This window comes from Leiobunum rupestre, chromosome 8, assembly GCF_980474605.1.
Source record: "Leiobunum rupestre chromosome 8, qqLeiRupe1.1.hap1, whole genome shotgun sequence".
Lineage (NCBI taxonomy): Eukaryota > Metazoa > Arthropoda > Arachnida > Opiliones > Sclerosomatidae > Leiobunum > Leiobunum rupestre.
Window position 1 is genome coordinate 43,231,060 of NC_143391.1, and position 72,089 is coordinate 43,303,148.

The 72,089-nt window shown below is 34.2% G+C and overlaps 2 protein-coding genes across 7 annotated transcripts; one reads left to right on the plus strand and one right to left on the minus strand.

The window, feature by feature from the left end:
* Positions 1 to 23,333: 23,333 nt before the first annotated feature.
* On the plus strand, positions 23,334 to 45,861 carry Atpalpha (sodium/potassium-transporting ATPase subunit alpha). 6 transcript variants are annotated; one of them, XM_090157464.1, is made up of 19 exons: positions 23,334 to 23,462; positions 26,433 to 26,600; positions 37,114 to 37,272; positions 37,341 to 37,400; positions 37,485 to 37,688; positions 37,768 to 37,881; positions 38,231 to 38,483; positions 38,560 to 38,828; positions 38,896 to 39,094; positions 39,175 to 39,612; positions 39,680 to 39,855; positions 39,924 to 40,278; positions 40,756 to 40,857; positions 40,956 to 41,110; positions 42,031 to 42,125; positions 42,469 to 42,643; positions 43,002 to 43,132; positions 43,263 to 43,364; positions 43,433 to 45,861. In XM_090157464.1, the coding sequence occupies exons 3-19, from the start codon at positions 37,219 to 37,221 to the stop codon at positions 43,551 to 43,553; spliced, it is 3,003 nt and encodes a 1,000-aa protein (XP_090013590.1). In that variant the 5' UTR covers positions 23,334 to 23,462; positions 26,433 to 26,600; positions 37,114 to 37,218; the 3' UTR covers positions 43,554 to 45,861. The 6 variants fall into 6 exon arrangements, with proteins under 6 accessions (XP_090013590.1, XP_090013589.1, XP_090013587.1 ...); XM_090157463.1 differs by having other exon boundaries at positions 37,156 to 37,272; XM_090157465.1 differs by lacking the exon at positions 23,334 to 23,462 and adding an exon at positions 24,606 to 24,933 and having other exon boundaries at positions 37,156 to 37,272.
* A 397-nt stretch (positions 45,862 to 46,258) lies between these two features.
* On the minus strand, positions 46,259 to 49,813 carry LOC149933408 (histone H4 transcription factor-like). The gene is made up of 8 exons (XM_090157466.1): positions 49,526 to 49,813; positions 49,064 to 49,287; positions 48,886 to 48,991; positions 48,653 to 48,811; positions 48,053 to 48,157; positions 47,444 to 47,703; positions 46,906 to 47,027; positions 46,259 to 46,829 (listed from the first exon to the last, which is right to left on the minus strand). The coding sequence occupies exons 1-8, from the start codon at positions 49,719 to 49,721 to the stop codon at positions 46,289 to 46,291; spliced, it is 1,713 nt and encodes a 570-aa protein (XP_090013592.1). The 5' UTR covers positions 49,722 to 49,813; the 3' UTR covers positions 46,259 to 46,288.
* Positions 49,814 to 72,089: the final 22,276 nt, after the last annotated feature.

Consider the following 72,089-nt stretch of genomic DNA (forward strand, 5'->3'; position numbering starts at 1 on the left):
AAATGATAATTTTAGAAATCATAATCATTTGGAATGAAAAGATTATTTTAGAAATCATAATCATTTGGAATGAAAAGATTATTTTAGAAATCATAATCATTTGGAATGAAAAGATAATTTTAGAAATCATAATCATTTGGAATGAAAAGATTATTTTAGAAATCATAATCATTTGGAATGAAATGATAATTTTAGAAATCATAATCATTTGGAATGAAAAGATTATTTTATAAATCATAATCATTTGGAATGAAAAGATTATTTTATAAATCATAATCATTTGGAATGAAAAGATTATTTTAGAAATCATAATCATTTGGAATGAAAAGATTATTTTAGAAATCATAATCATTTGGAATGAAAAGATTATTTTAGAAATCATAATCATTTGGAATGAAAAGATTATTTTAGAAATCATAATCATTTGGGATGAAAAGATTATTTTAGAAATCATAATCATTTGGAATGAAAAGATTATTTTATAAATCATAATCATTTGGAATGAAAAGATTATTTTAGAAATCATAATCATTTGGAATGAAAAGATTATTTTAGAAATCATAATCATTTGGAATGAAAAGATTATTTTAGAAATCATAATCATTTGGAATGAAAAGATTATTCTACAAATCATAATCATTTGGAATGAAAAGATTATTTTAGAAATCATAATCATTTGGAATGAAATGATAATTTTAGAAATCATAATCATTTGGAATGAAAAGATTATTTTATAAATCATAATCATTTGGAATGAAAAGATTATTTTAGAAATCATAATCATTTGGAATGAAAAGATTATTTTAGAAATCATAATCATTTGGAATGAAAAGATTATTTTAGAAATCATAATCATTTGGAATGAAATGATAATTTTAGAAATCATAATCATTTGGAATGAAATGATAATTTTAGAAATCATAATCATTTGGAATGAAAAGATTATTTTAGAAATCATAATCATTTGGAATGAAAAGATTATTTTAGAAATCATAATCATTTGGAATGAAATGATAATTTTAGAAATCATAATCATTTGGAATGAAAAGATTATTTTAGAAATCATAATCATTTGGAATGAAAAGATTATTTTATAAATCATAATCATTTGGAATGAAAAGATTATTTTAGAAATCATAATCATTTGGAATGAAATGATTATTTTATAAATCATAATCATTTGGAATGAAAAGATTATTTTAGAAATCATAATCATTTGGAATGAAATGATAATTTTAGAAATCATAATCATTTGGAATGAAAAAATTATTTTATAAATCATAATCATTTGGAATGAAAAGATTATTTTATAAAACATAATCATTTGGAATGAAAAGATTATTTAAGAAATCATAATCATTTGGAATGAAAAGATTATTTTAGAAATCATAATCATTTGGAATGAAAAGATTATTCTACAAATCATAATCATTTGGAATGAAAAGATTATTTTAGAAATCATAATCATTTGGAATGAAAAGATTATTCTACAAATCATAATCATTTGGAATGAAAAGATTATTTTAGAAATCATAATCATTTGGAATGAAATGATAATTTTAGAAATCATAATCATTTGGAATGAAAAGATTATTTTAGAAATCATAATCATTTGGAATGAAAAGATTATTTTAGACATCATAATCATTTGGAATGAAAAGATTATTTTAGAAATCATAATCATTTGGAATGAAAAGATTATTTTAGAAATCATAATCATTTGGAATGAAAAGATTATTTTAGAAATCATAATCATTTGGAATGAAATGATAATTTTAGAAATCATAATCATTTGGAATGAAAAGATTATTTTAGAAATCATAATCATTTGGAATGAAAAGATTATTTTAGAAATCATAATCATTTGGAATGAAAAGATTATTTTAGAAATCATAATCATTTGGAATGAAATGATAATTTTAGAAATCATAATCATTTGGAATGAAAAGATTATTTTAGAAATCATAATCATTTGGAATGAAAAGATTATTTTAGAAATCATAATCATTTGGAATGAAATGATAATTTTAGAAATCATAATCATTTGGAATGAAAAGATTATTTTAGAAATCATAATCATTTGGAATGAAAAGATTATTTTATAAATCATAATCATTTGGAATGAAAAGATTATTTTAGAAATCATAATCATTTGGAATGAAAAGATTATTTTAGAAATCATAATCATTTGGAATGAAAATATTATTCTACAAATCATAATCATTTGGAATGAAAAGATTATTTTAGAAATCATAATCATTTGGAATGAAAAGATTATTCTACAAATCATAATAATTTGGAATGAAAAGATTATTTTAGAAATCATAATCATTTGGAATGAAATGATAATTTTAGAAATCATAATCATTTGGAATGAAAAGATTATTTTATAAATCATAATCATTTGGAATGAAAAGATTATTTTAGAAATCATAATCATTTGGAATGAAAAGATTATTTTAGAAATCATAATCATTTGGAATGAAAAGATTATTTTAGAAATCATAATCATTTGGAATGAAATGATAATTTTAGAAATCATAATCATTTGGAATGAAAAGATTATTTTAGAAATCATAATCATTTGGAATGAAAAGATTATTTTAGAAATCATAATCATTTGGAATGAAATGATAATTTTAGAAATCATAATCATTTGGAATGAAAAGATTATTTTAGAAATCATAATCATTTGGAATGAAATGATAATTTTAGAAATCATAATCATTTGGAATGAAAAGATTATTTTATAAATCATAATCATTTGGAATGAAAAGATTATTTTAGAAATCATAATCATTTGGAATGAAAAGATTATTTTAGAAATCATAATCATTTGGAATGAAAAGATTATTTTAGAAATCATAATCATTTGGAATGAAAAGATTATTTTAGAAATCATAATCATTTGGAATGAAAAGATTATTTTAGAAATCATAATCATTTGGGATGAAAAGATTATTTTAGAAATCATAATCATTTGGAATGAAAAGATTATTTTATAAATCATAATCATTTGGAATGAAAAGATTATTTTAGAAATCATAATCATTTGGAATGAAAAGATTATTTTAGAAATCATAATCATTTGGAATGAAAAGATTATTCTACAAATCATAATCATTTGGAATGAAAAGATTATTTTAGAAATCATAATCATTTGGAATGAAATGATAATTTTAGAAATCATAATCATTTGGAATGAAAAGATTATTTTATAAATCATAATCATTTGGAATGAAAAGATTATTTTAGAAATCATAATCATTTGGAATGAAAAGATTATTTTAGAAATCATAATCATTTGGAATGAAAAGATTATTTTAGAAATCATAATCATTTGGAATGAAATGATAATTTTAGAAATCATAATCATTTGGAATGAAAAGATTATTTTAGAAATCATAATCATTTGGAATGAAAAGTTTATTTTAGAAATCATAATCATTTGGAATGAAATGATAATTTTAGAAATCATAATCATTTGGAATGAAAAGATTATTTTATAAATCATAATCATTTGGAATGAAAAGATTATTTTAGAAATCATAATCATTTGGAATGAAAAGATTATTTTATAAATCATAATCATTTGGAATGAAAAGATTATTTTAGAAATCATATACATTTGGAATGAAAAGATTATTTTAGAAATCATAATAATTTGGAATGAAATGATAATTTTAGAAATCATAATCATTTGGAATGAAAAGATTATTTTATAAATCATAATCATTTGGAATGAAAAGATTATTTTAGAAATCATAATCATTTGGAATGAAAAGATTATTCTACAAATCATAATCATTTGGAATGAAAAGATTATTTTAGAAATCATAATCATTTGGAATGAAATGATAATTTTAGAAATCATAATCATTTGGAATGAAAAGATTATTTTAGAAATCATAATCATTTGGAATGAAAAGATTATTTTAGAAATCATAATCATTTGGAATGAAATGATAATTTTAGAAATCATAATCATTTGGAATGAAAAGATTATTTTAGAAATCATAATCATTTGGAATGAAAAGATTATTTTAGAAATCATAATCATTTGGAATGAAAAGATTATTTTAGAAGGAATCAAAAGAAATCATAATCATTTGGAATGAAAAGATTATTTTAGAAGGAATCAAAAGAAATCATTAGAAAGAGGGGAAATCTTTGTTAAAATTAATCTTGGAAATCAATGGCCCAATTTAAAACGGAAGATATGTAATGAAAATTCCAGATTATTTTTCAAATAATAAAACAACTGCGAATAAAAAGAAATCTTTGGAAACCAAAGGAAATCTGGTGTAAAATTTCCCCAAGAATACAACTATTGGGCTGAGCAAGTGTGTATCGTATACAGATCCAATATTGCTGGTGGACGTGGCGAGAAATGTTAAACAGTTAAAATGATACTACATTACCAAGAATGTATTTATTTATACTCAGGGAGAATGAATATGTCGAGACTATCGACGGACACGTTGAGGCCCTAACCCCGTCACGCTAAGGGCGGGGGGGGGGAGGGGAAAAGGAGGCGATCTTTTTTTTGCGTCCTCGCAGCAGCGATAATCGCGTCGAAAAACGTAATTTTTAAGAACGAATGATATTGCAGTATGATTAGATTTTATTAAAGCGGAGGAGCATACCGGGGGCCCCAACGGGTGGAATTGGAGAAACGCTAAAAATAATCTCGACATATTCATTCTCCCGGAGTATAAATAAATACATTTTTGACACTACTACTTAGCCAAACGACGAAGAAGCTTATTATTAAAATATTATATTAAATCATCTATTTTGTACAAAACAAATATTCCATAAATGTTTTATTTACGTCAAAAGGTATATCAATTGATGTATTGCTAAAATTTCGACGTTTTTGAAGAAATGTGGTTTCAGCTTGCGCGTTAGGACAAAACACAAAAAAGATTTCAATTCTCTATAAGTGATTCTCGTTCGCATGTTCTTCTAAAGAAAAACTTTTGTACTATAAATCTTAGATTTAACAATAAATAAGTTCAACATTTGGAGTAAAGTTGACATTTTTGACTAGTATTTCCCTAGTACACATTGCGTATAAGATTTTAAAATTTGTCACTTCCGATGATTAAAACGTTCATAGCACTTCCGCAGACACGCAAGCTGTAGGCCGCGATTCCCAGCAGCGAAGGAAGTGGATTATGATAATCGTATATTGGGACAATAATTTAGCAGAAACAAAGAATCATCATTGTAGGGAATTTTGAAAACAAAATTACAATTTGTAAACAAAATGTTTCATTTAATTCTACGAATAGTTTTTCCATCTGTACGAACTCTGGAATTTTTTCTAATTCTTTGTTCGTTCTAGTCTGAAATTGAGGCAGTATTACCATAATTCTGTAATTATGTTACATAAACGTATCAGTTAGTCGAAATAATTACCGAGAGCCATGGGCGGAGTACAATTGACGTCATGCCAAAAAGATAAGCACTTCTAATAAGTGAAACAAATAAGAAACTTTTAAAAAACCAAAATTATCCTACGCGCTCCTCACTACGGCGACGAGGCCAAGAGCTTGTTTTAGGTCTAATGACTTAAAATTGTTAGTCCTAAGTCCACCAAAAATACGTAGTCATACTAAAAAAGGCTCTGGGTAAATATATTTACACTTATGTAAAACATCACTTTAAACTTATGGTTTTACCTAATTGTTCTGCTTTTGGTCTGGCTCTCCTTTATAGACAGGTTAATCCTCCTCTTTAAAACGTGAACGGGGAGTTTTGTAGGAATGTACTAGATTGTTCAGAATAAAGCAAGGCCTATATATCCTTCATGTTTCCTTTACCCGGTTTCAAGGAGAGGTCAATCTTTTCTAACGCTTCTTTGTGCTAACTTTGTGCTAACTTTGTGCTCAGAAGTCCACCACAATTGCGTGGTGATTCTAGAAATGGTTTTCAGTAAAATAGGCAACTGATGTATCTAATACTTAATTTAAAAGCAATAAAATTTTTACGTCGACGGATATTTCATGGTGCCGTAAAAATTTTATTGCTTTTAAATTAGTTATTAGCCATGGTAAAGAAAATCAACTTATATGATTACTACTTAATTGTTCTGCCTTTGTTCGGGTTCACTTACTGCTTAATTGTACTGTCTTTGTTCGGGTTTACCTTATACTTAATTGTTTTGTCTTTGTTCTGATTCACCTTATACTTTATTGTACTGCCTTTGTTCTGATTCACCTTATACTTAATTGTATCGCCTTTTTTTGATTCACCTTATGCTTAATAGGTGTTTCTATAAAATAAAACAATCAAAATTAGAAATATAAAATGTTTTTATCTGCGTCATGAGTGCAAGTTATTTAAATGCTTTACTTGCACGCGAAATTTGCACGCGGGTTTCAAATTCCAAAGGGTCTCGCGACTGCAGCGCGTGCTCTTTACCTTCATGAGCTACGGCTAAGTGACGTAGACAAAACATTATCACATGACCTCCCGTATTTTATAGAAACACCTATTGTTCTGCCTTTGTTCGGGCTCAGAAGTCCAGCTCTCAGGGAAAACGTCACACATGCACGGAATAGAGGGAACTGACACACTTATGTGACATTTAATTAGAGACTTCTGGTATTAGAGATGGAGACTGAGAGAGAGAGAGAGAGAAAGTCGGCGATGAGCAGGCAATTACAAGTAGAAGGACGGCCCGTGCGCACTTATTAAAAAGTGGCTGCCAGTGATATTTCAATTAGCAAAACGGCCGTGTCAAATCAGCGAAACGAGATGAAGTGAACGCGCTTTTTTCTCGTAATTCTTTTCGCGCGGAGTGTTCTCGGGACGTATACCTCCGTCATTCTGAGCCTGGAATGTAGAGGGAAGGTGTACTCAGTACGAATAGAATCATCAGCGTTTCTAAATTTAGTTCCAAGTCCGGGCTCTACCACGATTTAATCGAGCTACAATTATCTCGGAAACAACGCCTACAACCGTTTTAAAATAATTTATAAGGCACAAATGGATTTCCAACTGTACCGAGTTCCGCGTTGCCCCTTGGACGCGCACTTTCTCGCCTCACGCGGGTGTATTGCAAGCTGGAGCTTAAACGGAGCATCTTGCCTTTCAATGTATTAAAATTCAAAAAAACTATCAAACAAATGCTTTTTAGTAATGATATTTAATTATACAAGTGTTGTTGACGGTATTTATTTTAATGATAGGGCTAATTCTTTGATCCTGTAAATTTAAATTAACTTTGTTTTATATAATATAGATATAGTTTATTTTTTCTTTTTTCCTTTTTTACTCTTGCTGTTTTATTTTAAATATTCATTATAACTAAATCCCTTAAGGAGGGCTTACAAGTCGCAAGTTGACTTAGCCCTCTAATCTCTGTAAAACATTTTTTTAATAGAAAAATAAAAATTCAATTCAATTCAATTAGCCTTTTCAGTTTACATAGAGCCACGTAGTGGCAAATGCGAGAAGCTCATAAACTGCTGGATTTTCGTCTGCTAAGCAGACGATTTTTGAATAAAGCGTCTGCTTAGCAGACGAAAATCCAGCAGTTTATGAGCTTCTCGCATTTGCCACTACGTGGCTCTATGTAAACTGAAAAGGCTAATTCAATTCAAGATTCGCGGAAAAATAAAGAATTTTAAACTTTGACTAATAGACCATTTCTCAAAATGTTTACAGGCAAACAAACCTTTAGAGGTTCGATTTCTTGTTATAATGAATTTTTCACGTGTTTATAGATTTTACATAAATTATGTCTTAAAATTAATTTGTAAACGTTATTCCTTTTCCCCAAAACGTTCAAATCAGTGCCATCTATTATAAATAATAGCGATAAAATCACACCTCTAATGACTGCGTTCTAAACGGTTTTTAAATTCCTGTGCGTACATTTTTAATAGGTGTATAAAACCATAGAATTCGCGCCGATCCTATCGGACTAACTATAATAAATGAAAGATCCTAGATTTAAATAGTGGATTATCCTTCAAAAAGTCCTTCGTCGGTGCGCCTAGAAAAAAAAACAGGGTCAGCGTTAAAAAATCGCTCCAACTCAGTGGATTAACCCGTGAGATAGCGAAGAGACAGACAACCAAATAGCAGAGTGGGGCGCTACTGGGCAGTTGATAGCGAAGGAAATACAACTTGTTAAAGTCCCGGCTGTTTCGACTATATAGCCGCATAAAATGAGGCTGAAAAGATTGCCCGGGCTTTACGTCATCGGCTCGCAATCGTCTTGCCATTGACGTCGGCGTTCGGCCGGGCTCCAACCGATGGAAAAAACGCTTGACGTCATAGCCGCTCCATTCTAATCGCCCCCGTCCTAGCCAGTGTTGCCAGTTATCCGCATTTCCCGCCCGACTAGGCTACTTTTAAAAACACTATGCGATAAATAAATGCTTGGCTGTTTTATAATGATACATAACTATCCTAAATGAAATTACAGTTAACTATTTTTCGCGACCGAAAGCTATCGCTACGCCCCTTTTGGTTCGCCATTGAAACCTAGATAGGTAGCGGCTAAAGCAGACGCTATTAGTTTTCCTCATCGTTTTTCGTGAATTTTAATCAGAGCGGCTAATACTAAGGCACCACCTTAGGCCTAAGTCATCAAACGACTTTTAAAGCCATTAATAAAGATACTTACATTTTAATATAACTTTTGCATCAAAATATAAGCCAACTATTTACTTACGGTACGGGGGTATATAAATCTTTAGAGTGTATATTTTGATAAGTGTATTTAAGAAATAACGTTCTTATGACTTTTTAATTTTTCGGTAGCAGACGCTAGATCATAGGCGTTACTTCGGATAGGCTAGAGCCACTACGCCACCTAGACTCGTTTCGGTCGCGAATAATAGTAATACAATTATTTGGGCCATATTTTTGGGCTTCGGTATAATATTGTGCTATAAAATGGCCTTTTTCCCTGGAAGGAATGGGCGTAAATAAGGCCCCCCTCTTCCCGACGAATAAGGGACCCTAAAACAAATTTCGTAGACTGGCCCCAGAGACCCCAAAAAGGGTTCCAATATTATTACTTTTGCTATTTTTGTTGCCCAAAATTATATAAAAAAGCGTCGGAGGGTTATACTACCATCAAACGGCGGGCGCCATTTTGGGCTAGTTTAATTTCCATTTGAGCTGGTGATAGCGGGCAACTCTGGTCTTAGCCGCCATCTAGCGGAGAGATTGAGTCGTACGTATTCTGGTGCCAGCGGAAACACCTCGCTGTTGACCGAATTGGCATCGCTCCAAGAAAACCGTTACTACAAAAAGTGACTTTTTCCCGACCACAGTCATCTGTCGTTCCATGATATGCGTCGAGTTAAAGGTATATACACACAAGGAACTTACGTTAAATTACGTTAAATAACGGAGCGGGAGGAGGACAGGGTTATGATATCGAGAGGGGTCACCTTCGCCCAGCGGCACTTTATGTAAGCCTCGTATCTCTATGGCGCCCGGGGAGGGGGGGGGGGGGGCGAGAGTGAAATCCCGAACAATTATTGATTATTTCTGGGAGAGCGCTCGTACAATTTAGAAAAGGTTAAGGGTCGCGGAGAGAAGGCAGCGGGCGCTCTCAGACGACGGCGAATCGGACAAGGCCCTCTCCGCTGTTGCTCTCTCTTCTCGATCCAGTGGAGAGCAAAATAGCCTTTTAACCCTTTTCTTGGAGATTATAGAGATGTAGAGGCGAACTCAAAAAAGGGGGGAGATAAACCCCTGCATCCATATTACACGGGGAAAACCGAAATTCACGTCTAGAACACCGATATTCGTAACGGATTTAGATCATTCTGTTCATACGCGGTTCAATGCGCGGCGAGATAGTTCAAAATCTAGGGGCTGTTATTTTGAAAATAGTTCAAAATCTAGGGGCTGTTATTTTGAAAATAGTTCAAAATCTAGGGGCTGTTATTTTGAAAATAGTTCAAAATCTAGGGGATGTTATTTTGAAAATAGTTCAAAATCTAGGGGCTGTTATTTTGAAAATAGTTCAAAATCTAGGGGCTGTTATTTTGAAAATAGTTCAAAATCTAGGGGATGTTATTTTGAAAATAGTTCAAAATCTAGGGGCTGTTATTTTGAAAATAGTTCAAAATCTAGGGGATGTTATTTTGAAAATAGTTCAAAATCTAGGGGCTGTTATTTTGAAAATAGTTCAAAATCTAGGGGATGTTATTTTGAAAATAGTTCAAAATCTAGGGGCTGTTATTTTGAAAATAGTTCAAAATCTAGGGGATGTTATTTTGAAAATAGTTCAAAATCTAGGGGCTGTTATTTTGAAAATAGTTCAAAATCTAGGGGCTGTTATTTTGAAAATAGTTCAAAATCTAGGGGCTGTTATTTTGAAAATAGTTCAAAATCTAGGGGCTGTTATTTTGAAAATAGTTCAAAATCTAGGGGCTGTTATTTTGAAAATAGTTCAAAATCTAGGGGCTGTTATTTTGAAAATAGTTCAAAATCTAGGGGCTGTTATTTTGAAAATAGTTCAAAATCTAGGGGCTGTTATTTTGAAAATAGTTCAAAATCTATGGGATGTTATTTTGAAAATAGTTCAAAATCTAGGGGCTGTTATTTTGAAAATAGTTCAAAATCTAGGGCTGTTATTTTGAAAATAGTTCAAAATCTAGGGGCTGTTATTTTGAAAATAGTTCAAAATCTAGGGGCTGTTATTTTGAAAATAGTTCAAAATCTAGGGGCTGTTATTTTGAAAATAGTTCAAAATCTAGGGGCTGTTATTTTGAAAATAGTTCAAAATCTAGGGGCTGTTATTTTGAAAATAGTTCAAAATCTAGGGGCTGTTATTTTGAAAATAGTTCAAAATCTAGGGCTGTTATTTTGAAAATAGTTCAAAATCTAGGGGCTGTTATTTTGAAAATAGTTCAAAATCTAGGGGCTGTTATTTTGAAAATAGTTCAAAATCTAGGGGCTGTTATTTTGAAAATAGTTCAAAATCTAGGGGATGTTATTTTGAAAATAGTTCAAAATCTAGGGGCTGTTATTTTGAAAATAGTTCAAAATCTAGGGGCTGTTATTTTGAAAATAGTTCAAAATCTAGGGGATGTTATTTTGAAAATAGTTCAAAATCTAGGGGCTGTTATTTTGAAAATAGTTCAAAATCTAGGGGCTGTTATTTTGGAAATAGTTCAAAATCTAGGGGCTGTTATTTTGAAAATAGTTCAAAATCTAGGGGCTGTTATTTTGAAAATAGTTCAAAATCTAGGGGCTGTTATTTTGAAAATAGTTCAAAATCTAGGGGATGTTATTTTGAAAATAGTTCAAAATCTAGGGGCTGTTATTTTGAAAATAGTTCAAAATCTAGGGGATGTTATTTTGAAAATAGTTCAAAATCTAGGGGCTGTTATTTTGAAAATAGTTCAAAATCTAGGGGATGTTATTTTGAAAATAGTTCAAAATCTAGGGGCTGTTATTTTGAAAATAGTTCAAAATCTAGGGGATGTTATTTTGAAAATAGTTCAAAATCTAGGGGCTGTTATTTTGAAAATAGTTCAAAATCTAGGGGCTGTTATTTTGAAAATAGTTCAAAATCTAGGGGATGTTATTTTGAAAATAGTTCAAAATCTAGGGGCTGTTATTTTGAAAATAGTTCAAAATCTAGGGGATGTTATTTTGAAAATAGTTCAAAATCTAGGGGCTGTTATTTTGAAAATAGTTCAAAATCTAGGGGCTGTTATTTTGGAAATAGTTCAAAATCTAGGGGCTGTTATTTTGGAAATAGTTCAAAATCTAGGGGCTGTTATTTTGGAAATAGTTCAAAATCTAGGGGCTGTTATTTTGAAAATAGTTCAAAATCTAGGGGCTGTTATTTTGAAAATAGTTCCAAATCTAGGGGATGTTATTTTGAAAATAGTTCAAAATCTAGGGCTGTTATTTTGAAAATAGTTCAAAATCTAGGGCTGTTATTTTGAAAATAGTTCAAAATCTAGGGGCTGTTATTTTGAAAATAGTTCAAAATCTAGGGGCTGTTATTTTGAAAATAGTTCAAAATCTAGGGGCTGTTATTTTGAAAATAGTTCAAAATCTAGGGGCTGTTATTTTGAAAATAGTTCAAAATCTAGGGGCTGTTATTTTGAAAATAGTTCAAAATCTAGGGGCTGTTATTTTGAAAATAGTTCAAAATCTAGGGGCTGTTATTTTGAAAATAGTTCAAAATCTAGGGGCTGTTATTTTGAAAATAGTTCAAAATCTAGGGGCTGTTATTTTGAAAATAGTTCAAAATCTAGGGGATGTTATTTTGAAAATAGTTCAAAATCTAGGGGCTGTTATTTTGAAAATAGTTCAAAATCTAGGGGATGTTATTTTGAAAATAGTTCAAAATCTAGGGGCTGTTATTTTGAAAATAGTTCAAAATCTAGGGGCTGTTATTTTGAAAATAGTTCAAAATCTAGGGGATGTTATTTTGAAAATAGTTCAAAATCTAGGGGCTGTTATTTTGAAAATAGTTCAAAATCTAGGGGATGTTATTTTGAAAATAGTTCAAAATCTAGGGGCTGTTATTTTGAAAATAGTTCAAAATCTAGGGGCTGTTATTTTGAAAATAGTTCAAAATCTAGGGGCTGTTATTTTGAAAATAGTTCAAAATCTAGGGGATGTTATTTTGAAAATAGTTCAAAATCTAGGGGCTGTTATTTTGAAAATAGTTCAAAATCTAGGGATGTTATTTTGAAAATAGTTCAAAATCTAGGGGCTGTTATTTTGAAAATAGTTCAAAATCTAGGGGCTGTTATTTTGAAAATAGTTCAAAATCTAGGGGCTGTTATTTTGAAAATAGTTCAAAATCTAGGGGCTGTTATTTTGAAAATAGTTCAAAATCTAGGGGCTGTTATTTTGAAAATAGTTCAAAATCTAGGGGCTGTTATTTTGAAAATAGTTCAAAATCTAGGGGCTGTTATTTTGAAAATAGTTCAAAATCTAGGGGCTGTTATTTTGAAAATAGTTCAAAATCTAGGGGCTGTTATTTTGAAAATAGTTCAAAATCTAGGGGCTGTTATTTTGAAAATAGTTCAAATCTAGGGGCTGTTATTTTGAAAATAGTTCAAAATCTAGGGGCTGTTATTTTGAAAATAGTTCAAAATCTAGGGGCTGTTATTTTGAAAATAGTTCAAAATCTAGGGGCTGTTATTTTGAAAATTGTCAAAATTTAGGGGCTGTTATTGTTCTAAAATAGGTCTCAATATTGGGCTGATACATGCAAATATATCAGAATCTTGGGCTGATATTTGGAAGTAGGTCAAATCTAGGGAGTTACTCTTTCTTGGAAATAATTCAATTATTTAGGTAGTACTAGAAAATACTTCAATTATAAAAATAATTCAAAATCTGTTATTGTTCAAAATCTTCATGTTGAAATTTCGAAAAAATTCAAAATCTCATGCTGTTGCTTGAATACAAGTTAAAATCCAAGAAGTTACTGTTACTGAAAAAACGTTATTATAAAATAAGCGTTCGTTGAAAATTGTTCAAAATCTGAATTTATTTCGTTAAAATAGTTAAAATATCCGCGCGTTGAACTAGAAAATAGTTCAAAATCTAGTGATTGAACTTGAAAAATGTTCCCAATATAATAATCAGCTAGGCTAATACCCAAGGCACCACCTTAGGCCTTAGCGACTTTTAAAGCCTTTTAATTCAGGTGGCCGGGTTACGCGTAGGAGGGTGGTGGCAAGCTCTGCAAGGCAACAGCTCCCTACACTAACCAAAGAATATAAAGCCCCAGGAATGGAAGGTGTAGCTCCGTCTAGTGGAACTTTTACGCCTCTCGTTTTTAAAGAGAGACCGGGTTGCGGTAACCGTTTCCGGTTACTCTGTTTTGCTTTGCCGGAAGTTTCTAGCTCAGCCAAAACACGCGGCCAATAATATCAATCCTTCCATTCCTGGTTCTTTATATTCTTTACACTAACTATTACCGTTCACCTCTACAAGTTTTTTTTATAGAAGGGGAAACCGAAGACCTCGGGAGAAAACCCCTTAAACCAGTGGGGAGAGAACTTGCTAACTCAACGCCGTAGTAGTTCCGAGTTTTCACCCAGCGTCACAAGCTGTGATCGAACCCGGCTCCTCTTGCTTCGAGGCGAAAGTGCTAACCACTCCGCCACCCCACTTACGTCGAATTGTTACCAAAAACTAAAAAGCCTATTTACTTTTGGTGTTATTATTTTATTTCTTTTGTCCAATTTAGATTGATATAAAGGGCCAGTCTAGGATGACTTATAGGTCCAGGCGGTAAGGCCAGTTATGTTAATTATTTTTATACAAATTAAATAACAATTATCGTTATATTTATTATATATTCCATTATCGTGTTTATAAAGCGTATGAGGGTAATATTAAGGTGCAAAAGAATACACCGATAATGAATTTATGGGAGGTAAGAATGGACGTAGCTCCGGTAATCGGTATCAAATTAGCTTTCGAGAGCGGAGTTCATCGGAGTTCATTCCTACTTTTGAGAGCAGCTGGGACGGGTCTGAGGGGCAAAGTTGGGTTCCGTTTTCGCCAACGGAGATAAAGCTTTTACAATATGATTTCTGACGAATATAAAAATAGAGTTTCGCAAATAGAATAAGCTCGCAGACTGGCGTCTCCAAACCCTCGACTTCTAACATTTCGCGGTACACCAGTAGTCACCAGTTTTTACGCGTCTTGTTTTTAACGTAGCAGCGAGCGTATTTTTAAATTATATTGTCGTGGCCCAGTTAAGTATGCTAAAGTTCGCGAATCGTAACGAGACCGATTGCGCTCGTAAATAGGGGCTTCGATCAATTTGACTCGTAATCGAGAGAAAATGGTGCGCGCGACGAGTGTGCGAAGGTGAAATGTCATTCTCCACGCTCCATCATTATTGTACGCAATTATTCGCTGACTGCACGATTTCTGGGAATTGCAAATAATCGCCTATACTTTCATCAATTATAAGCCCAATACTATAGACCATTTGGGAAAAGATCTTAATAGATAGCGCCAACATAGGAATCTTAAATTATCTAGAATCCACAAAAAAATATAAGTATTTTCGTGTTTCTGTTTTCAGTCAAACTTTTCGTTTATGATTAGTTACATAAAACAATCGCTTAAAATAATGTTATAAGTACGCTTTTTGTAATTCTTCCCGCCTAAAGGTTTATTTTGGCGCCATCTAGTACAAAGAAAGGCATTAAAATCGTACCCCTAATGGCTTTACTTTATACGTTTGTTTGCCTGTTAGAAATTTATCAATTTATTCGTCAGTTCCAAGTCGCGCATCATTGCCAATTCTGGATAGTTCGTACCATATAGACTGATGACGTAGCCAGACTCAGTGCCGTATTAAGGACTATAGGAAGCCTATAGGCTTACTAGGCACAGGCCTATGGGCCCCCACCAACAGAAGGTCCCCAACAACGGCCAAACGCGAAAAATCATTCACCTCGTGACATAAGCTCAGCTTCGGACACTCGAGTTTTGCGTGTTTATGCTTTCCTTACATAGTACCCCAACAAAAGCTGTATTCAGTGAATCCGGTAATGGCCAGACTTGTTTCAGGACGGCTACGAAAAGATACTATTCTTAGCTAAACTGACGAATAATCAATTATTCATTAAATTTCGAACAAAACATTTGATAATAAATCATACGTTTTGTACAAAACAAAATATATCTAAACATAAATTAATGTTTTATTTGCGTTTCCTAAAAAGTACGTCATAGAATTACATCATAATATATACAACAAATAAATTTGTACCAATTGACTTCCAAACTTCAGCCGTTTTGGAGAAATTTGTCGTCAGTAATCGCGTCAGGTCAAAACAAACAAAGACGCAAAAACCCAGAAACACACAAAAAATGATTAGAGTCCAAAAATAATGGTTAAAACGATTTTAATTTCCAATATTAATAATGAAATATGAAATAGTAAATTTTATCTGATACGTTGAGCGTACGCGCAAAGAGCAAAGATATCGATGAATGGCTTAAACTGCAATGGAGGCAGAATTAAGCGTAAACGGTTTTTCCGCGAGAGAGAGATGCCGATCTAATGATAAAAGTCCCGTCTTATTGTGTTTGCCAGCCAACAAATAAGCCCCCAATTTATCAATGATGATCGACCTTAATTTTTTGATTTTACAAACGACACCATAGCTTCGAAATGGAAAATAAATAACGTTAGAGAAATACGCCGGGAGAAGGGGTGCATTGGTGAGATCTCCCAATTGGAACTTGCCAATTTCTCGAAGGCGAGGCGTTGGTTATCGAAATACCATCCATCTGAGATATTTCAATATAAAAGCTACGAGAGGGGGGGGGGGGGAGCGGAGCGGAGAGAGAGAGAGAGACGGTTGCCATAGGAACGCGGAGTTGAATTTCTGGCATTCTGCCACGAAGAACCTCTGTATAGCGCAGCGGTTGGAGCGGCTAGGATGGCAGCCAGAAGTTGGGCCCGAGGAGCGAATCGTTAAATCGGCCGCCCCGCGAGAACCGGCGAGAAAGTGGGTGCATCTGCTGGCGCGAGAGGGCAGAAATTTGGGAATTATTCAAAAGCGGCGGCATCCCAGCTCATCCACGAATCGGCCGAGATGTAGGTCAAGATTTTGATATTCGTACCAACGACTATTATCTCGTAAACTGCGCCGAGACAGCCTGCATTCGGATCCGCTCGCACGCCCGTCTCTCGCTCCTAACGCACGACATCCATATTTCCTATTTTTAGGCCGTAACAATTTATTTTCTGTTTTCTATTAAAGGGAGTAGACAGTTCAATTTCCTATTTTTAGGCGGCAACAATTTATTTTCAGTGTTGTTTTTAAGGGAGTAGACAGTTCAATTTCCTATTTTACCATTTCCATTTTGCCATTTCATTTCCATTTCCTATTTTTAGGCGGCAACAATTTCTTTCATGTTTTGTATTAAAAGGAGTATAAAGTTCATTTTTTATTGTGGATCACGCTAATTTCACATTTGTCCTACCAGGCTTTAACGGAAGCTCAGTGGCGTATTATGTCCCTTTGACAAACTTTGTTAGACGGCCTTTTCTGTAAAAGTATTTCGCGACAAATACTAAATGCCATTTTTTTTAATTAAATAGTTTTAAAAAATTAATTTTATATTGAAAATTTTAAAATATTATTTGGATCTTATACTGGACAATTAGTATTTTTACTGTTAAAAAAATACTTTTCGAGCGAAAGTATTTTTTTTTCTATACAACTTTTGGGGATTGAAACCCACCCCAATTGGATCAAAAGGTTAGCCCTAAAAGTAAAAAAACCACGCATCTAGTGGCAAAAAAAGAAGAAAAAGTCCTACTTTATACTCCCTTTAAGAAGAATCTGTAGCTATAGCTAATCCCAATCTAAACGTTCCGTCGTAGCTCGAACCAAGTGATGTTTTCTTTCGCGAAAACTGGCTTCCCATAAATTTTTTCGTGTGTGGATAATTTGAACGAATTTGCGGTGCGTGTTGTTTGCTAAGCGGTAATTATTGGCGTAAAAATTCCGCGCAACGTTTAGACAATAAATTTTCAAAATCTCGAAATGCAGAAATTCGATGTATAAAATCAATTTCAAAATCGCGACTAAAAACGAAGCTGGAAATTTGGAAATCAATAGGGCGATTCTTTTCGATTTTCTGGGTGTAGACCTTTGACTTCGTTTTACTCTAATTCTGTTGTTGCAACACAGCCCTCGCCGCCCCCTCCCCCTAGCTACGCCACTGAAATCCGTCCCCTTTTTTAAAACGTCTCCGTGACCCTTTATACGAAACTATGGTCCTGCCATATTTATAGAGCAGCTCCAAAAACGGCTTTAAGCAGAGGAGGAGTAATTTTCACCTCCAAAGCTGGAAAATAGTTCGATTTATGGTAAAAAGTGTACACCTTTCGTTCCAGAACAAGCTAAAAGTATCCATATTTTATAAAAAAAATTGCATAGTATAAAACGAAATCTGCTGTAGCTAAGAGCATGAAATCACGAAATCAGGGACCCCAGAGGTCCTATAATTCCTATAAAATCCTATATTTTCAAAAATGTCCTATATTTTTTGCAAAATCCCCAAAAAGTCCTATAAAATCCTATAATTTTGATATTTTGCCCATTTCAAATCCAACCACTCAGTCAAATTGCTATATTTAGCTATTCCTATACAAAGTCATTGTAGTCTATACTTTTGTTATTGTTAACATGGCTAGCTACTAGTATATTTGTGATGAAATGATTAAATAGTTTATATGTTTTAAGGGAAAATCAAAGATTTATTTCTCTAAATAGATTTTGTTTTTAAATGCATAAAGTTAGTAAATTAAATAGCATATATAGTCATATAAAATCCTATAATTTTGAAAAAATAGTCCGATAAAGTCCTATATTTTATAGAAATATAGTCCTATTTTTCCTATAAAAAAAATTAAGATTTGAGTGGGGGCCCTGAATCAATTTCCAAGTCTGAAATTAGAGAGTTGCGTGGGAAAGGCTTTCACTCCGGTAACCGTGGAGTTACCGCGGGAATGGACGGCAATCACATTGGTAGTTTACTTTCGGTTAGGGATCGGAATTTGATTTTCCATCGCTGGTAGGGAATGGGCGAGCATGGTTCAACCCAAAGCTCTCCAAGGGAAATTTCTTGCATATTTTGAATAGCAAACGTGTAATGGTTACCATTCTCATGTCTCTAGAAATGTCAATTTTTTAGTAATATATAAGTTTGTATAAAACTTCATTGTTTAATTAAAAAATGCTCGTAATTAACACGATATTTAGTTTTTAATTGTTATTCCCTCTGGTTTAAATTTGCGATATAATTGGGTCGACATTTGTAAATTTGGCGCGCGGGATTTTGAATCTCATAATTACATGTATTTTAGAAATCAGAAACTGATTTTAAGATTTTCAGAGCAAGATTTTCGTGTTGATTTCGGTTTTTATAGGCTGATTTTGAGATTTTGGAACTGATTTTCGCCCAGATTCCAGGATTTTCAGGTTTATTTCAAGATTACTAAACTCATTTTTGTCTAGAGTGTACGGGATTTGTACAAATGTCAGACCCCTTGGTCGAGAGAGTATGTACCGTATAGATCGATCCAATATTAATGGTAGAGGTGAGCAGACAGAGGCGTGGCCGGCGGGTGGGGCACGTGCCCCCCCCCACCCGAAATGTATGGTTGTACGTTTTTTTCTTTAGGTTTTTTTATATATTTTTTAAATAATATACTCCCCCGGACTAAAAACCTAAACCAAAATTATTTTAAATAAAGTACAAAGGCCTATACCCCACCCAAAATGGATCGAGGCAAAGAATATAAAGCCCCAGGAATGGAAGGATTGATATTATTGGCCGCGTGTTTTGGTTGCGCTAGAAACTTCCGGCAAAGCAAATCAGAGTAACCGGAAACGGTTAACGCAACCCGGCCTCTTTTTAAAAACGAGAGGCGCAAAAGTTCCACTAGACGGAGCTACACCTTCCATTCCTGGGGCTTTATATTCTTTGATCGAGGTGAGTGCTAAACGCAAGTGGCTTATGGGTCAGTGGCGGCCTAAGGGGGGGCCGGTCCGTCCCGGGTACCAGGGTAGCAGGAGGTGCAATCAGAGAAGCTCGAGGGGGGGGGGGTGCAAATCAGAACGATTAAACTTGAAGAAGACGGACCCGGGAAAACTTCTGCACGGTCCTGGGGGGTGTCACAAAACACTGCCGCCGCCCCGGGGACCCAGCCTTCTTAAGCCGCCACTGTTATGGGTTTAAAAGGGGTTGTACAGTGTCTATCTAGACATTAATCTTAATTAAGTTTTTCTTCTGAAAAAGTATATTACCGAATTATATCAAACTTCAAATGGTGTATTACAAAGGTTTCATCAATTTTGGATAAATCTAACACAAACATCACTACCAATTAGAATCAACGCTTGATGTAGCAAAATTTATCACCAAAAAAATGCGAAATTTTAAAAGGCAATTCCAGGACGTATTATCCACATTTTTATCATATCTCTAGAGCCTAGCGTGGCAAGGAACTCTTGCAAAACTCTTCAACTGGGCGGCTGGTTCTGTAATCGCTTTTTTAAACAGACTGTTAAAGTTATCGCTTAATCCCGACGCATCAAAGAACCCTGGTTTTTACGATCTTCACTGTATACATTTATTGTCAGGATTTCTTTTCTTATCTACTGCGAAAGGATGATAAACAACTATCACAGAATATTAAAAAAATGTCCCATAAATTTAAAGAGAAGAAACTAAATACTCATTCTATGCTGTCTATTTTTTTTGGTCAAGGTTATAGACATCGTGCTAAATAAATTTTGAAAATCATGGTTATCTATTATACTTTTTATTAATAGACTTTAAAAAGAGACAGCAATATTGTTGATTTAAATAAAAATTATTTATTTGATTTACATCGGATTTTTATTGATTATAAATTCTCTATTTTTTAACGTTTTAAGCCTCTTCGTCTTGACAAATTGATTACTAATGCGAGTTTTATTTTAAATGAGTTTTACTACATTAAAGTTCTAATTAAAAATTTTGCTCACTTGATTTAAATTGAGATTTAAATCACTGATTTATAATGCGAGTTCAGCGATAATGAAAACTACATTCTTAATGAGTTTCTACTACATTAAAGTTCTAATTAAATTTTTGCTCACTTGATTTAAATTGCCATTTAAATCACTGATTTAAATCAAATAGATGTTTCTATAAAATAAATTGATCGAAAAATGTAAATGTAAAATGTTTCTCTTACGTCACAAGACAGAGCTTTATTAGTATAATTATAAGCCTATCATAAGGTCCCCATAAGTAAAGGTCTACCATAGGGGCCCATGGTGACGGCGTTGTCCTGGAGATTAGAAAATTAACGTACGATAGGGCAGTAGCGACATCATCTTTTTCAAAATTTCTACACCTAAAATATTATCATACTTGGTAGAGCAGCCACGCTCGGGTTAATAAATGCCACACAAAACGCATCTAAATCTCAAATTTGAAAAATAAATACCTTCAGAAACAAGTTATCTTATTTCTAATAGCCAGTTTTAGGTTCTGATGAATCATTTTGCAAAGACAAGTGTTAATTTAAAGTTTTAAAGCGATAAAATTGCGCATAAGCCTTGGATACGGTGCTAAGGAATCGCGGTGGAGATTTGTTCTCCAGCGTGGTTCTAAGTTTAACAACGTTCGCGCACGGCTTTCGCGCATTCATCATGCATTTCGCGAAATTTATTTCAGAAATGCATAGTTGAGAACGTAGCCACTAGGAGGTGCAGATTTTGAATATCTACCTCTTAATAACGGGTATGTGCTCGTCAAAAATTTGGCCTATACCTTTTCTTACATGGGGACCTTACGCTTATGGTATAATCGTAGCACGCGTGATTTTCACGCGCACTAGAAAATCCCAAAATTTCAATCAATCACTCGTAGACTTGTAAAAGTAAGAGACAGTGACGTAAAAGAAACATTTAAACAAGAAGACCAACTTACTTTATAGAAAGAACTTTGGATTTCAACAAAAATAATAATATTACATTCAAAAGTCTGGAACTAAAGCTCGCGGCCCGGCTTGGATCATATAATAGCTTACATGATTTTTGCCAAGTAATGACGCAATACCTTCGTTTCGTAAAATTCTGATGCAATTAAATTCTTCCAAAAAAGTAGTGCAAATTCACCGATTTAAAAATTACGTTTTTGCGCCCGCAACTATACCTTTACTTTATGGGTTATATCGGGCTTATTTTCCTGCTTTTACACCCTAACATGGCGGTGTGTTTTCACGCGCAAAATGAATTTTAAGATCCACCAATTGAAAATTGAGGCGCGCGTAATAAACGGTGACTTTGCGTGCTTAGGAATATTCAGTCTTCATTTTAGAGTGTTTCAAAATTAAGCTTAGGCATATTTTAAAGAAATCATAACTTTATCGCCATAACAATATTAAATAGAACTACGTTAAGGTACATTAAGGTACATTATTAGCCTGTGATTTGGCTTTGGAATTTTTCTTGATATTTGGGTACGCAAAAAATTCCCCGAGGGAGTGCGTGATATGCCATCACTTCTTAAATATCTTTTTGCGTGTAATATTATTTAAGATATATATACGTTAAAACAAGAAAGTTCTTTATAGAAAGACCTATTATTTCTAGAAAATAAACCAAACTACAACTACTTAAATTATTGAAGGTAATAATTATCACTCTAGCGATAGGGCACTAAAGCTAACAAATTTAAAGATGCCACAGAATTGTTTGATTTTTTAGGGTGGAGCTACTTAAACACGTGACTTGGGAAGCGATATGCCTGAGCTACTTAAACACGTGACTTGGGAAGCGATATGCCTGAGCCACGTCACGCAAAGGGAGACTAGCGAAAATTCGACAGAATTTTTAAAACGATTTTGTGGGTCAGAACGCCCCTGTAGAAATGTTCCAACGGCAGTGTTTTAAGGTACTAAGGGGAAGCTTACGTAAGGGGCATTTCAGTCTAATTTCGAGAACGTTACAGTTAAAAACATTTTGACATCGACGTACAAAAATTTGAAAAGTCCATTAAAAGGAGTATAAAGTTGAATATTTATGTAGACTTAATTTCACATTGCTGCCACCATGTTTGACTAATCTGGCACTAGTTACGTGAAAAACAAGTTGCAGCGGGTGTTAGCATACGATTTTTCGATTTAAAATATAGTCCCTTTAATATAGTAGCTAAATGTAAGTATGGGCGGCGTCTAATTTCTCGCCATTGTGGTTTTAAAGGGAGTATAAAGTACCTTATTTATAATAGATCACTTCATTTGATTTTTATCCCACTAGGGTGTACCTGGCGCTAGTTACGCTACACCTTTCATCCTAAAAACAATAAACAGCGGAATAAAACACGAATTTCGTTAATCGTCCCGATTTATACTCCCTTTAAATCCGAAAATCTTCCCTTAACTCGCGCTACGACTTGTGTTTAACGTAACCAGCGCCAATTACCTAACTTCTGTTAATCTTGGTAACGTAAATATGAAATTCTTTGATCGACAATAAATACATTCCTCCTTTAAGGAATAATATTACACACTTGAATAAAACCGATATGATATCGGTTATCGTCCAAACCATATTACAAACTAATCTCAAATTAGCAACAGAATTCTCAAAGAATATATATTTAATTGACGGGCGAAACGCGTAAGTCTCAACCGGACTGCGTGTTTTTGAGAGAACGAGTCTTCAATTATAATTCCCTATCATCATCCGCGTTTGGGGAGATCTGGCTGCCAGCAAGCTTGCGAAACGGGCCGGTTGGTGGCGCTGTATTCCGAGCTCACCCGAGGTTCTCGCTTTAATCGGAACTCCGTAGATGTGATGTCACAAGCGCGAGCTCACCCGAGGATATACTAACCGTCTCTCGCGGCGCGTCGGTTCTAGCTTGGCGGGGGTAAAATGGCGTCCAAAGGGAAATTAGACGATCAGGTAAGAAATGCCGTTTTTTAACAACTTCATTTCACGAAATAATATCTTTTTATCGTTAAAAAATATAGCTAAAGTAACTTATTACCATTACGGTTAATAATATTTCCCAAAAAACGAGTTTATGGAAGGCGAAAACCTTTGCGGGGAGCGTTACGCTCCGCAGCGCCGGGTTTTGCGTTTTGCCGCAGTTTCGACTGCTGCAGCCTCGGAAAATTCCGTGTTATGGCGGCCGTCCTTTTGGAAGCCGGCTTCGAGCCAAACCTTCCTAACCTCAATTGATATTCGCTTTTTTATCTAATTACTTTTCTTCTCGTAACGAGGAAAAAACAACCTTATATTTCAGGGGTTTGGCCTTAAAAAAATTTGGATTGTACTCTCTCTCTCTCCTCCCTCCAAGAGGGCTTGGGTTTAATTTTTTCGCTCCTTTCATTAGGCAGCGAATGAAAATTACCAAAGCTATTATTGGCTTAGCCATACGGCGCGTTTGTTAGTTCAGCTGCGGGAAATTTAAAAATGTATTTTTGGAAGCCAAACTGGGCGTAGCTATTTTTAAAGGGCTTTCGTGTTTTTGACCCAGCTCTTGACTAATATTATTATGAGTTAGAAAACGTTAAATAAACGACTAATATTAATAATAATTCTAAATATTTTTTAAATTGTTTTTTAATTATAAATTGCATTGCTAACGGCGAGCGATATCTTTTAGAGTAGGTTTACGACAAGGTATTAAAAAATTAAAGTAAATGTAAAGCAACGTCCACGCGTTTTAATTCGCTACTAAGGCTTAATTTGGCGCACAGCGCCATTGCAATTGATTTTTCAGCCCCAGACAAAATTTTTTGGGTGGGGCTAAAATTGATCTCAGGCGGACCCACTAGCCGGGACAGCGGTTGTCCGATGTAAAGGTAAAACTGGGCGAAGGGTTATTTATTTTTTAATAGACTCCCATTTGGCGCGCAAATAGAAAATTAGTAGTTCAAACCGCGGTTGGGTGGGGAAAAAAAATCGGTCTGATTTCGGTAGCTAGGCCTAAATTTCGAAAAAGCGGTGTCGGAGGGGGGTGCGAAGGGGTGGCGCATGCGTGGAAGGTATCCCGGTGTCTTTAACGTGCCGTCGCGTTCTCGGATCTATAGTCAGTTCGGTTTCTCACCGTCTACACTGTGGAGCGCTGCCTGTCCACCCCCACAAACAAGAGCGCGATCCTCTTCCATCTTTGACGACCAACGTACCATATTCGTGACAGCGACTCGAGCAGATTAATTAGGGATTCCGCTCGTCCGCTTTTTAACTAGCGCGTGTGGAAGCGCTCATAACGCCAGTCGGTTACGTTAGGTCGGGTTATACGAATTACCGAGCTCTTCTTAAAATCTTCAGCCGTCCTTTTAATATATTAAATTAAAATAAGCCTTAACATTTAACCCAACCCCGACGGTTCTAGCGGGAACGACTTTCTCTATAACGGTTCAATTTGGTACGTATTTAATTTCATTTATTCTAATAGAAAGTTTTACTTAATTTCGCTTAGGGTTTTGGTCGCGTTCTAGTTGGCTAACTCGTTTTACAAAACTAGCCTTTTTTTCCTACCAAAGGCTATACCGATAATATATCTTTTCAACCGCGTTTGAAGCGGCAGGTTCATTAAATATTTGTTACTTTTATACGGCGCACGTATTACGTGACCCATTTTTTTTAAACATTTCTTTTGAACCGGTGAAAAATGCGTTAGCTTCAAATTTCGTATAGCGGTATCGTCTTTTTAATATAACTAGATTTAAAATGTCATATTTAATTTAGTGTTAGGATAAAGAGTTAGGAAGTGCGTTTAGCCTTGCCGGCTCGTGTGTCTACAGGATTTTAAGCCTCGGTAATGGTTAATATATTGATTTTGGGAAGTGACTCCCCTCCCCACTAGCGTTTGCCGGTGACCCCCCCTCTACTTAACAGAAAGCCGGTGCTTTGGCGAAAAGTTCCCCCCCCCCGCCCTCCCCCCCCCACCCGAAAAATCGATATATCCACCCTCTCCTCGCGCAAAATGTAGCTCACTTGTTTGTGCTTTCAGACCCAATTTTTTTAAAGAGCGAATTTTAGGACGTGTTTGTGCGCTCGGCAGTAACTACATAATAAGGTCAAAAGGGAGCGTTCGTAAATTTCGTCAAGCGATTGTTTTCCACTAGCCCAACCCGTATTAAGGGCGACTTTCAAAGTGGAAATTAATAAGCGGATTTAAGTGCATTTTATTAATAATAAATAACGTTAAAATGATTTAAAGCCTTTAAAAGAATTCATAAGCTCTCTAATGGGAGGGCTTTAAAGCATAGTCGAAGGTAGCGTTTCCCCTAAAAACCGGGTGGCCAGGTTACTTCATATTCGCTATTTTTATTAAACTTTTATATTATTCATAAACCGCTTTAAATGGGTTTTAATTTTAAATTAATTTATCACCAGGTTAATTTCAACCGTCGGTTACGAGTAAGTTATACACCATTGAGGTGGGATCATCCCCATTTGCACTAAATATAAATTTTTGTCTAAATTTACGTATTAAAAACTATTTCGAAAAATTTTAATTTACAAATTTATCTATTCATAATTTATTTTAAATATCGTAGCTTAAAGGTAAAGCGAATCGTTTAAATAAATTGGGTCGAATTTCTGGCAGCTCCTCCCCTTTCGTCACACTAATCAGACCTTCTATTCCGCAGCCCTTTAAATTTTTACGAACGACCCCTGACGTATTTGTCGTAATGTAGACTAGGTTCAGACACTGACAAATAGATACCCGTTGCGAAGAACAGGTGGCACCCGTTAACCCCATCCTCCTGCGAAATAAAAACGAGAGTACAATTCAAAAGAAAAGGGGCCTCTCCTTTGAAAATGGAACGCGTTTGTTAACGCGTTCGTTCGTCTCGCCGAAAAGAGATGACTATCGGAGCTGTGTGAAAATGGCTTTTGTTGTTTAATTTTGTACAGTGAGAAAGTTCCGTGGAGAAAAAAATATTCTAACGTCGCTCGAACGGGAAGCCACATTGCCGTCTTTTGAGTGAAGTTTATAAAAAGGGGGGAACTTGCCACTTCGTATTTATAGCCAAAAAAAAAGGTCGCTAAAAAGACTTAACCCCGTAGCCGACAAAGAGTCAAGTAAGTGGACGATGAAAGATAATTTGAACCCCGCCCCGTATGCGTCCCGTCACCGACGTTTCAAATACGTTTACGTACTTTTTTGTCCGAGTCAGCTTGCCAGTAGAAACGCCTAGATTTGTTTTAATTATTCGTTGAAGTTCGTGCATGTTTCAATATTTATGCATGCTAACTTTTTTTTAAATAATTAAGCCTATCAAGGTGTTTTAATTGAACAATATTTAAGATATTTCTCGTTGTACAACTAGGCCTATTAAGGTTTTTAATTGACCAATATTTAAGATATTGGGTGACTGATAGCTTTGTCTATTCAAGTTGTTTTAATTGACCAATATTTTAAAATTGGGTAATATTTTTCTTTTACAACTAAGCCTATCAAGGTTTTTAATTGTCCAATATTTAGGATTGGGGGCGATTGTTTTACGTTGTACAACTATGCTTATTCAAGTTGTTTCAACTGACCAATATTTTAAAATTGGGTAATATCATTCTTGTAGAACTAAGCCCATAAAGTTTTTTTTAATTGACCAATATTTAAGATTTGGAACTACTGTTTCGCTGTAGTAACCGGTTTTGGCTAGATTTCGAAATCGCCAAGTATATTTAAATTGTTTTGGCACTTTACCAAACTTTTTTTCGTAAACAATTATTTCCGGTTTAATTGGCAAGTGACGCGCTTCACGTTTAAGATTAATAAAATTATTACCCAGTACCGGCTTGGTTACTCTTCTAATTAGTCTTAATAACCGCTATTGAAGCCTTGTTTTACGACGAAATACTCAAACAAACTACTATGCGAAAGAATTTCGAAATTTTTTTTTACTGGCTTCCCAAAGTGATCGTAATGTCAGAAGTAAATAATATAATATCAGAGAAGAATCCATTTGTTTATAAAGTTTGAAAGATATAACTGAGCGGGCTTCCAAAACCTATACGGTTCGAAATCATATAACATTTACAGAAGTGACGCGTTTTGGCGGAAAATTTAAAACATTTTCGAGCCTGCAAAGATTAATTTTCACGAGATGGATACTTCTTCCTCGTGAAATTTATTTACTTCTGGTAATAACTCGCTTCAATGCGGTAGTTTTTTCATCCTTAAGAAGTAGTTGGTATATTATCTATTTATATCAACACGAGAGATACCGCGGCGCGGTGTAGAAGAAGCAACCAATTTAGTTTATAGTATAATCACAGCCCGCCATTTTGCCAGTCCAATTGACGTCAATCGTATTTAGCGAAAATGGATCAAGTGTTTCTGCGATCCGTCTGCCTTTATCCGCAGATAGACCTTTACGTAACAACCTCATTTCGAGTGCCTCCCGTTTAGGCTTAAGAAATGCTACGTAAAAACCTCGCTATTCTACGCGCCTAATCGCCACTTACACGAGTATCAAACCAGTGCTATTTCGAAATGGATAATTTTCCCCATATATTAGTAGCGGTGAGGGGAAGGGGGGGGGGGGGGTGTTTTTTTTTGGGACAACTTGCGAAATATTTCCCAATTTAAGCGGTAAGCGCTAGATTCCTTAATTAATTTGGATATTGAATAATTACCTCTTCTAAAAGAGACAAACCCGTTTTTTCTCTACGCCTCGACGCGCTAGTTGTTGAATAGAATAAATTAAAAGGGAAACCAGTGTGATAAAAAGGCTTTAGGATTGACCCTATTCAATTTGAAGCAATTGGGGAGTATAAAAAAAAATAAATGTTTCGCCGGTTTTAGCCGGCTACAAAGTTACGAACCCCCTTAAATTTCTCGTAAGGCGTTCCTCGTCGGCATCGTTTCAAATAGAGGTTAAAATGTGATACTCTTCGTCCCCAGACGAAACTGTACCGTCGCAATAATCAATTACCAAAATTTATTTTCGAAAAGATTTGTAGAATCTAATTAACTGTAATATTTTCATTTAATTTACTTTTTTAGGTATGTAGCTGAAATAGCGTAATTTAAAAAAAATTAAGGTTAGGAAAATGAGTAGAGGAGTTTTTATGTATAAAAAATTTAAAATTGGCGTAAAAAAAGTTGAAAAAAGTATAAAATTAGTTGCGTAAAACGAAAATTACGCAATTATGTCAGTAAAAACCCTTCAAGGAGAATTTAAAAGTTTGCCCAATTTAAACATTTTAAATTAATTCACTAGTAATTGTCTTTTAAATTTATGGTTGGTCCCAATTGAAGGGATTTTTATAAATGGATACTTTATAACTTTAATTTTGTTTTAATTACGATTGACCAGGTTAGGGATATCACTAATCTGATGGTGTAATTTTATGAACATTTTACCCGTAAGAAACACAGATTTCCTCTCTAAGTTTATAACTAATTTGTACCATAAAATAAGGTTCCTTTTACGTGGTAAATTAGGCCCAAATGTTATTAATATGTAGTTACATTTGGGAATTCGACTACCTACCTCAGAATATTTGCTTTGCAACCGGTAGTTGCTAATTGGGTCCTCTAAAATAGCTGTGCAACTACAATCTTAAAGGCGCAATTTCAACAGGGAGGGGGGGGGGGGGGGTGGCATTGTAAGTCTATGAAAAAAACCACTACCATACTGCTCTTAACCAGGTCGAAATTGAAACTAGTAAATTTTTTTGTTAATGATAGGCACTTTTAAAAATTATTCGCTCCAGCGATTTGGAAATAACTTTTTAAACGAATCAAAACTAAATTCGGTACGAAGCACGATTATCGCCCCCCGCCCCCGAAACATCAAGCTTAGGAGGCGACTTACGCGTAGTCTATACGTTCCCTTACAGGTCTTACAGCGCAGACTTACCCGTCTGTGGTTCGCGAACAATTTTCAAAGTCAGGGGAGCGTTTAGCTAATAATTTCATTCTGGCCTCTCCCCGCACTTTTTGCCCCTCCTATGGGGGGGGGGGGGGGGGTTCGTGTACGTTCTCTCTCGATCTCAGCCATAAGCGCCGTCCTTGGACTCCATAGTAGTATCGTAGTTAGGCTTCGCGGCGAAGCTGGGCTTGTCGTGCGGGGAAGACGGGCACTTAGAAGGATGAGAGCGAAGGCTGCCGTCTTCCAGGGCGGGGAGCGCCAAGCTATTTTTAGCTCTTTTTATCCCTTTCCTAACAATTACGATTCTAACCCTAATGGGCCGTTTTTTTGTTAGGTTGTTCGTACGAAATACGATTTACGGAAACCTCGTATTCTTACTTGGTATTCGAAACTAGACGCCAGTTGGACTGTTTATCCGCCCTGCAACTCTGTTTTTGTTTTCCCCTTTATTTGAGTGTGTGGCGGTCACTTCGATTAAGTGGAAGCCAGCGCTTCGGATCTATCATGGCGACTAATAAATTTGACGCGGTGATGTTGTGGGCTTCAATACAACAACGCTTCGTACATCGTTTCTTCTAGCTATCGCGAATCGTGGATTGAACCCATTTCTCAATTTGATTTACAAGTTCTATAGATTATTACAGAAGGGCTTTCACACTAATGAAATATTAGATAAATATTTTGGGTATGGCAAAATTAGTTTCAAATCGTTGTATTTTGAAATAATTCATTGTTACGCAGTCATCACCATATTCTCCATAATAATCACCAGTAATTGGTGTAATAACTTATGCAGAGTTAGTTGCCTTGGTACTTAGAATTCCTGGTAAGGTCCGGGAAATTGAATATAGGTCTAAAAATCGGGGAAAAGTAGAAGAATTTTAAAAATTAGGCTAAAAATCATTTTTATCTGCATTTCAATTGCAAATAGGAAACCTTTACTAAAATATTGTTTAAAAAATACCAAATTGTGGCACAAAAGTAAGGGAATTTGATTCTAAAACTGCGCAACCCTTTATGATTCTACAATCATCTCTGTAATCGGTGTAATAACTCGGTAATTCTGCCATAGCTCTGTTATTGATTGGTAATCGCTTCAGTCAATCACCCATTACATAAAGTGGTTAGCACCTCTGTTATTAGGCAACTATGTTACTATCTTATATTTAAAAGTTTAAACGCTGTAAGGAACAATCTATTTAATTTAAACTTTTTTTTTTAATTACTGTGTGAAGCCTGACATATATAACAGGTTGCCACAGGTCAGGGAAAAGTCGGGTAATTTTAACTAAAAAAAGTCATCTACACTATAATATAAGCTGTAGTAAAAAGATAATCTGATAAAAGTAAAATATAAAGTTCCAAAATCACACATAATCTTAAAACAAAAACCCTTTCCCAAAACCCGAATTATATTCCACCTTTGGATAATTTTACTACTTTTAATCTTCCGACGCAGATTTGCTGAAGTTTCGCGTTTTCATTAAAGTTTCCGTTTGGCGATAATCCGTCGGCGACGATTACGCGAATATCACGTTGGAATGGTTTCGCGTAGTGTTTCTCCTCTACGCGCCCGTCTGGGATCCAAGGCGAAATAGAGGTCGCCACAGTCGCATTTCGCCATTTGGAAGGATTCAATTTATCCATTTCCGCGTCCCATTCGTCATAGACTTAACTACGAAGGCGAGTGTTATGTCACGGCCGTGCTAGACCGGAAAACGGAAATACACCCCAAATCATATCGAGGGAATAAAACCAGGGGAAGAGGATTGAACCGACCGGGGAGGGTGACTTGTCCAAAACCTCTCGTGTGACACCGTAAGATAATAAGAATCGTAAGTGTCCGGCGAAATGATTATTAATGTGGAATGAACGTCATACCCAAAAAGAAAAAAATTAGTCAACTTTAAAACTATTATTACGCGCCCACCAAAATGGTTGTCGTAGCAACTGCGGGAAATACTTTTAGTGAAACGCATCAAGCGAGGGGGAAATATTTTAATATTGATGTTATTCGCTTGATGCGTTTTTCTTAATTCCCGCATCTGCTATTTAATATTAACATAAGTGTATGATGCCTCTAAGTAGTCAAATAGACTCTCTTCGCATCCTGTATCAACGTAGCCTTCACATAAACTTGAACTGCCTAAGCCGACGTTTCTCTAATCCCGTTTGGTGCAGGGCTAACCTGACCGGTCGAGATATAAATTTCCGCATTCGCCTGGAATTTTCATTCTCCCCGCCGAGCTGCCGATGTAAAGAAAATGATTTGCTCCTCCACCTTACTAGGCACCACTTACTAAAACTACCCCCCCCCCCCGCCTAATTTAGTTCAATTTTCGCTGGGTTTAGGATTTTTTCAGATCTTTAATTTTCTCTGGAATCTGAGATACAAGATATCATTTCCACCTAGAGAGGGCTTATTTGACTACATAGAGGCATTTTTAACTTGTGATATTAATATTAATATCATTTTAACGTCAAGGTTAAAAAAATTACTTTTATAAAGACAAAGTTCTAAAAATTTACTACTTCATTTTTAAAATAGTACGAAATAAGTCAAATAATTTTAAATTCGTAAAAAAATATCTTTGAAGCTATATGGCCGCTGTTTTCAACTATTTAATATAATCAAGGTTGAATTGCACATTCGTAAAATATACGCGCAAGTCTATTTATAAGGTTTACAAGGGAATGATTTGTTACGGCCGAGACTTCAGGGTTTTGTTATGTTTCCACGCCATTTAATATAAAGCTTAACAAAATGACCAATATTTAGGGTTATTTTTAATCATACGCAGACAATTGGGGTAATTTTATTAAGAGGTTATTTATATCTGGCAAATCCTATTCTTTTAGCTACTTGAATGCATGGTTTATGAGGGTAAAATCGTAAACATAATTTCATAAAAACAGTATTAAAACCAAAAATATACAGTACTCAAATTGCGGTAATGGAAGGCTTTTGCTTTTTCTAAAATAACCGAATACATTAATTAAACCATTCTGACTAACCATTATTGTAGTAGTAATGGTTCACCTGTAGGGAAATACGTAGTTTTTATACTTGAGTTTGTTCGTGGAAATAACGACTAAGGCGGGTGCTGGCACTAGAAATAGCGAAATACTTTTTTGGTTTTGGCAACCTACTAACTTTTCCTTATCCCAGATTGTTCTCTGTTATGTGTTCTTTAACCTTTTGGAAATGCCACTAAATCTTTTTATAAGCTCGCGAGAAACTCGCTATAACGTTGCCTTCTCTTAACCAGTTTTTAAAACCAAACAATAAGGCCAGCCTAACAAATTAAAATTGACATCTCGTGGTTAGATATCGCTGTCTGTTGACACCAAATGTTTTTCTTAATTTCCTCTTCTACAATTTGTTTCACAATTACAAAATTGTCAGGTTAAAAAACGTTTCGGTAGTTTTTAAAAATTATTCTTAAGGACACAGTAGCTTGAGAAATCTTTAATTAAGTCTTTACAATAATCACAATTGTACATCTAATTTCTAACACTTAATTGTTTAGAAGATGCATTGAACGATTTCCATTAACTTTTTAAAATAATGAAACCTGGAAATAAAGTTGTAATATTTTCACTCTGAAAAATTTAAGCTACCTAGTTAAATTTAATCCTACTAGTAACACGTTGTAAGTCCATAGAATTTATATTTTATAATTATACCATAACCGTTTACTCCGTCGAGTTAGTGGTACAAACTTAAGTTCGGCAAATTTAGTGTTGTTAGTGGCGAGTAAAGCAGAGGAAAGAATTTGGTTTCTATCATCAGACACGGGATAAAAAGATGATTTAGTTTTGGTATTGTGTATAGGTGAAAAGCCTTCAATTAATCCATTAGTGCTTTTGTAAGATATGCAGCTAGTGAGCGGATCTATCTCATTGAAGTCTTCAATTACGCTTTCGAAACTGGCAACGGTCTTAATATTTTCAGAATCTAAAGTTAAGTTAGTGGACAATTTTCCCAAAACGTAAATTGTTCGTTGTTAGTCGTTAGTCAAAATTAAAATGGTCAGCTTAAACCTTCTTCTCTGACATATAATTTAAAAACGTTAACTAGTTTTAGTTAATTCACTGAAGTGTTTACGTGATAAAAATAATCAAAATACCAATGCTGTGAGAAAAATCACCTTGTACATTTCCTGTCATAACAACGATCTCAAGTTGCCTGGAAATGTAATAATGTTAACAGAATGAAGGAGCGTACAGCGATTGTACCACCCGTTTGTTAGACTGTCTAATGTTAGTATGACACTTCTCTCAACGATAATCGAGTTCCACCATTATAAGTCATTCGAACTAGCTAAGGACGGCCACATCTCTTCTATTTAGTCTTTGGAACTGACAAATAACTGTCTACCAGTCTTTTCGACGGATTAGGCAAGGCTTATTTTAAAAGTGAAACTCTTACGAAGTGAAAATAACGCTTACTGCATTATGACTTATTAGTAAATTCGACGTATTAACGCTGAATACAGTTATTTTATCATTTGTGAGCTAAGTCCAGTTTCTCCGTGTAATTAATCACCATCAATCGAGCCCGGCAATGATTTTGTGACACTGAAGAATTTCTTTTTCGGAATCTCTAGATAACGCTTATGACAAAACTAGATTTCGTAATGCTACTTATGTATATTTTGCATAACTCTGCCATACCTGTTAAAGATAATCTTGGGAAATGAACCATTAAAAAAATTTTAAATGGGAATTTCGTTGTAAGTTAACGCGCGAGTTCAAATTTATCGTTAACACTTTCATAAGATATTCTAAGGGGGGAGGGGGGGATACTGAATTGACCAACCTCCATTACGATTTGGCACATGAGTTTCATGGTTTGGGCCGGGATCAAACCGATTTACCTGCAATGTGGGCCCTCACGCATTTTACAATCAGTCAACGGACACACCTACTTAAACTCTACCAAACCCACAAAATGACTTCACAAAGATACAATACAATTGAACTAGCTACTGTTGACTATTCAGTTTTAAAAATGTCTTATGTCCAATCATTTATTCAATATTATTAATAGCAATATTATAAAGGAATATTTCGTTAATATTACAATGATTTAAAATTTATACGGTACTGTTTCCATATTTAAGAACTAGCCTTGCAGGTTTGCCAGATTAGGGAGAACTGTTTTATCTCCATACTGTTCTATATCACCCCTTTAAAAAAAGGGGTAAGTGCTAGAAAATGAATTTATTGAAGGGTCTATTGTATTCTTATGGTATTAACTAGGGATATATTAACGTCTCTATACCCACGGGACAGACGGACAATAGACTGATCAATTCTTGATATTACAACCATGTTCTTTGTCAATGCTATCAGTATTAGAAGTATCCCCGGCAGGGTAGTGTTCCCCCCCCCTTTTTTTTGACTACGTATTTCGGGTGTCAATCCACCTAGTCGACACCAACGGCTTTTGCTCGCAATCAGTGTCTTCCTTCTTGGTGCACTGCGTCCGCGGCTTGCCAATGACTTTTCCCGTAGTTTCGCTCTGAAAGCCAGAGTAGATGTCGTTGCCATGACGACGCCACGCTATCGTCATCGTCAAGGCCGCTGCGGCTCCGTGGCGCTGCCGGCGCCCAACGTGCCAGAAATTGATTTTATAGCTCGCCCCGGCGTGGCCTACTCCACCGCGAAGCGCCCTTTTGTCAATGCCCATTGCTGGGTGCGCGGGTCAGCTGGGAAAGTTTCACCTCATTTTAGACCAAATCTAAAATTTGATTCGCAAATTAAAGAACCTTCATTGGCAAACTTTGAGGCAAGGCTTAAAACTACGCGAATTACAAATTTAAAAATAAATTAAAATTTTATCTTAAATGAAAACAAATTACCAAATAAATAAAATGTAATTTGGCTTTTAAATAATCTGCGTTAAAATGTAGTACAAATTATTGAATTTGACTGGGGACAACGTTTATGGATAAAATTCGGTACCACTCTGCTGTCCCATGGCAAAACCTTTTAACCACCACGATCGTAATTTTGAGATATTTGACTTTTTCAAAACCTAAGTTTTAAGATTTTAACGTGGTTTTTAATGCGAAAATTATAAAATCCAAAACCATTTTTTAAGTCATAAATAGTTAAATATTTAGGACTTTTACCGGAAACTTTTACAGTACTTTTGTACATGCCTTAGTAAAACTGATGCGTAAAAATCTAATTTTTCAAAAATTTGGTGGTTATAAGGTTTTGCCATGGGGCAGCCGCACTGTTTACAAGTATACGCCGAATCTTGGTATTCCCATCCCTGTATGATAACTTGCCCAGATGCACTGACATCGTTTCGCATATTTTGATGGTTGGCTCTTTTTGAAACGTCTCGGTCGTTAATAAGTAGAGCTCACGCCAGGTCTCTAGAATACCTGAAAGAACCTAAACCACCCGAACAACTATTTAGATCCCTAAAGTACCCTAAATTCGGGGAAAGCACTATCGGTTTAAAATAGTTTACTTATGTTTAAGGGCAGTTTAAACAGTGGTTAATTAAAATCTGAAAAGTCAGTTCAAATCTTTTTGGACTGATTAAATTTTGGTAAATAAAATTGGTGATCGTTCACAGTGTATTTGTGCACCAAAAACGCGTTCACATTCAACATAATCCAAACTGTGTTTGTAGCTTGATTACAAGCCGGAATTTTTTCGTTAAATTCTATTTTTAACCCATTTGGCCATTCTGCCAAATCAGTAAAAAGAATCGGGGAAAAAAATTGGCATAGATCTTAAGGTATAATTAGAAAGTTTTTTTAGAAAAGGTCTTTGTCAGACCAACTACAAAGAGTGACTGTTTGCGAGATTTTCTAAAACTCTTAATACCATACGTTTTATTTCGAAGCCACTTCTAAGTGGTTTTTTTACCATTATTTTTCCCAAAATCCTATATTTCCTCATAATAACATTAAAAGTTTTCACAACTTGAATACTCTAAGGCCAATGTTATGTTGTACATAAATTTTTAGGCTCTAATTGCTTTTAGCATTCTGGCAAAATTAAATCCGTATGGTAATAAATTGAATTTTAATGTCTGCTTCGGAGAATGTCATTACAAGCCACAATTATTCAACCTTCATTATGCCTCTGCTGTAGTTGTTCGCTTTTGGCCGTATCAGAAGTATATAGTATCTTTTTTACGATATAAGTATGTTTTCCTATACTGCTAATATCAAAAGCGACATATGTCACTTTTGCTAATATCATTCGCTTAAAACGTGTACCTTCTCAGTGTTTTGCAGTTTTTTCGAAAGAGTTTCGAAATCAATGAGTTAATTCGTGATTGAGTGCACTGAAACACTACGAAGGTGCGTGTTTAATTTTTACGTTCTAGAAAGAGAAATCGGCCGTATGAGATATATACTTCTGGTTTTATATGAAAAAAAACAAGCTGACCATAGGCATAAGAGGTTGAAATACCAAAATGGCTTTGAACTGCGACCTTTGTGATACTGTTGGATGATTTTTTTTATAAGTTTTGATGATTACGTTGTATATTGTTTTACTTGTTAGAATAGAAATGTTCTTGAAGCAGCGCATGCGTTTGTTAATTACAACAGACCTGTAGTAAACAATGTAGTCGGCATTTTTGAGTTGGCTTGTGCATGACGTTTTTTTGGCATTATTTCTTTGTTTCGCTTCCGTCCTTCCCTTCCGTCCGTGTGTCTGGCCCGTAAATGGAACCTCAGTACGGGAGATCTGACAGCTATCGTGTCGCTGTAACACCAAAGGTACCAGACGATAACAGAACAGCCGAAGGTTTACCCAAGTCTCGGCGCAGACGACCAAACATCATGGGGAAGAAGCCCAAACAGAATTTGGATGACCTGAAGCAGGATTTAACGATAGTACGTTTATATCATCTCATTTTTTTTTCTATGTAAACTTTCTCAACTTTGGATATAATTTATTTCAGGATGACCACAAAATCCCAATTCAAGAACTCTATGCACGTCTTAGCACTAATCCAGATACTGTAAGATGTGATATATATATATTTTTATAACCTCGCACTTTTCAGGAATTCTAAGTAATTGTCTTGCGTGTTTAAAAATGGCAGGGTTTAAATTCGCATCAAGCCAGGGAAGTGTTAGAACGAGATGGTCCAAATGCACTCACCCCACCCAAAAAAATTCCCGAATGGGTAAAGTTCTGTAAAAACTTATTTGGTGGCTTTGCCCTTTTACTGTGGATAGGTGCTGTTCTCTGTTTTGTTGCTTATTCAATTCAAGCAGGAACATTTGAAGAACCCCCGGATGATAATGTAAGACAGTCAAAGCTTAGAATAAACAGTTTATATATAACTAACTTCTTTCTTACAATCTCGTTCACCTTTTATGTAGTTATATCTGGGTATTGTATTGTCAACTGTAGTGATTGTCACTGGTTGTTTCTCCTACTATCAAGAAGCCAGAAGCTCAAAGATTATGGAATCTTTTAAAAACCTTGTCCCTACAGTAAGTCGCTCTTCATAGATGACATCGGGATCTTTTTATGGAGAGGTCAGCTAGCCCCTAGTAAGGGAGAAAATAGTATGGAAATGGAGTCTCTAACAACGGCTAGTGAAACTAAATCTTTAGCTCGTTAAATTTGGGTAAACTGAGTCAAGGCTATTTATTGTAATGCGCATAATTGGTACCATAGGATAATTTTTCATCATATATTTAGTTTGGGTACCAGTATAGATGAGGTTAAAACACCTTTGATAAAACACTGGCGCTAACATCTCCATTTAATATCCCAACAATATATTGCATACTCTTGTTTGGATTTTAAATAATTTGTTAATTTTCGCCAACTAAACAGTATGCTACCTTAGTCAGGGAGGGTCAAAAAGTGACCATTCCCGCTGAAGAAGTGGTAGCTGGTGATATTGTGGAAGTGAAAGGAGGCGATAGGGTGCCGGCGGACATAAGGATAATTTCAGCTCAAAGCATGAAAGTTGACAACTCATCTTTGACGGGAGAATCTGAACCTCAAACAAGGTCGCCTGAACTTACAAATGATAATCCCTTAGAAACTAGGAATTTGGCTTTTTTCTCTACAAACTGCGTTGAAGGTCAGTTTTGGATGTCTTTAACTAAAGCATTAAGACTATTGATGGTTAATATGGTGCTTTCTTGGACGTTTGGTAGGAAATGCAAGAGGAGTAGTAATAAACACTGGTGATCGAACTGTCATGGGTCGCATTGCTGGTTTGGCTTCTGGGCTCGAAATGGGTGACACCCCTATTGCCCGAGAGATTGCTCATTTCATTCATCTGATTACTGGTGTGGCAGTTTTCCTTGGGGTGTCTTTCTTCGTTATTGCTTTCATCCTTGGTTACTACTGGCTCGACGCTGTCATTTTCCTCATTGGTATCATTGTGGCTAACGTGCCTGAAGGTCTTCTCGCCACTGTCACTGTAAGTGTCTTCCTGTAAACGCTGTCCATATTAAGGACAGCCTTAAGAGAAATCACCTCCCCCTTAGGTCTGTCTTACACTAACTGCCAAGAGAATGGCCTCAAAGAATTGCCTAGTAAAGAACTTAGAGGCTGTGGAGACTTTGGGCTCTACCTCTACCATTTGCTCTGATAAGACGGGTACTCTAACTCAAAACAGGATGACAGTAGCCCACATGTGGTTTGACAACCAAATTATCGAAGCTGACACAACTGAAGATCAGTCTGGTAAGCTCAACCTCTGTAATCACTACTATCATAATTTTCTTTCACAAATTCTTATTTAAATCTATCTTGTTCCTTCTCAGGTGTTCAATATGATAGGTCTTCGCACGGCTGGAAAGCATTGTCTAGGGTTTGCTGTTTGTGCAGCAGAGCAGATTTCAAGGGTGGCCAAGAGAACGTACCCATTCTGAAACGAGACTGTGCCGGTGACGCTTCAGAATCTGCCATCTTAAAATGCATGGAATTAGCGATAGGCAATGTTCAGACATACAGAAACAGGAACCCCAAAGTCTGTGAAGTTCCGTTCAATTCGACCAACAAATACCATGTCACCATTCACGAAACTGAAGATGCCAATGATCCCAGCTACTTGTTAGCGATGAAAGGTGCCCCTGAAAGAATTTTAGAAAGGTGTTCCACAATTTATATTGGTGGTAAGGAAAAAGTGTTAGATGAAGAAATGAAAGAAGCTTTCAACAGTGCCTACCTCGAACTTGGTGGATTAGGAGAGCGTGTTATTGGTAAATATCTTTGAAATGTCTAGCATTGTGGTTTCCCAGTTTATATCAGTCTTATGTGGCATCCAAGGTTTCTGTGATCTAATCTTACCCGCTGACAAGTACCCATCTGGCTACCCATTTGACGCTGATGAAGGAAACTTCCCACTCTCCGGACTGCGATTCTTGGGTCTTATTTCTATGATTGATCCTCCCCGAGCAGCTGTACCAGACGCTGTTGCAAAATGCCGAAGTGCTGGTATTAAGGTATGCAATCTCTTATTTTCCTCAGTTGCAATTCAGTTCTCTTCTAAGTCTTTTCCTCTAAATATTAGGTTATTATGGTTACTGGAGATCATCCTATCACTGCCAAAGCTATTGCAAAGGCTGTTGGTATCATCTCTGAAGGAAACGAAACTGTTGAAGACATTGCGCAAAGATTGAACATCCCTGTCGAAGAAGTTGACCCGAGACAAGCTAAAGCTGCTGTTGTTCACGGATCTGAACTTCGTGAAATGCAATCCGACTTGCTTGACGACATCTTGAAATACCACACCGAAATTGTATTTGCCAGGACATCCCCTCAACAAAAATTGATTATCGTAGAAGGCTGCCAACGATTAGGTGCTATTGTAGCTGTGACTGGTGATGGTGTCAATGATTCACCCGCTTTGAAAAAAGCTGACATTGGTGAGTGAAGTTTTCAATATATTTGTAGGTTGCAATTAATACAAAGCGTAAGTACTTTATTCCATGTTTCAAAATTTTGCTCACTGTCACGAATCATTTAGTCATTAGTGAAAAGATTTTCAATTAAACAAATAAGCTTAAAGGGATCCATCACTCACAACAGGGGGAGGCATAAGGGTAACATAAAATCCAGACTTGCAGTGTGCTTCAAAACCAGTTTTTTGTGACCCCTATGCCTTCCCCTGTTGTGAGAGAGGGATCCCTTTAAGCAAAGATGTGTTTTTATCTTGTGGAAAGTCGTAGCTATATAATTTTATATTAATAAAATTCTAGTAAGTATTTAGTAATGTAGAAAAAAATCCTTCATGTTGAACTTAGGCCTAAAAATAAGTTTTTTTTTTTCGGTAATTGTCATTTTCTGTATCAATCATTTGAGAATTAACATAAAGTGAAAGATGGCTCATTTTTAATAATTAGGTGTTGCTATGGGTATTGCTGGAAGTGATGTGAGTAAACAAGCAGCTGACATGATCCTTTTGGATGACAATTTTGCTTCCATCGTAACTGGTGTAGAAGAAGGCAAGTTGTGTTTTTTTTATTTTTACCAGTAATTTAAGTGTGAAAACCTTAAGTATTTGTTTCTTTGCATTCTAAACGTTCCTTTGGTTTCTCTACAGGTCGTTTGATCTTTGACAACTTGAAAAAGTCTATTGCCTACACTTTGACCAGTAATATTCCTGAAATTACTCCATTTTTGTTCTTCATCTTGGCTGATGTTCCATTACCACTCGGTACTGTCACCATCTTGTGTATCGATTTGGGAACTGATTTGGTAAGTCTTCCATTTATGTACATTTTGTGGTAAATATCTTAGGAAATGTTAAATTTATTAATACTTGTATATCTTAAGTTGGAGGATTTTGGGTAAATTACCAGTAGGTTGCTATATTTAATTTGGTTCACATGAACTGAAGTGTCACTAAAATCAACCATCTGTATATTATTTAAAAGCTTGTCGTATATAACACGCATTGTTAACTTGTCTGCTTATGTATCACGGTCTATGTGAAAGGGAGGGATATGGTATCAAGAGCTTTGTACTTACGGTTCCTAACAATTCATGGAGCTTGGCAAGGGTCTATAGATCTTTTGATGGGTTGCTATAATTAAGCGGCGTATACTGTCACCACTTACTATCACTGTGATGTTTTGTGTTGTCTCTTAACTTCTCCGTTAACTAACCCGACTTATAGGTCCCTGCTATTTCATTGGCTTACGAACACGCTGAATCCGATATCATGAAAAGGCGTCCTAGAGATCCAAAACATGATAAGCTTGTAAATGAGAGGTAATGGTTACTCTAAGAATAAAGAATCTTTTTGTGAACCATTTATGGGGTAATGAGATACGGGGATAGGATAAATAATAGAATTCGCTTGTGCTTTAATACAAAATTTCTTGGTTAACTAATTCTCCAAGAGTACCTGGTAAGCTGATGTAAAAAATTTTAAATAGCATTTTTTGTTTGTGCATGTCTATGTTCTGCTGTATCTTTGTACCTTTCGTATTTTGTGTTTTCCTTTCTCATTTCTGTATATACAAACTGTTTTCTCTCCGTAGTTGGGTGTTTTTTGTTAGTACTAGCCTGAGCCTCAGTAGTTCTTATTTTAAGTTATCAGTTCTATTTAAGTTTTGTAGTGTTTTAAGTTTTGAATGAATGCCTGACTAGAAAGAACATATAAACCCCAACAGGTCCCAGCTATTTCTCTTGCCTATGAGACAGCTGAAAGTGATATTATGAAACGACGACCTCGCGACCCGAAGAAAGACAAATTGGTTAATGAAAGGTAGGATCTTGCATTTATTTTTGGTGTAACTATAGCTGGAAATGGTAATATATTGCTTTATGTAGAAATTAACATTTTTGACAACCAAATATGAAGGCTTTGCCACCACCCTACACAAATTTAGCCCAACCACCTGAATTAAAGGCAATAAAAGTAACTAGACAACCTAGGGTGGTGCCTTGGGTATTAGCCTAGCTGATTGTTATTATTATTATTATACCAGTAAAATAATCAAGAATTCATTAACGTTATTTTGTGGCATATACAAAATAAATGGTTCATGATAGTACGTTCTGATAGATTAGGTCACGCATAACATAACATAACTTCCTTTTGTGGCCAGGCTGATTTCCATAGCCTATGGTCAGATAGGAATGATGCAAGCTGCTGCTGGATTTTTCGCATACTTTGTCATCATGGCTGAAAATGGTTTCTGGCCAAGCACACTTCTTGGACTACGAAAATACTGGGACTCCAAAGCTATTAATGACTTGCAAGATTCCTACAACCAGGAATGGGTAAGACAAGTTTCCTATTTTAAAGTCATTTTCACATAGCCAGTTAGTGGTTAGAACTCTAACCTTGTAGCAAGAGGGTTAGGTTTGGATCTCAGCTTATGGTACCTTGTTAAATTTAGGAACCAATTGTATTGAGTTTAAGTAACCTTTTCTCTTTAGCTACAAAGGGTTTTAAATAATTTTTTAATTCCCCTGTTCATTGAAGATTCTAGAAATTAATGCAGTATGGTGATGAGCTGTTGACAGTTATGAATAATGACGTATAAAATCTTAAGATTTAGGCCTATGTTGTTGCCCTTCGATGTTAATAACTTATTATTATTGACAATTTTATCTAATACTTCTCTTTTCTTCCAAGACTTACCAAAACCGAAAGATCTTGGAGTACACATGTCACACCGCTTTCTTTGTCTCAATTGTCATAGTGCAGTGGGCTGATCTGATAATCTGTAAAACTCGACGAAACTCCGTTGTTCAGCAAGGAATGAAGTAATCTTTATTTTGGGCTTTTGCTAGGCATTTCCAACAGATTACAATAGTTAACTCCAAAGAATAATAGTGTACCATTTTTAATAGATTTCTTGGTAAACTAATACATTGCATTTTTTTATTTTTAAAGGAATCATATTCTAAACTTTGGATTAGTCTTTGAAACTGCACTTGCAGCTTTCCTCTCATATTGTCCTGGAATGGATAAAGGTCTTCGAATGTACCCTCTCAAGTAAGATATCCAATTTGGCTCTGTAAACTCTCATTGCTATCATAACCGTTTGCCATTCTTTTATCTAGAATCAATTGGTGGTTTCCAGCTCTACCATTTTCTCTGTTGATCTTTGTTTATGATGAGGTTCGGCGACTAATTCTACGTCGAAATCCTGGTGGTTGGGTAGAACAAGAAACTTACTATTAGTTCATTGCATTACACAAATTTCTTTCGTCCCCTAAATCTCTTCACGAAAAATAACAGAAGATTGGAATTGCGAAGAAGAGAATAAAAAAACATTGTTTTTTGCAAGTATATAAAAATAACAAAATGGCTCTTCCCGCCTCTCCTCGGCACTATAATATAATGAAAAAATATATATATATTTGGAGTGGTCTATGCTAACGAATATAGTACCGCACTCAAAACTTTCTGTTGATGACGGGCTATGGCGGGAAAAGCAACTTAGTAGCAATTTCTCATTCATTATACAAAAATAACAGCTGTTTATTCTGCTGTGGATTAAAAAGTTTTACTCCTCAGTAGCCATATTCTAGTGTTGACACTTAAAAATGGACAAAGCAAAAATTGGGTTTTTCATCTTGCATCGTTTTAGTGAAGTGTTTTTGTTTTCTTTGGGAATGGGGGGTAACTTTAAAGGTATCAGCTGCCTCCTGTAGGATCACTTTGTGCGCGTGTTGAATACTAAAGTCTCGGTGTATTTTTATTTTGGAAAAAGAAAGACTATAGGAAAGTGAAGATGAAAGAATATAACGGATACGAAAGAGGGAAGTTCTAATTTCGATTTGAGGTGACTTTTTGTGACGACGACAATGGCACATAGAAGCAAAAAAAGAAACAAGAGGGGCTTGACAGAGTTGACTGACACCACCAGTTTTCATCGCTAAACATCTCAGTTATATAAATCGTTTTAGAAATATTTAAGAAAAAAATATAAAATAAATATAAAATTTGTTGTCCAACAACACTAATGTAGAGAGACAATGTCGGTATCTTTAGCTGTCTGACAGTTTATTTCAAATTTACTAACTAGGAAAAATTGATTTCTTTTAATGGTGCAAAATTATATTTTCAAAATTTTATTTAACAGTTAATTTTCCCCTTAAGGACTGCCATTAAATTTTCCTTGCACCGTTTTAAAATTTTATTTTGTTTTGCATGTTGTGGAAGTTACGTATTAAAATAAAAATTGCCCTATTTATCCCGGTTATAATACTTTCTTTGCGGACCAGCTAACATTTTAGATGCCACAATTTTCCTGGTTCAGATTTAAATAAAAAGACTTCCTACCCTTAACTTTACCCCTTGAATGGCTCGTTTTAACATTCCATTTGTGGCCAGAAAATAAAATAAAACTATATTTAGAGAGTGGAATTTAGAACTTTTTCATTGTACAGGCAGAGTATTAAAATAAACAGAGCACGGATCACAAACTTGTATAATGGCAAATATTGCTCTGGCAGAAAAGCCATATAGGTAAACTATAACGAAGTTGAATGTAGGCTTATATTTAAAAAGTTGGTTCAGCACTGTTGTAGTTTCAGCCAATTTAAAAAAAATAGTGAATTTTTTCATTTCCAGAGTATATTTAAATTAACCACTAAAAAAATAAATTGCCAATCTAAAGCTATTATCCCCTGCCAATGAAAATGAATTTCACGTATATCCGCTTTATAAGCTTGGGGGGATGAAAGAATATATATTGAGGTGTTACATTAGACAAAAATGACCTCTGAATCTACCTATTGATTACAAAAGGTTTGCACTGCGTAGGATTCATTTGAATTGGTTTTTAAGGATGATTCTGAGTAGCCATATCTCTTTGGACAACATTGCTGATTGTGATTTGTCAACTACGTTTCAGTACAAAATAAAAAAATGTAGTCGGCTTTAAAAATATATATATATTGCCGATAAATTATGCCAATTGGTTTTAATACTGGTACTATAAAAAATTAGCCTCTCACTGAGGTGTATAAAAAGCTCTTGTCGCTATGTTTCACCAATAAAAAAAAAAACTAAAAATAAAAGTGTTGAAACCTTGATTGTTTTCAATGATCTGTAGATAAAATGCACTGTTCGGTGGTTATTCGTCTCTAGCCCCTGTAAAATGTTCACCCTAATTTTCTGAATTACTTTACCAATATTTTTTTCCTTCATTTCTCATTAACTTAAGTCGCAACAGAGGTGTAGGTGTAGATAAGTATAAATAGTCAGCTTTTAGTATTTCTCTTATGTGCATTATATCTCTGGGCAGTGGTGTGTAAAAGGTACTGTCTTACCGATGAGTGCATTTGATTGCAGAATACTTTTTAGTACTCTGAATCTATTATAATATTTTAAATTTAAAAAAACATTGTAGGGATCATTTTGTAGAAACAATTTCATATACCAGTATGTTTGGTAACAGCATAATCAGGTCAATTATAGTTTGTTTAATCTATTTTATAGCACTGATAATTTTTTTGAGAAATAAAAACTTGTTTTAATTGTTTGCTGGTGGTATATATTGATATGAAGGGAATAAGAACAATCGGATGCTGATACGTAAAGATATTATTGGGCTTTGTAAGGGATAATTTGCTTGTTAGGAATAGTATGCTTCAAATCAATTAATAAGAATAAAATGTATTTCAATTACAGACTGCTCATCAACCCCAAAATGTTACTAAAAATGTCTAAATAAAAAGCAATTTTTTTATATGCCAAGGTATTCATGTGCATGACCTAAAAGCACAGGTCCGAACAGGTGTTAATTAGAAAAAGGTTACAGTTGTAAAAGAAGGGTTGGTTGGTTATAACTTATAAACAAATAATATATTGGAATTTCAGTTGCTTGGCAATTTATAGATAACTCATATACTTAAAAAAATAAGTTTATTTTGGTTAATTATGTTACAGTAAAATTCTCAACATAAATTTTAACCTTCAGCAATTACTTCAGCCATTTCAATTACAGTTGACCCATCTTCATTAGATTTTAATAAAGAAATTATTCTATTTTCATTTCTCATTTCATTACAAGAAGCTTGATGGTTATCTATTACAAAAGTGTCAGTTGCTTGGGAAAAACTAATCAAGGTGTTGGCGGTATTTCCCATTTCAGATGACATGATGTTGTTATCATCGCAAATCATCATAATAGGAATCACCCCACCAGTTTCAGAGGTAGTTCCACCATTTACCATTTCGGACGAAACTAGATTTTCATCATTGCAAATCATCATAATTGGGATCACATCACCGCTTTCAGCGCTGTCTTCGTGAACAGATGAAGTTGTGGGATAATCTAGGCTTGCAGTCGTATCATCTTCGTTGCAGTTTGAAGGGTCATCAATATCAACTTCATCAGGACTCAGTTGGTTAGCTTTATCGTCCTTATTTAGCACCGCTTCTGAAACATCTAACCATTCATAACGCACAGTTTGTAGTTGGTATACGTTGTCTTTTCCTTTTTGATACCTATTTGTTGTGCCAAATTGACAAAAGAAACTCATGATACTGCTATTCTCAAGAAGGAAAATTAAATCTATCGCACCTGAATCTGCAATGACCTGATGGCCATTGCAAGTTATGTTTTTTCAACAAATGCCTTGTTAGATAATAACCCCTTCTAAATTTTCCTTCGCAAATGTGACACATGTACGTACATCCTTTGTCCTGGTAATAATATAGAATGTCAGGATTACGAACCTATCTTATATCTTGTAGATTTGCATATAATTCCTTGGGCATATCATAAATGTATTTAGTATATTAAGTATACGTCGTTGGCTCCAGGCTCCAGTCTGACCTCAGTGACCGGATACTTGCAATTTCAATGGAGACTGGAACAATGGAGACCGCTGATCATGCTGAAAGTTGAGACTGAAAACCTCTAAAACACCATGTAAAATTGAACACTATAACTGCTATCTTCAATGAAGATACTAAAGTAGGGTAGACTGAAGGACTGGATACCAGACCATCCAGTGGAGACCTTAAGTTTTGCTGCAATTCTAAAACTTGTCGCAATATAGTAATTCTCCTTAAGTATAAATAAATACGTTCTTAGAATATAAACATAAAATAATTACCGTATGAGTAGTTTTAATATGATGACATAGAGCGCTAGAGCTTTGGCTTGTGAATGAGCAATCCTCATAAGGGCATGTAAGGACATTATTTCTGTTGTGAGCTCGTGAATGTTTTCTTAAATCATTTTGGTTTTTGGCTCTGTAGGTGCAACGCTTGCAAGGAAAAGGCTTCTCTTCAGAATGTCGGTAAAGAATATGTGTTCTTAAGGCTGAAGGAGTTGGAGTAGTCATGTCGCAATATGGACATTTGTACTGGTTAACTACAAATGTTTGAAGTAAAACAACAGAATGTAAGACATTTATGGAAGTGTTTGAAATAAGAATATACAGGTATCCATAATGCTACCAGGAATAATTATCTAGTATCCTGGTTGATATTGGGATACACAAAGCCTGGCATCTGATCCAATATTTTTTATATTTCAGTTACTTCCTTTTGCCAATAGTTAATGTACATTTTTTGCAGAACATTTCAAATTATCTATGAAGTTTGATGAGAAAATGAAGTGGGTGTGGGTTCACAAGATCCATTTTCAAGACTATTTTCCATTATTCAATTCATAGTAGCGTTACGGGTTCCTGGTGGTGTATAACATTTAAATAAATTACCATGACTACGAGTATGATCCCTTAATAATCTCTCAGTGGAAAACGTTTTCAAACAATATCCACACTGATACCTTACTGGCAACGAAATATTGTTCAATTTTTGCGCTGCAAATCAGCATAAACTGAAAATTAGCTTCTTCTTTAAATAACATTATCGAAGCCGTGCAGAGATTATTTCAGTCCTGGGGCAAAAGACTTAATATGTGGGGTGGGGAGAATGGGAGGAATTTTGTCTATACCTTCTACACAGCAATGAATATTCTCCACCTCAAAGGCATATGTGCCAAAGTACCGCGTTATTTCAAATTAAAATGATCTAACTTAACCCTTGTCCATTTAATTGTAATTTTTTTACTGTTGGTCGCTTTCCATTGCCTGAATAATCTACCCCTAATGAATGTGTCAAAAGTAGGAATGCATTGAAAGTTCCTAAGGGGAATAAAATCATAAACATTTCATATAGGGATTCTAATAAAGGAATTAGAGGCAAGAGGTTGGAAAAGGGTTTATTTGGCTTTAGATTTTGAGGATAGCATTTTATGGGAGGGTTCATTTAAAAAAATTAAAAGTGGTTAATTATTTAAATATTTAAACACTCACCAGCACCATCAGATTTCTCTTGTCGGGTAATATGATCATAAAATTTTGTTCTTGATGAAAATGTACCACCACAATTAGGACAAGCCAAAACTTTCTCCTGGGTATGGCTTCTTAGGTGCTCTTTTAATTTATATAAACTTGAGACTTTAGTGGAGCACCCTTAAAAAAATTCTTTATTAAATAATTGAAATGAAATATAAATCTTAAATGCAAAGAGATAAATGTTGTTCTACCATTCCAATAACAAATAATTTTCACCGATGGATTATTCCCACGTGGATTGTCTTCAGCATGTATATCAACATGTCGATAAAAAACTTCAGGATCTTCAAATGCGTCCTAAGGATTTTAAAAAATGGTATCCAATATATGACAAATCTTGATATAATTGAAATAAATATTTCAACCTACACCACAATCTCTCCAAGCACAAAGAAACTCCTTAGGAAGTTCGGGAACAAAGTTTGAACTAAAACATTCTATTTTGCAAGACATAACCATATTTTTTCTACTCATGAAATTTCTTCCGTAGCATTTTAATTTGGAATGATGAGCGTGATAATGAAGATGCCTTTTAAGCTCAGCAAAGTTTGAGATTTCGGCATTGCAGTCTTTCCAGTTGCACATAAGCAAACCTAGAAAGCAGAAAAATTCTTATTAAGCCCTAGAGATAATGCCGAGGGGCTGATCACTCCGCGTAATCGGTGTACAGAGCCGTACCTTTGACTGTACTAATGGGACTACGCATAATCTTTGAAGTCCCTGCCTTTGGCAGTGGTAATCTAAGCGTAGTCTGGTGTACAGACTTTCTAAGAGTGGTTAGCCCCTCGGATAATGCCAGCAATTGATTTAAAAATTACAATATACACGTACTATGAATTGGATTTTCTCGAACATATTGTTCTATAACTTCAATGTGCTGATTTAAATGTTGTATTAATGCTGATAAACTATTAAAGGTGTCCGTAGAAATGCAGTTACTGTATTCACAATTTAAGTCTACTTTCTCCCATGAGAATTTCACGTAATTACTGCTATTTCCACTTACAGAATACGATTTCGGTTTCATTTATATAGTTAATATTCAATATTTAATTTTATTCAAAAAGAAAAATAAACAGGGAAAGTCTGAAAGTAAGGAAAATTATTTAAACAACTAATGCAGCAAGCAGACGACCCGAATAACCCCGCCAAAAGACCTAAATTGAAAATACCCATCAGCGTTGCCAGATTTTTCTGAACGAAATATTGTACAAAGGGTAAAAAATTATTTATTATTTATTAATAAGAAAAATAAAAGTTACGAAGCTAGAATAGCTTGTATATAACCCACAAGTGGAAAAGCAAAAAAAAAAAAATTAAACGGTAGAATGGAGAAACTCCCGAGTGCGGCTGCGGAAAGTCCAACGAGATTGAGCAGAAAGTACATCTGCGGGGAGGGAGTTCCAAGTTTGGATAGCACGGAAAGCAAGGTGCCATTGACGTTGTTTGGTCAGGGCCCATGGTTTGAATATTTTTGCTGCAAGACCCCTGGTCTTGCGAAGAGTGTCTAATTTGAAGAAAGCGGACAACTGGAGAGCAGACTGACCCGACCACATGCTCCAGATACACACCAGGTCATTAATCGCGTGTCTGAGAAGCGGGGAGTCCAGTTTGAGGGCCTCATTCCGCGCAACCGGAGGAAGGCACTCGAGGCCCTTAGTGAGTTTATTAAAACGGCTGTGGGCTTTTGTAAAGTTGCCCCGGTCACCTTGAAGGGGCGGGCTCCACACTTCGGATCCAAAGTTGATATAGGGCAAGACAAGGGAGTTGCACAGGGTACGTATCAGCCGTGGGGAGCGAAAATAAAAAGAGCGACGTGTCAAGCCGGTGATAGAATTAATCTTTTTAACAGCTTTTGTGCAGTGGTGACTGAAGTTGAGGGAGGAGTCCACCCAAACTCCGAGATCGCGCACCGGAGAATCACTGTCGAGATAGTAGAACCACCCAAAAAGTACGAAGCACAGGGATTAGAACGCCCAAGGTGGTTCACTCCACATTTAGAGACATTAAATTCCATTTTGTGAGCTTTAGCCCAGGCCGCCACAGCCTGGAGGTCTTGATTGAGGCGCTGTTGATCTAATGAGGTGGAAACCTGGTTTGCTAATTTTGAGTCGTCGGCAAATAAGTAGAGTCGAGAGTGCTGGACCACCTGCGGCATGGAATTGATGAAAACGGTGAAAAGGATCGGACCAAGCACACTCCCCTGGGGAACCCCTGTGAGAGGAGTTTGTGGTGGTGAAGCATACCCTTGAAGGACAACAGAATGCCGACGCCCGATGACGAAGTTGGAGAGCCATGTGAGAGCAGCTCCCGTAATACCAGCTTTCTGCAGAGCAGCAATCAATTCAGGATGGGGAATGGTATCGAACGCTTTTCTGAAGTCTAGATAAATGACATCGACAATTAACGAGATTTACAACGGAACTGATTTTCATAGCTATTGCACAATCCAGATGTTTTATCAGCACAGAGCCCCTTAGTATCTAAATTAAGCGAAACTTCCGCATAAGCCGAAATATCTGGTTTCCTATAGATCGGCGGAATATTACACTTAATTGATAAAATTTAAAAAGTTTTTTCTTGGTGGCACGAGCCCAAGTAATTTTTTGGCACGCGCGATTCGCATGAGGGTTTCAAAACAATGTCAAAATTCATCGCGACTCTTTGATATTAGGCTTAAATTCTTAACGAAAATTATTCCTCAAGAACGGTAAGTTGCGAGTCCAAGTCACAGCTTGAAGAGAGTATCAGTGCCGAAAGAAGGTTCGGTTAGAAAATTAATATTAAAGCAATAGGAAGCGTCATACGTATATCTGTTATGTTACTTATGGTCATACTAAAATTAAAACCCAAATTTCCAGTTTTTAACGAACAAAATTGAGAGAAATTAACCGTGAAATCTAATATAATTTGGTCTTTTTGTTATATTGACCAAAACTAAAATAAATAATTTATTCTTTTCAATAAAATGTTATTTATTTTGATATAGATACATATTGTAGTAGACTAAATGTTTTTTTTTTAAATAAATTAAAAGTATTTTTGTTTTCGCCGAAAAAAGATTATAAACTAAATTTCTAACGACTGAAATTTCGTTGTTAACGCATTCTGTTTGAGGAAATCATTTTAAATTATTTAAAGTTGTAGTACTACAAAGTGATAAGTTTCATAAAACCTTATATCTCAAAGATATAAGGGTTTACCTTTGGATCCCGTACTATTTTCAAAAGTTAATTAAACTTTAACAGTTTCTATGGAAACTAATATCTATGAGACATTAGACAATTATTTTTAATTTTTTGGTATGTTTAGAAGTTGTTAAATCTCGATTGTATATTTTTTGTTTTATTTTTAATTAATTAAGTCAAATGTTAATAGGTCGGTTTACTGATGTATAACTGGGTAGTAAGTCACAGGGGCAGGGTGATGTTAGGATTTTGTTTTTTTGAGATGCCGCCGCTAGTACGTTTTCGCTACAGTTCAATTCAGTTCAGTTCAGTTCACTTTTCCACTCCGAATTTGGTCCGTTTTAAATCAGGGAGGATCACTTAAGCTTTCGTATAAGGGGCGCAGTGTGTCAGAATTTATAGCCCGGTGTACCTAGTAACAGAGACCATACCACCGGAGGCCTATCATCATAGTGCCCTACGCCAGCATCCCCCTAGCCCGGACAGGTGACAAATCCAGCATGGGTAGCAGAACCCTACTACTGATGGTCTCACCTTTGACGCAAGCCACTCAACCCAGCAGAAAGTGCAGCAATGGGTGGACCAATCCCCACTTCGCACACAGCAGTGGGATTTAGAATGGATGCTATAGCAACTCCAGCCGACACCCTACCTATTAAGGTAAGGAGCCAAACCCTTTGGAAAGAGCTCCTAAAGGGGAACGACGAGCACACAGCAGCCCGCATAACCCGGCACAGCTGGCACCGGAGATCGCGGTGTTGTTGCAAAAGGCCGGGAAACAGGACCGCCGTGCCCGCATACGGAGGCCCGCCGCCCCACAGCAGGCTACCCAATCCGCCTGGGCGGCCAGTTTGCACGGACCCTCTCCGGAGGTGGAGATAGGACCATTTGATCAAAGCTAACATCTCCCAGTGCGCCACCGCCCTTATGGGTTACAAGAGCCGGACCCCGACTCCCCGGTAAAGCCACCAGTTGTTGCACACTCTAACCAGTGGGGGTACATGGTGTGTGTCACCACGTGGGTCGTTTATTAGGTTTGCGGAGCGACCACCACCTATCTAGGAGATGATTGGTGGCCTCTGTCGTCTCTTTTTTTTATTTTTTCGCAGTTAGTCCAAGCTATGGGAGATAATCCGGGGATAATGGGGTTTATCCCATAGCCACTTGCTCGGATTCGCTTCGTTCCGGGGTCAACGCCGGGCACTCTTCCAAGATGTGGGCCACGGTTTCTGACGGGGCAGCACAGAGTTTGCATGTTGGTGCGTTCCCAATTAGGATCTCGAACTCCCTGGCTGCCGTTGGGAGGGCGCCGCTGCGTGCCTGGAACAGTAGGCAGCTTCCTCGGCTGTTGTCGTATATGACTTCTTCGGCTGGTTTTTGCTTCAAGGCGTAATTTAGGACCTATTGGCGCCATCTCTCGATTGAAAGAAGCTAATGAAATCCAAGTTTTGGTTTACCCCTGTAAAGCAAACTCTGCGTCGAATGAATTGTAAACCGACCTATATCGGCGTTTCGTGTTTAGAATTCTACAGAAGTAAAATGGATTTATCAAGGTAAGTGTCCAGGCCCGACAAGAGAGGGGGGAAGCTGGTACAAATTACCGGGTCCCGTACAACCTTGGGAGAGAGAAGGATTACCCCTGGGGGATTGAGATAATGAATCTGATATCTTATCACAATCCCCCAAAGGTAATCGCAAGATTTTCTCTCTCTCTCTCTCTGCTTTCCCCCTTTCATCCCCCCCAATCCCCCAATGGTAATCGCAAGATTTTCTCTCTGCTTCCCTCCGAGCTATCACAATCCCGCAACGGTAACAGCAAGATTTTCTCTCTCTGCTTCCCTCCGAGTTATAACAATCCCCCAACGGTAACAGCAAGATTTTCTCTCTCTGCTTCCCTCCGAGTTATCACAATCCCCCAACGGTAACAGCAATATTTTCTCTCTCTGCTTCCCTCCGAGTTATCACAATCCCCCAACGGTAACAGCAAGATTTTCTCTCTCTGCTTCCCTCCGAGTTATCACAATCCCCCAACGGTAACAGCAATATTTTCTCTCTCTGCTTCCCTCCGAGTTATCACAATCCCCCAACGGTAACAACAAGATTTTCTCTCTCTGCTCCCCCATTAACCATAATCCCCAGAACGTTTTTCTCAGCGCTGTTATCTTCGTTAACCGTACCGTAATCAGTAGACTCTCCCCCCTCCTTTCCCCCGTTAACCATAATTTCTAATCTCTAGGCAATAAAAACAACCATAATTGTTATCTCTCATACTATCGCTCCCAATCGCTAGAAATTGGCTTTTTCCCCATTCGCTATAAATCGCAGCAGTTTGCCAGAATTAGTTTTATCTCTCCGAAATAATTAATGTACCCAAAATTGGACCGCCAGTTTATTATTCTTTTTAGGGGAATCTCTATGGGAGTTTAACATTACAATAAAGCTAAAAGGTCCAGTTTGGGGTACATTTGGTCCGAAATGGGGTACATAGGGCCGAAAATGGTGACTTTGGTCGTTTTTGGGGTACATTTGGTCCATTTTATTCCATTTTTGGGTACATCAGAATTGCAGTTGGAAAAACGAAGAGCCGTAATTTTTTTTAATAGAAACTTACTTTTTTTTTCTCTTTGACGGTCGGAAACCCTAAGTCTATGCCGTAAAATAGAGCTTACGAAGGGGCGAAAGCGGAGCAAAAACTGCGTGACTTTGAATGACTATTTCCTAGACTGAAATAATGCAATGACTTGTAAATAAGGCTCTTGAGATTAAAATTTATTGATATTCAAATCTGCAACTAATGATTCCCATTGATTGACGTCACATAATTTTACCCACTTGAAAAAAAACCATTGTTTGACGTCACATAATTTACCCAGTTTAATATCTAAAGTGGAATCCATTGTTGACGTCACATAATTAACCCACTTGAAAAAAAACCCCAATGTAGATTCCTCTCGAGAGCTTTTGATGCAATCATATAGTAGAAAACAATACAATTAATAGAAATTTACATTAAATTAGTATACTTTTAATACCATTTTGCGACCTACAGTGAAAAAGTTCCAATTTTACGGTAGAAACGTATTCAAAATACCATTCTCATTTTAAACGCTTTTTTTTTCAATAAGCTAATTGTCTAAAATATATAGTCTACTAGAAAAACCAAATAGTAAATTACTTTCTACGCTAATCTTAGCCTTAAATACGCTAATTAATTTCGTAAACAAGCATAAATTTTAGTTCGCCCTTCATCCAAAATATCTAATAGAGCTAGTACATTCTCGATAAAAACACAGTTTAAAAAAATATATCAAGGTTTTCAATTCAGTTAAAAATAATTAAATTAGATGCATTGTGTTTATATTTTTAACTTAATTGCATTGATGTTTTAAAAGCATACCTCGGGCCTAAGAAACAGGCAAAGTGTAAATTGCTAACACTAAATTTCTAACTCTAATAATGTGTAAATCAATTATACAATTATCTATTCATAAGTGTTAGAGACTTTATTACAATGAAATAAAACCATGTAGAAATGTATATGATATAAATTTAAGAAAACTCAAACATTTGACAGACATACCTTTTTTGTTTTAAATCAACAATTTTATTATTCATTCTTATCATTTTTTATACAACCATTTGTTTTTATATAGATAACCTGAGGACGGCTATAATATGAACATATACCTAAAAAAATCGGGAATTAAACAAAAACAACCTTAAGTTTACTATTTTTATATTCACACGTCCTCAATTATGCAAATTTTATATTAACATTTCTACTATACATATTTCATAATTAATATTTACATAAATAATTATTTTGTATATAAAATCGTACAATTCTATCAGAACTTAAACCGGAAGATTCAGGCATATAATTTCCAAAAACACAAACTACATTTGGAGTACTAATATTTATACTCACACAATTATATTTCGTACTAACAATTTCACCATCTTTTAAACTTTCAAATACTGCCAAGTGTTCGTCGCATATTTTTGTACTTCTCAAGGTGTTAAAGAAAAAGTGGTTCACACCAGAGCAAACTTTTTTCAATTGAAAAAGCATTTCACTCCCCGAAACTGTCACTTGCTGACAATGTACAAAATTGGGCTTACGGGATTTCAAGTAATTTAACATCCACGATTTTCCTTCGTTTCCATCTTCTCCTATTACAAATATTATTTTTCTGTCTGAGAGAATTAAATGTTCCAATAAACTTTTCTGCCATGGTCTAAGTTCTATATCTTTGTTTATTCGTTTAGGGGTTTTCATTTGTTCCACCCAAGCACTTGTCAAATTTCCAAAGAGATGCGATGGTAGTCCAGATCGAGCAACGGCTTCTGCGCGGACTCGTTGTTTATCAATTTCCGCTTCTACTTTGCCTAAGTTTACTTTGTGAGGGCTTAGACTGCAACGTCTAATATGTCGACTCAGTTGTGATTTAAACGATTTATTGCACGTTGTACACGATGTACGTTTACATTTATGGGTTCTTAATCTATAGCCACGTATTCGTTTCTCGGAACTTGGACACTGAATATATTTGTTTCGACCCATTTGGAATATATTCGAAGGAGACAAACACGTACGTTTTACTCGAACCGAGTCTATTCATAAACTGTTTTCGATTTTTGAGGGATCTCCGTATATAAAGTATAAAATGTGGGTTCTGAGGGTAGAAATAATATCAGCCCTATTTTGATTTTCTTCCAAGTTAAGTGTTTCAGATAACGTTTACTTATTCAGCACCTTCATTCCATTTTTTTCACATGAATTTGATATAACCTTGTATCTTCCAAAAATTCAGTTTTATGCTTTGTTCAATTCCTTATTCATTACATCATTCCAAATTTAGCCTAATTCATTCACTGGCGTTGATCTTCTGAAATGGATATTCCAATAAAAACCTTTTCTTATATCTTCGCTTCTGATTAATCTGAATGTTGTCAATATAAAAAACAACATATGCTTTATTTAAATATAAAGAATAAACACTGGTTAGGTTAAGGCTAGAGTGAAATGGAATAATTAAGTAAATAAGCATAAATTTTAGATCGCCTTTCCTCCAAAATATCTAATAGCGCTAGTACATTCGCGATAAATATACAAGTTCTTGCGAATAAGAGACGTTTTTTATCAAATAATCATAGACTAAAAACTTTGCTCAACGAAAAACTAAATAACGATAAATAATGTACAATTAATTTATTAAATAACGAGAAAATGTCTTAAGGTAATAAAAAAATAAAACCAGCGATTAATTAATCATTAAAAATAAATTATTATCAATTTGATGATTGTTTAAGGATATCGATTATGATCAATGTTTGTACTACAGTGTTCATACCCGAAATGAAGTTAAATGAAATAATTAAGTAAACAACCATAAATTTTAGATCGCCTTTCATCCAAAATATCTAATAGTTCTAGTACATTCTAGATAAATATACAAGTTCTTGGAAATAAGATACGTTTTTTTTTCAAAGATAAACAAATTTTAAAGCTTATTGTCAAAAACCACATTGTAACGTAATAATGGTTACCTCTATCTGTAAACTTATCAAGATAAGAAATGGTATATCACTAGATAACGATCATTGATAATAAATTTCTATTCGTAAAACGCTAAACAAGGTTATTGTTTTTACTGTTTTGGTAATTATATTGTCAATACACACCCTCAAATTTGCTATATTATATTTATGGTATGTACTTGAGCCAATAATGGTATTTAAAATAGCTTAATATAGAAGTAAACACATTACTTAAAGCATACAAAGCATAATTATTTATATAGCTTATTAATTAACTATAAATAAGGTTATTTTGACTTTATAAAAATTAATTATGCAGAGAGTTCTTAGTTAAAGAAGATTCGAATGCGCTTAAAGCATATAAATAAATGTAAACTAAATGTTACATTTATATGCATGTTTTGGTAATTATATTGTCAATACACTCAAATACAAAAACCAATATAACGCTATCTAAAAATTATGAAAAAACTATTAAACCACTAATAATTTCAGTTATTAAATTAAATTAGTACATTACATTATTATTTATTAATTTTTTTAATTAGTTAAAAATCATTAATTTTAGTTGGTCTATATTTATTATGCAATAATAAAATATATATATATTTTTTTCAAATTATTAAGGATATATTTAATCATAGACTAAAAACATTTTTATCAAGTTTTTTTCTTAATAATTTTTAAAATTGCAAAGTTTTTAGTCTATGATTAAAACAATTTTTCGTTCATATAGTCAAGGAAATGTTCAAATATACGTGTATTTGGTCATTTTGATGGTCAAATAGCCCAGTATGGAACTGCCAGATGATAAAGTCAGACGTTGGCTCCCGTGCACCGTGTCCGTGCCCCGGTGGTGCCCCGTTTGAAAAAAAAAATATATATATAAGTACATACCATAAATATAATATAGCAAATTTGAGGGTGTGTATTGACAATATAATTACCAAAACAGTAAAAACAATAACCTTGTTTAGCGTTTTACGAATAGAAATTTATTATCAATGATCGTTATCTAGTGATATACCATTTCTTATCTTGATAAGTTTACAGATAGAGGTAACCATTATTACGTTACAATGTGGTTTTTGTTATGGAACCAATGACAATAAGCTTTAAAATTTGTTTATCTTTGAAAAAAAAAACGTATCTTATTTCCAAGAACTTGTATATTTATCTAGAATGTACTAGAACTACACTGCAAATCTTTATGACGCCTACAGCACGTTTAAAAAACACCTAAAGAGCGTAACAAAATTAGAGCACCTGACACATGTTAAACACTTGCATATATGGACTTTTAGTGTTCAGCGGATGCAATTATGTGTACGGTAGATGTACTCCTGATGTGCTCTAAATGCCTTTTAGGTGCTATGCCGGTGTCACATTGTAACATCTATAGAACGAGACCGTAACAAAATTAGAGCACCTGACACCTGTTGAACACATGAACATATGCACTTTTAGTGTTCAGCAGATGCAATTATGTGTAACATATATGTACTCCAGATGCACTCTAAGTGCAATTTACGTGCTTCTGCAGAGGTTCTATTGTAACCTCTATGGAACGAGATCGTAACAAAATTAGAGCATATGTTACGCCTAAATAACATCTGGCATCGATCGAAAAAATTGAAGACACATCAAATGAACATATAGAAAACACTTGCTCAAATGTTTAATAATAATCAGCTAGGCTAATACCGAAGGCACCACCTTAGGCCTAAGTCATCATGCGACTTTTGAGCCCTTAATTCAGGTGGCCGGGTTACAATGCGTAGGAGGGTGGTGGCAAGTCCTGCATGCCACGAGATCGAGCCAACAGCTCCCTACACTAACTATTACGGTTAAACTAGACAAGTTTTTCTCTATAGTCATCCAGATATTTAACGACAAAACAGGGCTCACAGATAGTAGTAAACAAAAATACACAGAAAAAAGTTATGTTAAAAATACAGAAAATTTCTGGAAGCACTGCATGCCAGAATAGTTCTGTAGATTTTACCATTTCTTTTGTTTAAGGATAAGAGTAAAAGGGTTGTATTTTTTACAGTAAAAACTAATAGTACTTTTCACAGAACATGTGTAGTAGATTTTACAAACGTTTTGTTTTTTCTGCAGAGCAACATCGGTTACAATTACCAATGCAAAGTTGTAATTTTTACAACAACTTGATTTATTGTCCAGATTTGATTCTGTAAAAATTACAGAAAAAAAAGTGAATTTTACAACACCTTAGTTCATTTAACAGATTAACTTAAGTAAAAATTACAGAAAAAGTTGGTAAATATTACAACAACTTTGTCCAAAAGCTTTGCTTCTGTAAAATTTACAGAAAAGGTGTAAAGGTTGCAGAAATGCAAACATAGAAGTTGTAAATGTTACAAAACTTTTTTATTGTAAACATTGAATCTGTGTTAATTACAGTAAACAAGTTGTTAATTGTACAGTATATAAATATATAAAAGTAAATTATTGAATGAACTAATTTATTTCAAAGACGTGGTACAGCTATATAGAATTAAAACAGCTTAAGTTAACAAAATTTACTAAAAATAGATTCACAATTTTTACAGTGGCTAAATTACAATGCAGCCCATATTGGTTAACATCAATCACATTTACTTTTTTTAATTTCAACAAAATGTAACTTTTCTGACTATTTAAAATTAAGTAGTTCATATAACATTACACAAATTCTACCAGTCTAACATTTTTCAATCTAGATTTTAATAAATACTGCCAAAATGTTTTATAATTGAAACTCTTAAATGTCTTCTTTGAGTGTACTGCAGCTAAACAATAATTTTTTTTAATAAATTAACCTAAAGCATTAGGGTTTAAGGTGATCACAGACTGATAAAGAACTATATTTAAAGGCAATTTCCCTTAAATTGCAGGCTATAAACACTGAAGTTTATATAGTCGCGTTGGTTAAAAAAAGTGGTTAAATATGTTTTGGGTTCAATAATTGCGATTCTGGGTTCAAATTTGCATATTTAAGGTTATCACATAGAAGAAAGCTTCAATGAAAATTTTCCATCTCCTACCATAATCAATGGGTGAACACCGATTAAAAATGCCTATTTTCAACTATATTTAATAACAACTACCTTTTCGTTTAATTCTGGAAATTATGAATCTTCAAGTTCAACACAAAACTTTAATTAATGCAAATTTTTCACCGAATATATGTTACCACCTTATTTTTTAACCTACACAGCTAGTCAGACTTGGAGAAGGTTGTTTTTAATGATGGTTCAATCGAGGGATTATTCACTGTTGCAAAATTTTGTACACCTGATTTCAGATTTCACGTGATTTCACTTTTGATTTAACGTTATGAAAGCTACTGATTTGAAGTGATTTCACTGCTGATTTGTACACCTGATTTCAAAAGTGGTTAACCCCTCGGGTTCAATTACAATTGGAAAAAAAGGCTTGAGCTATATAACTTACTTAAAAGCTCAAGTAATTTTTTTTCAAATGTGATTGAACCCTCACTAAAAACAACCTTCCCCAAGTCTGAATCGCTGTGTAGGTTCAAATGAAAATAGTGAAATTGTTTTTGAGTTCAATAATTCTGCTTCGGTGTGAAAAATTTGCATAAATTAACGTTAATGCGTGGAACAATCTTCAGTGTTTTCAGAATTAAACGTAATGGAAATTGCCTTTAAGTATAGTTAAAAATAATCATTAACAGTCGGTGTTCACTTATTGATTCTGCTAGAAAAGTAAAAATATTGATGTAGACAACTTTTTAATGTTTGAATTTGATATTTTGGTAGCAAAGTACCTATATCACTTATCTAAAAGCTCAAGCTATTTTCCCCCATTCTATTTAAACCATTACTTAAAACAACCTTCCCCAAGTCTGACAGGCTGTGTAGGTTAAAAATTAAGTGGCTAAATATTTTTGGCTTCAATAGTTGTATTTCTAGGAAAAACATTTTTACATTTATTAAAGGTATCGTGATGAACGGAGCTTCAGTGTTTTCAGAATTCAAAGTAAGGGAAGTTGCCATTAAATATAGTTGAAAATAGGCATTGTTATTCGGTGTTCACCCATCGATTAAGGTAAGAAATGGGAATTTCCATTTAGACAACTTTTTCAAATTTGAGTTTTAAATAAATGATAATGGTGCAGAGTATCAAAATTTCACAATTCAAATTTCAAAAAGTTGTCTAAATGAAAATTTTCCATCTCCTACCATAATCAATGGGTGAACACAGATTAAAAATGCCTATTTTCAACTATATTTAATAACAACTACCTTTTCATTTAATTCTGGAAATTATGAATCTTCAAGTTCAACACAAAACTTTAATTAATGCTAATTTTTCACCAAATATATGTTACCACTTTATTTTTTAACCTACACAGCTAGTCAGACTTGGAGAAGGTTGTTTTTAATGAGGGTTCAATCGAGGGATTATTCACTGTGGCAAAATTTTGTACACCTGATTTCAGATTTCAAGTGATTTCACTTTTGATTTAACGTTATGAAAGCTACTGATTTGAAGTGATTTCATTGCTGATTTGTACACATGATTTCAAAAGTGGTTAACCCCTCGGGTTCAATTACAATTGAAAAAAAAAGGCTTGAGCTTTGTTGAGATTTTAACACTTTGCACCCTATATAACTTATTTAAAAGCTCAAGTATTTTTTTTTTCAAATTTGATTGAGCCCTCACTAAAAACAACCTTCCCCAAGTCTGAATCGCTGTGTAGGTTAAAATGAAAATAGTGAAATTGTTTTTGAGTTCAATAATTCTGCTTCGGTGTTAAAAATTTGCATAAATTAACGGTTATGCGTTGAACAATCAGAATTAAACCTAATGTAAATTAGTTTTAAATATATTTAAAACTAATCATTATCAGTCTGTGTTAACTTATTGATAATGGTAGGAGATGAGAAATTTTCATTTATGTAGTTTTTTTAAATTTGAGTTTGTAATTTTAATACCCTGCACCCTATACCATTTATTTAAAGCTCAAGCAATTTTTTTTCAAATGTAATTGAACCCTCACTAAAAAAAACCTTAACCAAGTCTGACAGGCTGTGTAGGTTAAAAATAGTGGCTAAATATTTTTGGCTTCAATGGTTGTATTTCTTGGTAAAAATTAGCATTTATTAAAAGGTATCGTGTTGAACGGAGCTTCAGTGTTTTGAGAATTAAATGTAAGGGAAGTTGCCTTTAAATATAGTTGAAAATAGGAATTGTTAGACTGTGTTCACCAATTGGTTATGGTAAAAAATGGAAAATTTTCATTTAGACCACTTTTTCAAATTTGAGATTTAAATAAATGATAATATATTGTGCAGAGTATCAAAATTTAAAACTCAAATTTCAAAAAGTTGCCTAAATGAACATTTTCTATATCCTACCATAGTCTATGGGTGAACACGGATTAGCAATGCCTATTTTCAACTATATTTAAAGGCAACTTCCCTTAGATTTAATTCTGAAAACACTGAAGCTCCGTTCAACACGATAACTTTAATAAACGCAAATGTTTCACCCAGAAATACAACTATTGAACCCAAAAAATTTAACCACTTTATTTTTAACCTAACAAGCGTTTCAGACTTCAGGTGCAGGGTATCAAAATTTCAAATTCAAATTTGAAAAAACTACCTAAATGAAAATTTTCATCCTCTACCATCATAATCAATGAGTGAAAACATTTTAACAATGCCTATTTTCAACTATATTTAAAAGCAACTTGAAAACACTGTACCTCTGTTCAAAGCGATTACTTTATTTCATGCAAATTTTTCAAACAGAAATAAAACTATTTAATCCAAAATTATTTAACCACCCTTATTATTGCTCTAAGTATAATTAGTCAGTATTGGGTAATGTTGTTTATAAGTGAGGGTGAAAATACTATTAGGTGTGCAATTTTTTAAACTTTTCCCGTATTTAGTTAAGCCTAGGCCATGAAAAATACAATGCATATATTAACTCATCTTTAATGACTTCATTATTTACTCAAGTATTACTTAATTATTATGAAATTCTACTTACTTATTTGTTGTGATGATAATTTTATCTGCATGGCAATTTCTGTCAAAGTCCGAGAGTGAACCACGACCTAACCGTTACTCTACAAGAGGGCAAGACATAGGTCATTTGGTATTAATATGTAACACAGGCGCTCCTTAAACGACCCTTTAGATGCAACATAGATGTTCCATTTTCAACAGATGTCCTATGGACATATAGAGAACGGATTAGACCACTTAGAGTACACGTTGAACATCTGTATTGCATTTGTAAATAAGAAAATAGCATCTAAGTCATACATAAGGAACATCTGTAAAACATATGAAGGCATTTTATGTGTTCAACCGATGTTTTTAGGCGCTCTTTAGATGTCATAAAGATTTGCAGTGTATTAGATATTTTGGATGAAAGGCGATCTAAAATTTATGCTTGTTTACTTAATTATTTCATTTAACTTCATTTCGGGTATGAACACTGTAGTACAAACATTGATCATAATCGATATCCTTAAACAATCATCAAATTGATAATAATTTATTTTTAATGATTAATTAATCGCTGGTTTTATTTTTTTATTACCTTAAGACATTTTCTCGTTATTTAATAAATTAATTGTACATTATTTATCGTTATTTAGTTTTTCGTTAAGCAAAGTTTTTAGTCTATGATTATTTGATAAAAAACGTCTCTTATTCGCAAGAACTTGTATATTTATCGCGAATGTACTAGCGCTATTAGATATTTTGGAGGAAAGGCGATCTAAAATTTATGCTTATTTACTTAATTATTCCATTTCACTCTAGCCTTAACCTAACCAGTGTTTATTCTTTATATTTAAATAAAGCATATGTTGTTTTTTATATTGACAACATTCAGATTAATCAGAAGCGAAGATATAAGAAAAGGTTTTTATTGGAATATCTATTTCAGAAGATCAACGCCAGTGAATGAATTAGGCTAAATTTGGAATGATGTAATGAATAAGGAATTGTACATAGCATAAAACTGAATTTTTGGAAGATACAAGGTTATATCAAATTAATGTGAAAAAAATGGAATGAAGGTGCTGAATAAGTAAACGTTATCTGAAACACTTAACTTGGAAGAAAATCAAAATAGGGCTGATATTATTTCTACCCTCAGAACCCACATTTTATGCTTTATATACGGAGATCCCTCAAAAATCGAAAACAGTTTATGAATAGACTCGGTTCGAGTAAAACGTACGTGTTTGTCTCCTTCGAATATATTCCAAATGGGTCGAAACAAATATATTCAGTGTCTAAGTTGCGAGAAACGAATACGTGGCTATAGATAGTAGAAGGAAAGTAAGGGTGTGGCATCGATCCCAGGTTCAGGTTTAGATTCGGGATCGAGATCCGGGATTTAAGGGGTGAAATGGGGGTAAAATCATCGAAAAGTCAATGTATTTCTGATATTTCTCGCGACAATTTGTTTTTTCGTATATCAACATATTGTGTCCAGGCCAGCTTGTTCATTTATCTCCGCTTATCGCGAAAGACACTTGAACGTATATCTTATCACGTTTTATCGTACGTAATAAGATAAAATGATGTAAAAATTGATAACCTAGGCGACGCGTGCGCAGATTCCCCGGGGGACGCGGTTAATTTGAATTTAAGATTGTTTTGACGTCATGGAATATTCGTTGTTAAAGTAGAATGGAAATATTTTTAAACTTCATTTTAATAACATTATCACGTAAGTGGTACTTAAATATGCTTGGCACTTGAACCAATCTCACGAGTATTTCTTATAACGAATATCTCGATCGCGTTTTATCGTACGAAATAAGTGGAAATTATGTAAGTTGTATGACACTTGATAACCTAGGCAGGAAGATAGCGCGCGCGTGCGCGAATTACCTGGGAGGCGCGGATTGCCCGGGCGCGCGGTTAATTTGAATTAAAAACATGGATTCCCTCTCCGAAATAATTCATGTACCCAAAATTGGACCGCAAGTTTTTTTTTCTTTTTAGGGGAATCTCTATGGGAGTTTAACATTACAATAAAGCTAATAGGTCCAGTTTGGGGTACTTTTGGTCCGAAATGGGGTACATAGGGCCGAAAATGGTGACTTTGGTCGTTTTAAGGGTACTTTTGGTCTAATTTGGTCCATTTTTGGGTACATCAGAAAAGCAGTTGGAAAAACGAAGAGCCTTTTTTTTCCAACCATCTCCAAACTCCAAAAATTTATTGCTTTAATTTATTTATCACTTCCGTAGGTATAAAATAAGTTAAAAACCACTTACCTATATTTTAATTACGGTAAATTAAAAATACTTAATTAGTGTACTAAGTTACGTTTAAAAGAACCTTTTATAACAATTCCAATATGTAAATATAGGTAAAAGGATTGAAAAAATACTTAAAGTAAGTGGTTTTACTGATAAACTCTAAAGGAATTTAACTTTGAAGGGTATCTTAGATTATTGTTTTTAATTTTATTCAAGTTGAAGATTTGTAAATATCATTTTGAAACTAATAACTTTCATGTGAGCTCTGTTATTGAGATTGTTATTTCAATAAAGCAATTCTTTGGGTAGTGGGGAGGTTTTCCGGGAATTTTCCCGCATACGAGTGCGTTTACCGCGTATATTTCCGTATAAGGGCGTTTTCCGCGTAGTTTTTCCGCGAATGAGCACGTTTTTCGACACACCAGTGCGTTTTCCGCGTAGTTTTCCGAATTGGGGATCTTGTTTCTTGGTATGTTGATGAAAACTGAGAAAAATTTGGGATATACTGATAAAATATTACTCTTATTGACGGGAATTCTCGTCACTGCTTATCGAATGTATAACACCTTTTAAGGAAAATAAATTTTTGAGACAAGGCCGCCATCTATAGAAGCGTTTTACAGTTCATTGAAAAATCTATTTTTTTTTAAATCATCATCTCGTTCGTAATTGCCTTTCTATCTCTTCAATTTTAAAAGTATATCCTAATTAATTCTATATTTTTAACATTAACAAGTCTCCAAATTATACCAACTTTTAACCAATTTTCCCCAATTGTACTAATTTTTAACAGAATTTCCTAAATTATTCTAATTTTTACCATAAGACAACTTAATTTCAAAACTATTGTCTATTTATGAAAATTGAGTTTTGTACGTATTTGGAATCATTTCATTTTTATCCCTAAAATGGGTGATTTGTAGGAAATTTATATTATTTTTATTGGCTTTACGATATTTCAAGTTAATTTATAAAATTTATAAATGAGTTTAATTAAATTAATAATTAAGTTTCGTTCGTATATTGAATCGGTATTTATTTATAATAATTTTTTCACCTAGATTAATTTTTTATCCCCCACACTCTCGATCCAGCTCCCTACTATACGTGACCATTTATAAAATCAAAATTGAACCGTCATGAATAATCCATATAAACGTAAAAGACGCGGGCGTCTTGAAGTCCAAGTTTCGTTTCCACTGAAATAGAAACAACAAGAGGAAAGGGTCTTTCTGGTGACCTAACTTTTAACATTGCTGGACGTTTTATATTTATTTTGTTCTGTTACTTATGGTCATATGGATTTCCATTCATTCGAGGAAGTTAGTGAAATAGTGGAAGAGTATAATAGGACGTGGTTAGATATGCAAGAAATAAAAGAGCATTTGGACGAAATGGAAAAGCATTTAAAAAAGTGGGAATTGAAGTTAGAAGAAGCTTGTCAAAGGGAAATTGTACTGAGAAATAAAGTTAAAGATATAAAACCAAATACAATTGGATTGAAAATATTGCAAGATAGTTGGAAGGGAGCAGAGAAGTAAAGGTAATAATATTGTATGTCATTGGTTGGCTTAAGACCTGTTATATAAAATATAAAATAAATTATGAAATAAAATAAAATAAAATATAAAATAAAATATGAAATAAAATAAAATATAACATAAAATGAAATAAAATAAAAAATATAAAAATATAAAAATATAAAAATTACTAATTTTTAACAGAATTTCCTAAATTAAAACTTTGCTCAACGAAAAACTAAGTAACGATAACTAATGTACAATTAATTTATTAAATATCGAGAAAATGTTTAAGGTAATATAAAAATAAAACAAGCGATTATTTTTTTAATAAGTTAAGAATCATTAATTTTAGTTGGTCTAGTAAGAGAATATGGACGATGAAAAGAAATTTGACGAGACGATGCTGCCATCTAGAGAAGCGTTTTTTTTCAGTTCATCCTTTTAAAGTACTTTGAAGGACTCTTTATACGTTTTGAACTTGAATAAAAATAAAACCAATAATCTAAGATACCCTTTAAAGTTAAATTCCTTTAGAGTTTATCAGTAAAACCACTTACTTTAAGTATTTTTAATCCGTTCGGTCTAATAGTAGATTACGCACCTATAATCCATGATGATTTCATTTAAATTCAAATTATAACGAATTGAAAGTTTGAAGGAAATATTAATTTAGTTTGTAAATGAAATCCTTTTATAGTACTTTGAAGGGCTCTTAATACGTTTTGAACTTCCAAAATAAATTAATGTTCTAAGTTACGTTTAAAAGAACCTTTTGTAACAATTCCAATATGTAAATATAGGTATAAGTCAATACACTCGTTATCGTCAATAAGGGTATCTTAGATTATTGTTTTTAATTTTATTCAAGTTCAAAACGTATAAAGAGTCCTTCAAAGTACTTTAAAAGGATTTTATTTACAAACTAAATCCATATTTTTTTTTCAAACTTAGAAGTTAGATTGTATGAAATACTTACTAATACCTGAAAATTGACTTTAGACTGGATAAGATTTGTAAATATCATTTGAAACTAATAATTTTCACGCTTTATTTAAGTATAAATGTAGGGGGCGCTACCCGCGTCTCAACGTCTGACTTTATCATCTGACAGATCCATACTGGGCTATTTGACCGTTAAAATGACCAAATACACGTATATTTATACATTTCCTTGACTATATAACCGAAAGATTGATTTAATCTTAGACTAAAAACTTTGCAATTTTAAAAATTACTAAGAAAAAACTTGATAAAAATGTTTTTAGTCTATGATTAAATGGGTGAGATATGGATACCTAGGTACGACCTAGTTCAGTGTATCTTAATTTAAACATAACTCCATTTAGATGGAACGAGCATTAGTACCTCAAAATCTGCAATTTTAGAAATTTAGAAATATTGTTTTTAAAGTATTTTGTAAACAGCGTAATAAAATTATATTACACTTTATTGAATACGTCTGTGTTATTTACTTTATTAATCAAGCCGAGTCTGAACAAATGTTTTACTCTTTATTCTAATAAAATTTCAAATTCAGGTATTGTTTAAAGTACAAACGCATAATTTAGTGAAGCAATTCTTATTTAAATACTTTTATTTAATTAATTTGTGTATCTGAAATGTATTTATTGAAAAATAAGTGGGTTTTACTGTTTATCACAGTTATTTTATTTATTAAAATGGCTTGGAAAATTTATTATCAATGAGAAATAAATGATAATAGAAATTTTGTTGTTAATGCAGAACTATAAATCAAACAATCATTTCTAAACTTTGGAGGACTCCTTTTTGAAGATTGATTATCTACAATTATCTTTTATTCAAAACTGTTTCTTAACTATCGAGGCTGTATGGTGTTTATATATAAATACCCCTGAAATGAAAAAAGGATAATTCACAATACGATTCTTAACAACAAGTATCACCAGAAAAAAAATGTCATCGGAAAATCTTTTTACTAGGTAAGACTTGAATTTTATTAATAATCTCTTGAATTTTACATCGAAGTAGAGTAAGATTTAATACTTTTTTCTTCTTTTTTTTTAGTTGTACCAGAGTACCCGAAGGGTATGACTCAAATATATATCTTCGGTTTCCCCTTCCATAAAAACTTGTTGAGGTTAACGGTAATAGTTAGTGTAGGGAGCTGTTGGCTCGATCTCGTGGCATGCAGGGCTTTCCACCACCCTCCTACGCATTGTAACCCGGCCACCTGAATTAATGGCTTCAAAAGTCGCTTGATGACTTAGGCCTAAGGTGGTGCCTTGGGTATTAGCCTAGCTGATTATTATTCTTTATTCTTCTTCTTTATATTTTTGGGTTAGAAGGTAAAATAGTTATTCTTCATTAGCATAAAAACTTATTAATAAGTTTATCTTTTTCGTATGCTTGAATTTCTCCATTTTCCATACTTTATTCGAAATATTTTTAAAATAATATAGAATTTAAAAAATAAACGACTATATTTTATTACATAGACCTAAATGCTAAGGATTTCTCTCTTTTTTCTTTCTGGCAGTATCCAAAAGAACAAAGAAGGGAGCTATAAACAATGTTCAATTTTAAAAAAAAGCATTATTTTTGGGACGCTCCAGATGAGCTGGACTTTATAGAGGACGTCACAATTGTTTGGTGGGAGATAACATATCAAGACCTAAATAAATAAAATAATTGATTTTCCATATTAATTTTTTTTCTCTTAAAATCCTACTACATATTTTATAAGGCCTATAATCTGTTGAAAACTGATGAATATCAAATTGAATGATACGAATGTCTTAGAGTGTTATTGACGATAACGAGTGTATTGACAGGTACATTGGTCGCTGATACCAAATTTTGATTTTCCAATGAACTGAAAAAAAAAACGCTTCTCTAGATGGCAGCATCGTCTCGTCAAATTTCTTTTCATCGTCCATATTCTCTTACTAGACCAACTAAAATTAATGATTCTTAACTTATTAAAAAAATAATCGCTTGTTTTATTTTTATATTACCTTAAGACATTTTCTCGTTATTTAATAAATTAATTGTACATTAGTTATCGTTATTTAGTTTTTCGTTGAGCAAAGTTTTAATTTAGGAAATTCTGTTAAAAATTAGTAATTTTTATATTTTTATATTTTTATATTTTTTATTTTATTTCATTTTATGTTATATTTTATTTTATTTCATATTTTATTTTATATTTTATTTTATTTCATAATTTATTTTATATTTTATATAACAGGTCTTAAGCCAACCAATGACATACAATATTATTACCTTTACTTCTCTGCTCCCTTCCAAATATCTTGCAATATTTTCAATCCAATTGTATTTGGTTTTATATCTTTAACTTTATTTCTCAGTACAATTTCCCTTTGACAAGCTTCTTCTAACTTCAATTCCCACTTTTTTAAATGCTTTTCCATTTCGTCCAAATGCTCTTTTATTTCTTGCATATCTAACCACGTCCTATTATACTCTTCCACTATTTCACTAACTTCCTCGAATGAATGGAAATCCATATGACCATAAGTAACAGAACAAAATAAATATAAAACGTCCAGCAATGTTAAAAGTTAGGTCACCAGAAAGACCCTTTCCTCTTGTTGTTTCTATTTCAGTGGAAACGAAACTTGGACTTCAAGACGCCCGCGTCTTTTACGTTTATATGGATTATTCATGACGGTTCAATTTTGATTTTATAAATGGTCACGTATAGTAGGGAGCTGGATCGAGAGTGTGGGGGATAAAAAATTAATCTAGGTGAAAAAATTATTATAAATAAATACCGATTCAATATACGAACGAAACTTAATTATTAATTTAATTAAACTCATTTATAAATTTTATAAATTAACTTGAAATATCGTAAAGCCAATAAAAATAATATAAATTTCCTACAAATCACCCATTTTAGGAATAAAAATGAAATGATTCCAAATACGTACAAAACTCAATTTTCATAAATAGACAATAGTTTTGAAATTAAGTTGTCTTATGGTAAAAATTAGAATAATTTAGGAAATTCTGTTAAAAATTAGTACAATTGGGGAAAATTGGTTAAAAGTTGGTATAATTTGGAGACTTGTTAATGTTAAAAATATAGAATTAATTAGGATATACTTTTAAAATTGAAGAGATAGAAAGGGAATTACGAACGAGATGATGATTTAAAAAAAAATAGATTTTTCAATGAACTGTAAAAATTTATTTTCCTTAAAAGGTGTTATACATTCGATAAGCAGTGACGAGAATTCCCGTCAATAAGAGTAATATTTTATCAGTATATCCCAAATTTTTCTCAGTTTTCATCAACATACCAAGAAACAAGATCCCCAATTCGGAAAACTACGCGGAAAACGCGCTGGTGTGTCGAAAAACGTGCTCATTCGCGGAAAAACTACGTGGAAAACGCCCTTATACGGAAATATACGCGGTAAACGCACTCGTATGCGGGAAAATTCCCGGAAAACCTCCCCACTACCCAAAGAATTGCTTTATTGAAATAACAATCTCAATAACAGAGCTCACATGAAAGTTATTAGTTTCAAAATGATATTTACAAATCTTATCCACACAAATTTAATTTAATTTTAATTTTAGTGTTTTATAGTATCTTTCTGGCTATATTTGTGTATAAGAATTATATTTTACCGTATTTAAATAGTAATAAAAGCGAATTGTAAGTTTGAAGAAAATATGAATTTAGTTCGTAAATAAAATCTTTTTATAGTACTTTGAAGGACTCTTAATACGTTTTCAACTTGAATAAAATTAAAAACAATAATCTAAGATACCCTTCAAAGTTAAATTCCTTTAGAGTTTATCAGTAAAACCACTTACTTTAAGTATTTTTTCAATCCTTTTACCTATATTTACATATTGG

Bases quoted from the DNA above. Each gene is read 5' to 3' on its own strand.
- Atpalpha (XM_090157461.1), top strand. From the start codon at position 23,433: ATGGCGTCCAAAGGGAAATTAGACGATCAG. The intron at 39,613-39,679 runs GTAAATATCTTT...GTGGCATCCAAG, and splicing joins ATTAGGAGAGCGTGTTATTG to GTTTCTGTGATCTAATCTTA. The intron at 42,644-43,001 runs GTAAGACAAGTT...TTTTCTTCCAAG, and splicing joins ATTCCTACAACCAGGAATGG to ACTTACCAAAACCGAAAGAT.
- LOC149933408 (XM_090157466.1), bottom strand. From the start codon at position 49,721: ATGAAACCGAAATCGTATTCTGTAAGTGGAAATAGCAGTAATTACGTG. The intron at 48,812-48,885 runs GTAGAACAACAT...AATTTTTTTAAG, and splicing joins AATTATTTGTTATTGGAATG to GGTGCTCCACTAAAGTCTCA. The intron at 47,028-47,443 runs GTAATTATTTTA...TATTATTACCAG, and splicing joins ATATTAAAACTACTCATACG to GACAAAGGATGTACGTACAT.